General features: G+C 34.8%; 1 protein-coding gene across 1 annotated transcript; it reads right to left on the bottom strand.

Moving 5' to 3' along the window:
- Positions 1–18,196: 18,196 nt before the first annotated feature.
- Positions 18,197–51,189, bottom strand: LOC139864197 (GDSL esterase/lipase At1g28600-like). The gene is made up of 5 exons (XM_071852782.1): positions 50,949–51,189; positions 19,273–19,500; positions 18,984–19,132; positions 18,546–18,819; positions 18,197–18,462 (listed from the first exon to the last, which is right to left on the bottom strand). The coding sequence occupies exons 1-5, from the start codon at positions 51,187–51,189 to the stop codon at positions 18,197–18,199; spliced, it is 1,158 nt and encodes a 385-aa protein (XP_071708883.1).
- Between the last annotated feature and the right edge of the window lie 20,900 nt (positions 51,190–72,089).

Here is a 72,089-nt window from a genome sequence, read left to right as displayed (position 1 = left end):
ATTAAAGAAATCTTCCGCTGTGCATTTGCTCATTTTAAAGATATTAATTGGAGTCTTTCATGGCATATTTCGAAGAACGTTGCATTCAAGTCATTGAGTTCATTAAAGATTATTATTATTAAGTCAATTTATAGTTGGATACTGGATATTATGAAATGGTATGCATGCCTGTCAATTTTCGATGTAAAGAAAGTTTGTCTTTTAAAAACAAATGCAATGTTTGTAAAATATATCATATAGAGGTCAAATACCTCGCGATGTAATCAACTATTGTGAATCGTTTATAATGTATATGAACGGGTCCTTTCAGTTGGTATCAGAGCGGTGGTCTTAGCGAACCAGGTCTGCATTAATGTGTCTAACTGATAAGTCGTTAGGATGCATTAGTGAGTCTGGACTTCGACCGTGTCTACATGTCAAAAGTTTTGCTTATCATTTCTAGTCGGAAATCATCTGCTTATCATCCATAGGAAATTACCTGCTTATCATTATTAGTCTAGACACGTCTTGCTACATTAATTGCATGAGTAGTGTATAGACAAAATTTATATCTTAGCGTATCTGCTAAATCATATCTTATCGTATCTGTTACTTTAAACTTTGCCTGACATATCCCGAAAATTCCTCCGTAATCTATGAAAATCTTTTGATCTCTATATATAGATATCCTATGTAAATAGAATACCACCCGATAGCCGAAAAATCATTTTATATCGAAAAATCCTTTATCCAATCGTACAAAATGGAATTTGTCATCAGTTCAAGTCACTCGGATTCCGAAATGGAATCTCACTCAAGCTCCGAAAGCAGTGTGACCGGAATGGATCAACTAATCAGTCATCACCTATTCTGGATGAATTGGGGATGGGTTCGTAGCCTCCTCAATCATTGGAAACAAGAAGAAGGCGATCCTTTCCATCCACTACATTGCCCTCTTGGCGAAGAACCTGAAGCACTTACCGGTGAACCTGTTCGAAACACCATTTTCTCTCTCATTTCCAGGGTATCTCGTCACGATTATATACTACATAAAATTCTAGATTTTATTTATCCGCTCGTTCCGACCGACAATCATCCTGGAATAATAGAAGAAGTCAACGAACTTCGCGCTCGGGTAGTGGCTTTGGAGAATATGGTGCAGAGATTACAAACACCAGCAGCAGCACCAGCAGCATAACCAGTACCACCATCATCAACGCCAACAGTACCATTACCACCTCCAACCACAACCGCGTTGTAAACCTCAACTTCACAATCTGTCCCACGAGCATCAACGTCATACGCACCATAGATACCAAGGAGTACCAACAACAATAACTGACGAAGTATTAATTCATAACTTCATTGGAGAAACATTCCGCGGCGATTATATAATCTCTAAAGTCTTAGAGATTATCTAATCTAGCCCTAACCATAAATCAGTTAAGCGAACCAAAATGATAGAAGGAAGAGTAGAAACCCTGACAAAAATGGTGTGTGATTAACAAGTTAAACTTGTTTTACCAACAACATCAACAGTACCGTCAACGTCACCAACATCGTCAGTACAGTCAACATCAGAATCAACAACACCTATAACATCACAAACTCCGTCAGTTCAAGAATCACTGTGGACATCATTACGAATCAATAACGTGTATATTGTATCAACAAGTTATAAAGAATTAACTCATTCCCTCTGAAGAAATTATATATATATTATATATATATATATATATATATATATATATATATATATATATATATATATATATATATATATATATATATATATATATATATATATATATATATATATATATATATATATATATATATATTTTGAAATAAAAAATAAATCTTTCCGTGCTAAGCTATTGTGTGTGAATCTTAACTACTCGGTTAATTCATATTACAAATATGCAATAATGTACGTCCCTCGCCCGCGACTTAACCATCGTTAACTACAATCTCTGTCTCAATTCAACAAATTCCAATTCCTAATAAATCAAGTATATATTTGATTTTACACTTCATCATTGATGTAACCGAAACTTTTCAGATAACATCATTCGTACTTTGCGAAGTTCACAAAATTTAACAAAAACCAACATCACATCTCAACAAATAACGAAGTATTGATTCATAATTTCAATATTATTGAAGAAATACTTATGTAACCTCTAAAGCCTTCCAGGAATTATTCAATTCTAGTTCCAACCATAAATCGAATGAGTTTAATTTAGTATTAACTCATTAAAATCTATGTTACATCTGAGGAGATATATACATATATATTTTCATAAAGACTGTAATAAAATTCTTATGTACAAAATATTAATTGTGAAATTTTTTTTAACGGGCAGGTAATACCCGAGAGATATATATAAATTCACAATTAATATGTTACAATCTTCGAATCAGATTACGCAAATTATCAATTATACTTCCTACTTTCACAATAATATACATTCTTTCATAGAAATCAAAACAACCATACTTATTCAAACCCAATTACATATTCTGATTTTAAAATCTCAGAATTCAATTTGAGATATAACTGGTACCATCACTTTTAGATTCCTACATCTTTCAAAGCTATACTTTGACTTTAAAAGTGTGTTAGAACATCAAATGTATACAAACGATTACAATCTGTGTTCAAACCCTTCTAAAATCTCTGAAGACACTTCAAATAATGAGCAATCGAGATGATGATCCAACCACATATTACCCATAGTTATGTACTTAAAAAGCTCTCGAAACCAAAGTCATAATTCAACACATATCTGTGTCAGATCTTTTGGCATTTATTAGCAAAAATAACCTTGCAATTCCTTTGCAAAGTAGCAAATTATATCACAGCTCCAGCAAGACAACTTCGATTTTTTCATTCGGAGTAGCCTTATCATAATTTTGATATATGTGATTACCCTTTTGTTACCGGAGAACCTTTCACATTCCACCACATTAGCAATAAACTTACCAACAACTTCACTGATCTTGGGCATTCCGAAGAATCATTATATTTATCGAAACCTCATCATTTACTCATCTGCCTCTTGTAACGAGAATTGCCATACGAATCATTGGGAATTAGCAATCAGTATTTTGAAATCTCACAGCATGTTGACGCCAACAGTTATACATAACGTCTATTTCCAAGGCTTACATACTTCGAATGTGAAGTTTCTGAAAAACACTCTGAACCGTGAACTAGTTCTCGAAATGCTGATGAAGCAACAAAAACTGTAAACGACCTTAGCAGTAAAAAGTTTGATGATAAAGATTAGTGTATTAGCAAAGCTCAGAAATAGAGAAGTTTTGGAACTGGAAAACGGATTGAGCAAAGTATGAAGGAGGCTGTGGACAAATCACAAAGACTGAACCTGCCTTTAAAGAATCCAAATGATTCAGTGTCTGCTGAAGTCATTAACGAATACCTTGCTCCTGACACTAAACCCTTACAGACAATATACTTCATCATCCTCTGATATTAGAAATTCTAAGATATCATCGTATCTTTCATTATAAATATCCTCCATATTTCTGAAGATATTTCCATAACTATTCTTATCTGGAATCATTTATCTCTTTGCGCTATCTGTATTACATCAAAAAGGAAATTGTTTAGTTCCTATACTCTGTAAACCTTTGAGTTTAAAATATGAATGTTTTTGAAGTAGTGTTGGAAACTGAAGCATGAGTTAGTATAATATAATGACACTTGATCAACGTGATTATATTACAGTAATTCATACTGAGTTTCTAAATGGAACGTGATGATTCACAGATCATAACATCATCATGTGCCATGTTATACGACTCTTGTATTCTATTTAACCTCTAAAATATCAAGAAAATATGTCTTGATGATTCGGCTTTTTCTGAGGTATTCTGGTAATTTGACAAGTCAATATCATGCCATTACAATTTTTTTCCTAGAACATTAACAATGTTCATTCCAAAATTCATATCTGCAAATTCTGGACCATTACAAGCGGTGCTTAATCGCAAGAAGAAGAAACGAAAGGACAAAACTCCGAAATAGAAATTGGGGTATAAATTGCAGCAAATAAAAGAGAGCATTAACTGTGGATGACAATGATTATAGAAGATAGAAACAGAGACTTTGAAATATAAGGGAAGATATAAAGTCCAACGACAAACCAAAAGTTATAAACCATATATATCGATGCATATAGCAATATAAAGACACGAGAGAACTAGAAACACTATAAACCCAAGAGTATAGTAGAAGTAAATAGATTCTTTTGGCGGTAAATGAAAAAGAAGAATGACCGATATGAAAGTTAGAAGTATATTGAGAATCAGAACTGGATGGAGCATATTGATGAATACTTTAAAATATGAGTTGAGGGGGAAAGAATAGAAGGTGATGAAACATGACTAGGAACTTAGAAATCAACAGATTTAACTCACACAATGACGGAATAAGTGAATCAAACCCTCTAGTGAATAGGTTAAGCTTTTTGGGATTAATTTAGTCATACCACAACTAAATCAAGTGTGATTAGATCAACACCTAGAGCTATTATTCACCACCTAGGTGATTTGGGTTGAGAGAGAATCGGAGGAGCTCACCAGATCTGAGTGTGTGTAACAAATGAGAGGCTTAACCTAAAATGAAGAACATAAGACTTTATATACCCCTGTTGTTGACTCACCCGTACAATTCATCCATCACACATACGAGTTGGCTTCATCAGCCGTACGGGTGATCACTCACTCGTGTCTTCTCATTTAGGTTGTAATTGTGACTTAGCTCAGCATCAACCGTACGCATGAGCCTGTCAGCCGTACGAGTGAGGCTTCACTCGGACGTCTGACTAAGTCTAACATAGTCAAACATCCAAATCTCGTTCCTGCAGTTCCTGTAACCACATACTAACACGGATAGGATAATAACGAACGATCATGGTGGCCTGTAAACTTTTGTACCTGCAATGGACGTGGGTAGATGTCTAGGGACTTGCATAAAATGCATCAACAGAAGGTGTGAGTTGTAAGAAAACGAAGGAGGTGAATTTATAAGAAAATCTCTGACAGAACAATTAAAATGGACGATCGCATTTAAAGCGGATCCTAATTCCCTTTGTTACCGGATAATCAAATCTTATTACAAAGATTTTCTTCAAATCCCTTGAAATCTGGAAATCAATCATATCTACGTCAAATGATAAGATGAATCTACACTTACTCATTTCACTCTTCTATGTTAGCTTCATTCGTACTCTTCATATAAATGGATTGTTTATCCAAATTATTCGCTAATGATAAAACTCTAATTTTCAGCCTGTATGCATCATGAAAACATACTTATTATCATTCACGACCTTTCCACTCAAATTTCGGGACGAAATTTCTTTAACGGGTAGGTACTGTGACAACCCGAAAATTTCCAACCAAATTTAAACTTTATCTTTATATTATTCCGACACGATAAGCAAAGTTTGTTAAGTTAAATCTCAAGAATTTTAAATTGTGTTCATACATTCATTATAACCTCGACCAAATTCTGACGATTCACGAACCGTTATATATAAATAAATATGTATATATAGGTATATATATTATAACTTGAGAATATTAATAAAGTATTAAACGTATAATACTTTACATGAACGTATTTGTTTCAATATGTTTATCGATGGAATTAGAAGATAATATCAAATGATTGATTTATCAGATACATTGTGATATAATTACGGGTCTATGTTATGAGGTCCACTATGATTTAAGAAATCTATTCTTTTTGACAACATTCGAAAAATGGTAAAGTGATTTATAAGTAAGAACGTGAAGTGTAACTAACTTAGATGTTGGATATCGACAAGTTAAGTAACTCGACATTTTTCATTAAGATGATTTCATACGTTTATTTAACCTTTGAACTTTATTCCATGCTTCACCAACAGACTGTAATTTAAAAACTTGAAACCTATTATGAATATATATGATTCTACTTTTCTAAAACATTTTATGATATAACGATTTCCATTATTTTAACCTTTAAACAAAATGATTCTTAAAAATATATTTGGTTTTGGAAAACAAAATTATTATATTTATTTGATTTAGTTTCAAACGTACAAAAACGTTTTCAGTTTAAAAAGAACTTTATTATTAAAACGTATATAACTTTTATAAATATCTAGAACCACTTTTGACAACTCATTACTTAACCAGTATGATAAAGATAATGATATTTATATTTTATTTTATTAAATATATATAACGATTTAAATTAATATTATATATATTTATACGCGTATTATACGTACATAGTTTTATACTTTTACTATACTTAAACTTTACCTTTACTTTATTTTTATTTTACTTTAACTTTAATAATTCATACTTTAATAATTCACTTTAATAATTCACTTTAATAATTCATACTTTAATAATTCACTTTAATAATTCATACTTTAATAATTCACTTTAATAATTCATACTTTAATAATTCACTTTAATAATTCATACTTTAATAATTCACTTTAATAATTCAAAAATCTATTATAAATAGAATTCAATAGGTTTCATTATTTCATATAAACTTGAAAATATTTTTCTCTAAACTCTCTCAATCGATTTACATATATATATTTACTCAGTATTATTTCAAGATATTATTAGTATACATAAAATATTACGTCGGAGTGTTGTCCGAGTGATTTTGAAATTGTTTTTCGAGTGGGATTGGATTAAGGAAATTATGGGTTATAGCTATGGAGGTGATTGGGTATGGTTCATGGGTATGCTCGTGAGGTCAATATAGTGTTTATCATCTCCGTTGCGTCTACGTACCTTTCCTGCAATATTGAATCTCAATATTGATACGTGAGTACTCATAATTTAACTTTTACATACTAATAGTGTATCCCTGACTAGTGCTCGAGTATATAGGATTATGCATGTTTGTACTTTTGATATTGCCTTTAGTTAGGTTATGTTGAATCCTGAATTAGTTATATATGAGACTGAGATAAGGTATAAGATATGCATGTCGTTGGAAAGCTAGCGAAAAATTAAGAACTTTTCATTTAGATATCGAATGATTTCGATGAACGGATTTGAAGTTATAGTCCATCGAATTTTTGTATTATTATTAAAAATGATTATTATTATCGTCGTTATTATCGTTGTTCGAGTTTTATCTTATTATTATTATTATTATTATTATTATTATTATTATTATTATTATTATTATTATTATTATTATTATTATTATTATTATTATTATTATTAATAAAAGGATTTATCATTAAAAATTGTTATTTTTATTATTATTACTATCGTTATTATCATTAAAGTTATAATTAGTATTATTATTATTATTATCATTATTATTATTATCATTATTAATATATATATCATTATTTAAAAATGGTTATTGTTATTATTATTATTATATTATCATTATCGTTAATAATGTCATAGTAATTATCATTATTAGTATTATTGTAATTAAAACTAATATTAGTAACACCTAATTATTTTGATTACTATTATTATCATTATTATGAACACGATATAAAAGACGATTAAAAGCTATTAAACGAAACGATTAGGAAATAATGAGTAAGAGTATCATGATGAAATTAAAATATTATAAGATATTGATTTAGATAAAATTATCGTTCTTATTATTTTTATCATTACTATTATTATTAAAAGTATCGGTAGTATCAAAACTATCATTTTAACAAAAATTATCATTTTAACAAAAATTATCATTTTAATAGAAATGTCATTGTTACTATAAAATATCATTTTTATTATCATTTTAAATAGAATTATTATTTTAAAGATAATATTAAAAATTATCGTAAATATTAAAGTTATCATAATTAGAATTATCGTTTTATCATAATATCATCTTAGTAATTATAAATATTGATATTTTTATAATAATAATTATTATTACAAAATAATACAACTTTTACTTACTAACATTATAGATATTATTTTATCAAATAAATATGTAATACAAACATATTTTACTACGTGTAATAAATTACTTTAATAATACCTATCATATTATCTTTATGATATTAAATGAACCCTATAAATTTCATTACTTAATATATATAAAAGTGTATTTTATTATATACATTTTAATATAAAATTTTATTTATTAATAAATGAATTATATTATTTACTCTAATAAATCTTTTAAAAATATAAAACGACGATATTTAAAATATATTATAATCATGTATAAATTTTGGAAATCATTTTGAGTCAAATTGACTTTTGTTGACTTTTGCATATTAGTCTCGAACATTAGGATTGTGGTACACTATGACCTGACCTAATTGTTAGACAAATATTGACCAACATATAATTATATATAATTAATTTAGGTTCGTGAATCCGAGGCCAACCTTGCACTAGTTCAATGACGTTATATGTATTTTCACTATGAAATACAGTATGGTGAGTTTCATTTGCCTTTTTTACCCTTTATATTTTTTGGGCTGAGAATACATGCGCAATTTTTATAAATGTTTTACGAAATAGACACAAGTAATCGAAACTACATTATATGGTTGAATTATCGAAATCGAATATGCCCCTTTTTATTAAGTCTGGTAATCTAAGAATTAGGGAACAGACACCCTAATTGACGCGAATCCTAAAGATAGATCTATTGGGCCCAACAAGCCCCATCCAAAGTACCGGATGCTTTAGTACTTCGAAATTTATATCATGTCCGAAGGAGGATCCCGGAATGATGGGGATATTCTTATATGCATATTGTGAATGTCGGTTACCAGGTGTTCAATCCATATGAATGATTTTTGTCTCTATGCATGGGACGTATATTTATGAGAACTGGAAATGAAATTCTTGTGGTCTATTAAAATGATGAAAATGAATGATTATGATAAACTAATGAACTCACCAACCTTTTGGTTGACACTTTAAAGCATGTTTATTCTCAGGTATTAAAGAAATCTTTCGCTGTGCATTTGCTCATTTTAAAGATATTAATTGGAGTCTTTCATGGCATATTTCGAAGAACGTTGCATTCAAGTCATTGAGTTCATTAAATATTATTATTACTAAGTCAATTTATAGTTGGATAGTGGATATTATGAAATGGTATGCATGCCTGTCAATTTTCGATGTAAAGAAAGTTTGTCTTTTAAAAACAAATGCAATGTTTGTAAAATATATCATATAGAGGTCAAATACCTCGCGATGTAATCAACTATTGTGAATCGTTTATAATTTATATGAACGGGTCCTTTCAGCGGCGCGGACACCTTAAGGTGCGCGGCGTGCACAAGCCCCAACAGCTTCTATCCGGTTTTGTCCATTTTCAAATAAAGATCTCCCACTTCCCGACATTTTTAGACGAAACGCTTTTCACAACATGTTCTAATATGAAAAACTCATACGATTCAATCATAAAATGAGTTTTACAAAACGGGGCCCACATCGGCCGTTTTACGATTTTCGTTCGAAACATACAAGTTCGACCATAAGAGTTTAAATTTCAAACGACACTATGAGCATGGGTTTGGGGGTTAAACTACCCAAATCTCGGTCAAACTCCAAAAGCTATCACATCCAAAAGCATCCACTAATAACAAAGCGGGATCTCTAATTCAAACAAACGCCCTTACCCTTGTTCACGTCGGAGCCTATAAAAAGATAAACAACGAGAGGGTAAGCTAACGCTTAGTGAATGCAATAATTATATATATACATATATAACCTACTTACTTGCATCACTTACACAATATCGTACACGAACTAGCAATTCGACAACCATGCAAACATTATGCATATACCAATAACCGCAATTCATAATGAGCTAGCAATACTAATAGCATATAGTTCATAATTAAATATGCTAATACAAAATTCATACAACCATGGTTAACCAATCGAACAAGGGAATGGTACTTAAAAGACCGTCGGAGTTCATAACATCCATTAGTGTTACTTAAACACCGCGTAATCACTAATCCCCCGGGTGATGTCTTGAACAACGCGACTAACTCACCCCCATGACAATGTGGCGTCTTGAACACCGTGACGAATCCACATGCCAATCAAAACAATGAGTGGTGCCTTGAACACCGCGGCATCTACTCCCATGACAATGTGGTGTCTTAAACACCGCGACAATACCACATGTCAATCAAACAATGAGTAGTGTCTTAAACACCGCGACAATACTACTCGTTACTTAGAATGTGGTGTCTTAAACACCGCGACAATGCCACATTCATACTACACAAATAAATACATTATATACGTACACACATAATTACTTCACTCACCTTAACGATTAGGTGATGAATTTAATCTCCGCAAACTTCGAAGCAACGTACCTAATATAATAAGTACTCGATCAACACATAAGCTAATTGGACTAACTACCAACAACTTACACATGTGCATTTAATGACTTAATGCATTAAATGCCCCATTTTCACCAAAACCCCCTTAAGGGTCAAGACCCTCATAAACCACTCAAAGCTAGTGATTAAGGTCCAACAACACTAACTAATACACAATTAGGGTAATTCATACCCATTTTTCCCAACTAAGTCAATCATTAACACTTTGGCCATTTTAAAACCAACACACCCATTTTGAGTCATCCTCAAACTCAAACAACACCCATTTGCTAAATAACTAGATGTGCTAGCAATTAACTTAACCAATTAAAACTCATAAACACCAATTAAGACTTTGAAACCCTGGGTTAGTCATTCATGAGTCCTCATGACTCAACCTTGCCCAAGAACACCCAAAATCATCAAATATGGGTTTTGTGTTCTTCATTTACCCAAACCCTAACCCATACATAAATCAAAGTAAGGAAATAAAGATTGGAGCATACCACCACAATCAAAACGTAGCTAGAGAGGAGATGAACAACTTTAGAACCCGAGCTAAGACCCAAAACTAGCTCCTTCTTCCTTTGCTTGAGCTTTCTCACACAAGAATCACTCTCTCTCTCAAATTAAAGTGGAAAAGGATAAGGTTGGTGATAATGGAGTTATGACTCACCCCAAACTGATCTGGTAGCCTTTAACTCGTCCCTAAGTGAAATTACCAAAAAGCCCATCAAAATATCTCATTAAAAGAGCAGAATCCGGCTACAGTGAAGGGTGCGCGGCGCGCACAAGATGCTGGACAGTTTCTGGCTTCAGTTTAATTACACAAACATACCCACACTCTATGTACTATATTTACACTACTGTACAATGAAGATTAGGGTCTTACATCCGGTTACCTTTTACTTTCCTCATTTTTTTCGTTTCTTTTATTTCTCTTCTCTCTGTTCCTTGGGTGTCATGGTCTTCCAGAGATCCGGTAAGCATTAACGTCATCACTTTGATTATCAGCGACGATTGTTGTTGGTACAACGGTATTCAGAGTATGCGTATTGAATCCGTGATTTTTCTCGTCTCTTACCCTGTTGACGGAGTTCTTATCTTTTCCTGTGATTGCGATTCTCCAGCGAGGTTGTCAGATGTCCTTCTCTGATTCCAATTATGCTTCAGTTATCTATGCTTGGGTGGTTTGGTTGGTTGTAGTGGCTTTCGCAAGTTTGGTTTCTGATGGTTCTCTTCGGGTTACCGTTGCTAGAGTTCAATGTGTGAATGTATCAATATATGTATGCATATATGTATCAATGTATATCAATAAACTTGTAGTTGTGCATCAAGACTTATCAACAGTGGCGGATCCAGAATTTTTTCCCACCGGGGGCGAAATTTTTTTAAAAACCATAGCAATTTTTTTGAGTAAAATATGGAGGTTTTGGGGCAAAAAATTGAAGTTTTTAGGCAAAATTTGAAGATTTGTGGGTAAAATTTGAAGGTTTTGAGTCAAAATTTGGAGAATTTTGAACAAAATTTGAAAGTTTTGGGGCAAAATATAAAGGTTTTGGGGCAAAAAAAAAATTCACCGGGGGCAAAGTCGAAAAATCCAAAATTTTTACACTAAAATTTCGAAATCCACCGGGGGCGGGCGCCCCCCCTCCTTACACTCTAGATCCGCCTCTGCTTATCAACGTATCAATATATATATCAATCGGTGTATCATCGTAAAATGTATGAATGTATCAATATATCTTCTATCAAAGTATCAATATATATATATCAAACAACGGTGTCTATTTTTTGATCAACTATACATCATTTATTCTAAATATCGTGAACACAAACACCTGGTATGTATCAATATTTTAAGGTTTGTATTTTATGTTGTAGATTCATGCATCAAAATATGTCATTTTTTGTCGTGTATGTGCATCAATTTTTATGTACAGCACGTGCATAAAAAATGTTGTTTGTGTGCTTGTTTTTAGATTTAGCGCATCAACGAGATTGAGAATCATGAAGCTACTGTATCAATTTTTATCTATTCTTTGGGTTTTTGTATCATAGTTCATGTTGTCATTCTACTTTTAAGGTTGTTAATATGCAATAACGGAAAACATGATTTTAGGTGAATAAATATAAAGACTATGAGGCCCTATATTGATGTTAAATTACAAAAATAAAAAATATAATTCAAATTTCAGAATGTACAAATCCAACGGCCAGTATCACAATTGACCCTTTTTATTTTAAGCATTTATGTAGCATAACCAAACCATATATATATATATATATATATATATATATATATATATATAATATATATATATATATATATAGAGAGAATAGAGATATATATATCAGATTTTGATTTTTTTTCCTAAATCTTAACTTTAAAAACAATACAATTATTATTATTCACAAATTTTCATTTTAGTTCTGGAACACTCGAGTCTCGCCAGAAACTAGTCGGAAATTCAATAATCGTCGGAAAACTCATCAGAAACTCAGATATATATCAGATCTCGGTAAGCCACGTTGAATGATCTCGGTCAGCCACGTTGAATGGAACACTCGAATCTCGCCGGAAACTAGAAGAAAAATTCAATACTCGTCGGAATACTCATCGGAAACTCAGATATATATCGAATCTCGTTCAGCCACGTTGAAATATCGCAATGACGGAGTTCCGATGAGATTCGATGGTTTTTTCGTCACCGATTGTAGAGGCGACGTTGATCTAAGATGGTGACGGTTGAGTTGCGACACACCTAGTAAAAATTAATGAAATTCATTTTAGCTAATGTGTAAGGTTAATTTCTATATAGATTTAGGGTGAATCTGTGGAGATTAAGTTGAGTCAATTGCGTTATTTGTGTATAGATAGAATATGGGTATGGATTTTTGATGTAAGGTAGGGTATGGAAACATGAACAGTGAATCTTCATTTTGTGGAGAGAGAACGAAAGTGGTAACTGGTGATGATAGCTTCATTATGTATAAATAAATAACACGGAGTACAAGGCTTATTGAATATTGAATATTTTGTGATTATAGAAATATATATGTGAGGAAACATCTTTCGACCACCCAACACCATCGCTTAAACACCACTTTACACAGGTCCTGCAATTATTTCTCCTCCGATTTCATACCTTATTTCTATAAGAACTGCTTCCAACTATGCCTTTTTCCCTACTAAACCAAAAAATACCCTAATGTTGGGCCTTCTTAAACGTCAACATCGACAACGATCTCGCCTGTATCTCTCCCACCTACTCAACCTTTAACTTTTGGAGATTTCCTAAACCCTAACTTTTGCACTTCCATTTCCGATGATGAATCTCCGCCGGGTTATTCTAAATCTGGCCGTCGGGATTTGGCCAGAAATACGACCGGTGGCTACACTGAAGCTGAGGTTACGACATCAAGTGTCCATGGTTCGTCTGGTTCGCCCAACTGCAAAATATTCGTTGGTAGGATTGACAAATCTGTCACTAGACAGATGATTGAATCCTTTTTTGGTAAAATTGGTGCAATTTCAGAGTTCAAGTTTTGGATGGCTAGAAGGTACTCCTTCATTTCGTTCATCGAAGCTAAATATGTTATTTTGGCAGTCTCATCATTGAACGGTTCCAATTTTTTTGGTCGACCAATTTTTGTGGGTTGGCAAAGAAGTGTTGCAGGGGTGTTTATGGTCTTGATTGTGCTCTATCGCATCCTAAGTTACGGTGCAAGATTTCAACAAATTCCAAGATTACCAGGTTGCTGAAATTCCTTGTTATTCTGGTCGATTCTGTTCCCATTGATGACACAAAGGTATGTAGTTTCTTGATTTCTTTTAGAGCTCAAGTGTCTATGATTTCAAAAATGGGTTTGTTCAGTTGTATCTGTTTCTGTGGTGACTCTGTTAGCTATGATAATCTATTAAATGCTAGCTCTATTGATTTTGTACGGGTTTTACCCTTTGAGCCAATGGCCAAAAATACTTTAGATTGGTTTGGCTTGAAATTTATGGTATTCCTGTGACATGTGTGTCCGATGTTAACGCTAATGTCGTGGGAGGGATTTTCGGGGAGGTCTTGATGGTTGCTAAATCTACTTCCAATCTGGGTAATGTTTGCTCCTTGTATGAGTTTGTCAAAGCTTCGAATGCTAAACATATTCATCATTCTGTTGCAGTAGATGTCGAGTATGACTCTTGTTCTGCTATCACTTTGGATAACGTTTGGGTAAATGAGGTTAATGTGTTAAAGTTGGCTAACACATTTGATATGAATCTGATGGAGTCAACCAATCGTTTTGTGGTCTCGAATGGCTTCTTGGGGTATTCGAGTGTGGATGTTGCTCATGTTGTAAATTTTGGGGTGGTTAATTCACATAAACATGCACCTATGACTCCTTCCTCATCGATCTCGGTTAATGGTAATGGTTTGGGTTTGATGGCTAGCGGTGTGGAATTGAAATTTGGGTCAATCGATGTGGAGGCGGATGTTGGTTCTGTTTCTACACATAAAGATATGCCATCGTTGGCATAGGGTCGGGTGCGAGATGATGGACCTGGTTTGGCCCAAGTACATGGTGTATCGATTATGGATGATGAAGGTGGTGTACATGATTGGGTATTAAATGATCAGTCTGATAAGGTCCAAGTATGGGCTAACTCGATTCTTGTTAATGAAGGTGGTGTGTCTAAACCATCTTTCGCAGATATATTAGATAAGTTGATTAAAGACAATAAGAGAAAGAAGGGGGTGTGTGCGGTTAGGAGTGATGATGGCAATGTCCCCATAGCTAACTTGGGTTTGAATCAAAAGGTATCAAGCTTTAAAAGGAAAAATAAGTCCATTGAGAGCTTGTTTTCCCTTAAAGATAACGCCGATGATTTAGAATTTGGAGAGGCAATTCAAAAGGCTTTCATGGAGTTTAAAGAGGGATGCTCTTCGGGTTGTGTAAATAATGAGTTTTTCAAGAGTTTGCAGATCAAGGGATGCCTTGGGTACCCGGTAAACGTATTGGTAGCTCATATTCCAAAGTAATTTCGTATAATTTCAAATTTCGGGGTGGTAAAGCGGTCCACATTAATACTATTGATGGTTTCACAAATCGCCCGGACGAGAGGAATAGTAACAAGCTTTTTTCATTTCAGTTACCTTTTTCTTTTGATTTTTAGATGATATTTTGTTTGTTTAGTTCATCTTGTTTTGTTTGTCGTTTATGTTTTGTCATGGATGATTTTGTATGGATCGGTTAGGATCATCTTTCGGTGAAGGTCCTCTTATATATAAGTTTACGTTATTTTTGACAAAATAATAATAATAATAATAATAATAATAATATATGTGATGGTTGTTGACAACTATATACAAGTTGTAATACAATACTTCATACTATCTGTCCGGCCGGAAGCAGCAGTTGCTGTCTTTGTTGTTGCTGTCTTTGCAGTTGAACTGTAATTGTGAAAAGGTTGGAAGATCTGGCCAAAGAAAGTGATACCCTGTAGATTCGTTCCCATGGTTCGATCCTTCCCAGAAAAACGAGGCGTGTTCGAATTCTGATCGCTCACCAATCCTCGAGGCCAAGGACGGGGTCGAACCGTCATTCTAGGATTTGCAGTTTTTTACTAATAACAAATGATAACATTCTTTTTTATTAATATAAATGATATAACATTATTCACATTTAATGTTTTTAGTTTTAATAGTTATTTACGTTTAAATGTTCTATATTATTTTTTTATAACGTTATATACCGATTAATGTTTTATTTTATTCTTATTTTACTTTTTATAAATAAATCCATCTATGAATCAACAATATTACCTATGATGAATGTTTTAATTTTAGTAATTGTTTACTTTATAACATATATTATTTCGATAATATTATACGCGATAAATGTTTTTAATTTATTATATTTTTTTATTTGAGACTTTTTATAATAGATTTTACATAGAAATTGATAACATTACACACGAATTATGTTTAAATTTTAATAGTTGTTTACATAATATATATATATATATATATATATATATATATATATATATATATATTTCTTTGTTTTCGATAACATTACACATGATAAATGTTTTAAATTTCAATATATTTTTTTGTATAGATTTTTTATAATCGATTTCATTCGAACATTATAACATTACACACGATGCATGTGTTATTTTAATAGTTGTTTACATCTAACATATATTATATTATTTTTTTGATAACATTACATACGATAAATGTTTAAAATTTAATGGTTATTCGTATTCAATTGTTTTATATTATTTCTTTTCTCGATAACATTACACCTAATTAACGTTATAAATTTCATTTTATGTTTTTTAATTTCATCGATTAGTCCATTTTTATAACATTATACGATAAATGTTTTAATTTTAATAATGAAATAATATAACATGCTTAGAATACAAATATTAATTCATTTTTAAGTTACTATTAATCGAACTGTATATTATTTAACACTCAAAAAAGTTTATGTTATTTATTATACATAATATGTTAATATTCATCATGGTTATTATTAAGATTCATCATGATTATTATTTTTAATACATAATAAATCTAAAGTTTATGTTATTGATGTTACTCTAATTTTTTTGTTTCCACTTCCATTAGACGATTCCATATATAAATCGATAACATTACACACCATGAATGTCTTATAACTAATAATAAGTTACGTTTGAACATATATTATTTTATGTTTCAATATAATTATACACGGTGAATGTTCTAAATTTCATTATAATTTTTAGTAAAACTTTTCATCGATTATTAATTTATTTATTTGAACATGTTCATTGATGAATTCATTTATTTGAGCATGTTCTTTTATATATTTCGATAACATTACACATGAGTAATGTCTTAAATTTCATTGTATTTTTTATATTCAAACGTTTATATTATTCATTTTTCAATAACATTACACGTAATTAACGTTATAAATTTCATTGTATTATTTTATATGAATTTCATCGATTAATCCATTTATTATAACATTACATACAATGAATGTCTTAAATTTAATAATGAAGTAATATAAAACACTTGAATGCAAATACTCCATCTGTCTCATTCCAATAGTCCACTTACTTTTTTCAAAGTCTTTTATATTAAACTTTGACTCAAAATATTTTTGTTTGGGTTATATATTATTCGATGAAATTTATATGAAAGAATTAATGTTCAAATGTGTTTTCATTGGTATAACTTTCATCAAATAATATATAACACAAATAAAGTTATTTTAGGTCAAAGTTGAGCAAAAAAAGACCTTAAAAGTCAAAATTAGACTATTGGATTTAAAACATTGATATTATGTGATAGAATTAAAGTTTATTAATATTAAGTGATAATATTCATTTTGATGAACATTAGTTAACATTTATCGAACGAATGTTAGTTATCACTCGATACAGTTTTTGTTATTTTTAATACATAATATATTAATATTTATCATGATTAATATTAATGTTATTTTTTATAACTTTAACGTTATTATTCGAGTCATTATTATTTGAAATTTCGATGAATTTTTGAATTTGTAACTCAAAATGAATAATATTACTCATGGTAAATGTTATGCTGTTGGGTGAGAATGCCATTGTATCAGAAAAAGTTGAATTATTTACAAGGGATTTAAAAATCTGGTTTCGTCACTACCCTTATAAGAAGTTATATGTAATATACATTGACGTTTACATTCATGTAGTATACGTGATTAGTAATTAAGAGTGTACACTATTTATCAAATATTTGAATCAATACTTTCTTGAGCGATACATAGATCAAGCTAATTACATTTGCATTGATATATTACATATAACTTGAAAATTCTGTTTTCACATGTGATGCTAATGTAGGGCACACGAAATTAAATGGGGGCGTAGTATATGATCCTTGAAATAAACTCTTGAAAATGATTTTGTATGCTGCTTCTGTTAAATGTACTCCATCCCAGTTAGCATATGTATTTGGTTGATCACATACGGTGGCGGTTCCATATCCACATTTCATCGATGAGTTGTAGTTATACGGTCCTCCACCACCACAACACGCCTTCAAAGCCCCATTTGTAAATCCTTCAAAAAAACATAAGGCCTTTTTAGTTTGCATTAAGAGATGGTAGTTCACTCATAATAGTAATTTTCAGTGTGTTAACTACCGAATTTTTCAGGAGACCGATAAAATTGCATTGCAGCGTTGAAGTAGTCAGCGTAGATGATGACAATATCAGGATGATGCTCTCGAATCTGATGTAGTTTTATTTGAAGGAGTTGGTTGTGATATTCGGCAAAATTATTTAACCGAATGAGGCATCCTGTTGTGGGGTCATGCTCATCCTTATCGAAATCACGCTTTGATAAATAAGTAGGAGAGCATCCAACCGGAAGGTTTCCTGGAACAACTAGCGTCTGAGCTCCCGTTGCAATTAAATCCTACATTGAAATTTAATATTAGTTATTATTATGTTACTAAGTATAATATAATTAAAGCAGAGTTATCCAATATATTATTGCAAAAAATGCTTAAGCATGGTGTGATACAAACTTAATTGGGTGGTAAAAGTTTTGTGTTATGATCGATTCGAGTGATGTCTTACATTGATTGTTGAAGCGATGATATCAATAACGAAAGGAACATATGATTCAATCTCAGCCATGGATTTTTCGTCGACTAAAGGAAAATTGTAATCGTTACCGCCAATCTCTCCCACAAGGATCAATGAACTTCCAATTACATTTTTACAATCTGCCATATATAATGTGTAGCAAGTCAATATCAATATTATGAATTATCAACAGCTGACAAAGTAGAATCAAATCACAATACAGATAGAGTTTATTTCACCACTTTTTACAGTATTTACAAGACATAAAGTTTGTAGTTACCAGAAGTATTACGGCACAAAGAAGGCAGTGACTGCTGAAACCATGCCAACTCAACTCCTAAAGATGCATTTGTTATAGGATTTTGAATCCCTTTTGCTTGAAGAAATGAAGTATTTAAAGCTGTAGCACCAGCCACAGCATAATTAACTCCTTGCCCCAATTCCACAAATCCATCAATCCCCTTGTGATTTGTAAATGGTGGTATGAATGGCAACCCAAGACTTTCCGCTACAAAAAAAACAATCAAACTATCGAATCACACATAAATTTTTATGAAGAGTATTAATGAACATAAAATAGTTGAAAAACACATATTATATAATTAAATATATAGTTTCGCGTTTATATGCGCATATTTATTTCCGAACATGCGAACAGTTTCATATAATTAACAATTTAACATGTAATTTGAGCTAATGAACATATGTTTGTTAATGATGTGTGCATTAATTAACATTTGCATGTAATTTGTTGCATTTAAACTCATAAAAACTATTAAATTATATAGTTCTCGCAGTTCTCACCTTCTTTTTAGTGGTTCTCGTTTGAACCTACCCATATGTATATATATATATATATATATGTATGTATATGTATATATATATATATATATATATATATATATATATATATATATATATATATATGTGTGTGTGTGTGTGTGTGTGTGTGTGTATGTAAGTGTACAATCAAATACTCTCACTATCAACTTTCCCAAATGAGTATTCTTTTGAAAAAACAAAATTAGAAAAACCAATAATCTGGCAGATTACATCCCAAAGTATCAGTTAAGCAATCAAGATTCTGGTATTAATTTGGATAAGGAGGAAAATGGAGGAGCTTGTTTCGGACAAGATCGATTGCAGCACTAGCTACATGTAATCTTTACAAACAAAATTTTCAGAGAATGGGAGATAACGGATCAAAAGTTAAAAACGTTGAAAGCTCATCTAAAGCGAAGAAAAGATGCAAAAACAAGTTATTATTGAAGGTCTGGAGTATGGAACTGAAACCCGCCGGTCGAACAAGGATCCGGCCATTTGAAGTATAAGAATAGAAGATGATGTAAACACAAACAAGAAAGTAAAAAACTAAAGGGGCAAAGTGCTTTACTCCAATAAAATAAAATACAATTAGAAAAGAAAGGGAGGGGTATGACGAGAGTTCATTCTCTCCAACAACAATTAGAGTTGCACATAGGAATGTAAAAGTAGAGGCCAAATAGTAGGATGAATGGTTTAATTTACAACTTCCGATCCAAATACAATTCATAGCAATTTAAGAAACAATGGTGTCCAAGGTATCAATTGTACTACTCTTAGTGAAATCCTTAAAAACATTCCTTACAATGTAGTTTATGTTAGGAATAAAGCACGTGAGCCCTAACAAGACTTGATAACCCTAGTTATCAAACCAACTGACAATAAACAGATTAAAGTGAAGAACACAAAGAAAATAGCAACACGAGAATATAACGAGGTTATATGTAATCACGAATGATTACTTTAATCCTCGACCACCAAAGAGAGTTCTTTTATTGATAATTTTCGTGGATACATGTATGTGTTACAATAAGATGCTTAAATAGGCAAAACAATACAAGGAAATAACTTTGGGAGCAAGAAAACGCGTTTTCTAGAAATTTCTCCCGTCAGGCCCTGACTCGCGATCGCGAGTCCCAAGCCTTCACAAGTTTTGCGATTGCAAAACTCAAAGCAATCTCTTGTCGTGAGTTTTGAACTCGCGATCTCGAACCCGTGCAGCTATTTTTCGTTTTCATGATTCCTTGTTTAACTCGATTTGCACTCCCAACAATCTCCCACTCGAAGAGACGTTAAAAAACACCCAACTTTAACCTAACATCGTCACAATCATCATCATCCCAAAGCAACTACCCGACACGCTAGTTATACCTCCTTTTGATACCGCCGAATTGGCACCCGAATTACGGCGCACTTCACCCGATAAACTGCGAGCAAGTGAAGTCTTTCGACATCAAAAAATACCCCTGAGCTATAATTCGATCATTTTGTTACTAGCTTGGGAAACAAGAACTTTTCTTTGGCTATGACACCTACCTCCTTAGTTTGGAGATAACGGGTCGTTTGAGTCCGACCCAACCCAATCAACCCCATCGCCCAAGTGATCCACCCGTACACAATATCATCCACCCAATTTAACTTTCCAATAAAGATTAAACCCGCCAGTAGAACGAACACATGGACATTACCGATTGAGACCTTGCACGAGAGCACTTTTGCACACTTAATCGTCCACTTTAACACCTTTTCTTTCACTATTGGAACACCGACCACATACCTGCGCACGTCTTTTGACAAACCCGATTTTCCATCCCGAGTGAACTCCCATTATACATATGTATCTTTAACAGTGACTCTTAAGAAAGTCTCTTGTTCATCTTCCTCGGTCGACCGCAACAAAGTTGCCATTGGAGAAGATCTTCCCGAAGTGACGAAAGCTCTAGTGTACCCAATTTGACATGAATTTCTACTACCTTTAACTTCCTTTGAGCTCCCACTCAAACAAGACCTCTCAACAATACCGGAAAGCATTAGCATGCTAGGACTTTTAACATCCACAAAATCACCTATCCATTCCTCCTTAGGGACTTCAACCATATACATGGTTCCATTTTTATACCCGCGAGTGACTACATAATCTCCCTTAAACACTACCCACTTTTGATTCCCAAATAGAACATGACAATTATCGTCTTCCAATTTTCCAACCGAGATCAACCGACTCTTGAGCTGTGGAACTAACCGCACATTCCTAAATATCCAAGCATAGTTCAAGTTTCTAACCGCGAGATCATCAATACTCGCAATATCAAGTGTACTCCCATTCGGAACTCGAACCCTACAGGAGTATTCCTTGAAGTTCACCATCTCGTTCATATATGGAGTAACATGATACGAGGCACCTGAATCTAAAACCCAAGACTCGTCAAGAACCTCTTCTTAGCACATCAACGCATCTTCGATCACCGTAGTCACCATGCTCCCGCTCGACTTAAGACTCAGGCACTTTGAATTATAGTGACCAACTTGTTGACAATTCCAACACACCACGTTCTTGCTCCTTGATGGACTTCTTGATCTAGCTCTTCCCCGACTAACACTTAGAACACCCGAACCCCCATTCGAATCTTTCCTACAAATACCTTCGCTTAGAATCAAATCTCGGCTTTGAATTATAGTGACCAACTTGTTGACAATTCCAACACACCACGTTCTTGCTCCTTGATGGACTTCTTGATCTAGCTCTTCCCCGACTAACACTTAGAACACCCGAACCCCCATTCGAATCTTTCCTACAAATACCTTCGCTTAGAATCAAATCTCGGATTCCTTCAAAAGTTAACTTAGTAGTTCCGGATGAACCACTAACCGCCGTAACCGTACCGGCCTAACTATCGGGTAATGAAGATATAAAAAACAACGCATCAAGATCATCATCGAATTTAATATTCATCGATTTCAACCGAGTTAAGATCAAATTAAATTCGTTAACATGATCTGCCACCGAGGAACCCTCCATCATCCTAGCATTCATTAATTGCCGAATCAAGAATACTTTGTTCAAAGCGGATAGCTTTTCATACATGTTGGATAACGCCGCAATCAATCCCGAAATTGTGATTTGACTCACAATGTTATAAGCAACGTTCTTGGCCAGAGAGAGTCAAACAACCCTTAGGGCTTGCCTATCCAACAACTCCCACTCGCCTTGAGCCATCTTTTCTGGTTTAACACCCTTTAACGGTTGGTAAAGCTTATTTTGATAGAGCACATCTTCAATTTGTATCTTCCAAAAGCTAAAATTATTCCCATTAAACTTATCAATCTTAACATCATTCTTTTCCGCCATTGTTCCCATAAAACCGAACTGAGGCTCTTGATACCACTTGTTAGGAATAAAGCACGTGAGCCCTAATAAAACTTGATAACCCTAGGTTATCAAACCCACTGACAAAAAATGGATTAAAGCGAAGAACACAAATAAAATAGAAAAAACGATAAAAACACGAGAATGTAACGAGGTTATATGAATCACGAATGATTACTTTAATCCTCGACCACCAACAAGAGTTCTTTTATTGATAATTTTTGTGGATACATGTATGGGTTACAATAGGATGCTTAAATAGCCAAACAATAAAAGAAAATAACTTTGGGAGCAAGAAAATGCATTTTCTATAAATTTCTCCTGTTAGGCCTTAACTCGCGATCGCGAGTCCTAAGCCTTCACAAGTTTCGCAATCGTGAAACTCAAAGAAATCTCCAGTCGCGAGTTTTGAACTCCCAATCTCGAACCTGTGCAGCTATTTTTTGTTTTCTTGATTCCTTGTTTAACTCGATTCGTACTCCCAACAGTTCAGGTGGGTTCTTTGGGAGATATGGGTATTGTTTTGATACGGCGGGATGATACCTTTACTCTAACCACTGGCAATGTATGTATTTTGTTATGACCATAGTTAACAAGGTGACTAACAAGATTGTTCGTAATTGTAATCGTGTACGCACCTCAAGATCATGAGAGTATATAATTTCAAGTTTGGTCCAAAGTTGCAAAGATGGCCTATTTATGTATCAGGAGATTTCAATTCAACCCATCACTTGGATGAAAGTTTGCGCGAGGTCCCTGATCCGTCTAATATCAGAACTAATGCTAATCTTATTGATCAAATTCTAAAAAATGATAAAAATTCACTTGGGATGGGTTCGGAAGGCAAAATGTCTCGTATTGATCGGTTATTGGTCAATGCCGAATGGATAAAACATAGCTGATAAATAGGTATTAGTGGCATGGGATAGAATGTTTTCTGATCTTTCTCATAACATTTGGGGTTGAGGTTACAGTTTTGGAGATCCAAACTGTGACGATCGCTCCAAATCCATATGGACGAACACGTCATTCATCGATTTCATTGCGAGGTATTTGACCTCTATATGATACGTTTTGTAAACATTGCATTCTTTTGAAAAGGCACACCATAAAAGAATATTTAAATCAAAGGTTTTCGACATCTGATGATTTCTACATATAGACAATCACCGTAAATAATAGTTTACAATAGTAATTCTGTTGACAATGTAGTCAAAATAAGATACATGGTGATGATTTGGTGAATGCAACGTTTCCTTGATAAATATGCCATGTAAGACTCCATGCACATAGCTTGTCTAACATATAAACAAACAGCGGAAGACTTCTAGGGAACCTGAGAATAAACATGCTAACAAGTGTCAACACAAAGGTTGGTGAGTTCATAGTTTTAGTGTTTCGCATAATCTGTATATAAAGGTGGATCACAAGATTTCAGTTGTTTCATCCAGAAACGTTTATCAAAATATTCTATAAGATTGAGCACCCTGGTAACTAAGCTTTAACATTTATCTAATAAGTACCCCTGTGTTTAACATGCAACCAACATGTACGATACACTCAAATAGCATACGTCTGTTTTATAGTTCAGGTTAGGGTTTCTATACCTGGAACAGACGGGGATGTCAAGCCCTATGGATCCATATACTACTACTCGCGCCCACCAGTTCTTATAACTGGCAGTTAACAGTTACCAAAGCTAAGGGATTTTCGGTTCAAACTCAGTGTAGAATTTAGTATGTACTTGTATCCATTGCGTTTAAAATAAAGTGCATGTATTCTCAGCCCAAAAATATATATTGCAAAAGCAATTAAAAAGGGATCAATGAAACTCACATTAGCAGTACATAAAGTCGTTCACCGAAATGTGACCGAAACTTGAAATACCAAATAACCGTAGATCTCAACCTAGAGAACATATGTTGGTCAATAATTGTTTATCAAGCTAGGTCAGGTCATAGTGTATCACAATCCTAATGCTCGAGATCAGCATACAAAAGTTATCCAAAGTCGTTTCAAAAAGTCATTCTGACTTAATACTATAGTTGAATGATCATGGCAATCGAAACATTTTAACATTTCACATAGTTTTCCAATTCTTGTAAAATTAGTTTATAGTTTTTATAAGGCTTTAAAACATGATAAAACAGTCAATTTTGACAATTGTTCAACAAAACGAGACGTGCCTTAAATAAGGATTCATTTACTCGGCTGGTAATATTTAAAAATCTATTTTATCAATCTCGTAAACAAGTTGTTTAAATCTTAATTGCAGATTCAAAAGCAATTTCAATTAACGTTGATCATAATTCAGTTGCCCATATCTTTTAATTCGTTCATCGAAATTTCGCGATTTCTAAATGAAAAGTTATTGATTTTTCGCCAGCTTTCCAAAAACATGCATATCATATACCTTTTATCAGTAATATATATATTAAATTCGTGATTCATCATAAACTGTTTAACGACAAAATTTAGCATACAAGTGTGACGACCCGGAAATTTCCGACTAAATTTAAACTTAATCTTTATATGATTTCGATACAATAAGCAAAGTATGTATTGTTGAGTCTCAAATTTTGAACTCTTTCATATATTCAATTGACCTTCGACCATTCTCGACGATTCACGAACAACAATTTGTAAATAAATATGGGTATATATATATATATATATATATATATATATATATATATATATATATATATATAAATAATAATTGAAAAAATAATTTGAAATATTATATGTTGTTGATAATAAGATTTACTCATGCAAAATAAAATAAAAATATAATATTATGATAATTATTAATTAAAACAGATCTATATATATATATATAAAGTATACTAAATATATATTTTGTAATTTCAAATCTAATTAGTAAACCACAGTAACACTCGATTTTCATTCGATAGATATAAAACCAGTTTAATGCGAACTCATATGATTTTTAAAATAAACGGTGATCCGAACATGAGTGTTATAAATTTTAGGCTTACTAAAAATGTATTTAGAAGCTAATTAAGAAATTTCAACACTTTTTATATTTTACCCAGAAATGAGAGGGACAGTTGATGTAATTTTTATTTAATAATTAATGGTCGAAATTTATACCAGAATGACAAAAATAAATAAATATAGTTAATTTAAAAATTTGGGATTTTTTTTGAAGACTTTTATCCGCCCCTGATTTTAAATAGTGGACGATATTCGGTCCGTAAATTACATAGTGAATGGCGGCTATACTGTATGGCACGTTCAATTAAAGTTTTATTGTATTATAATTATAGTAATTATATATGTATTATATAAAATTCTAATATATAAGGATACATATAGATAGATAGACTTTAAAGGAACCAGTAAACCATCATATTTCATTCCTTCAACCACCTTCTTTCTCTACTTCACAAATGAGAAACCAAACCTAAATGACATCCATTTTTTTTTGCTATTGTTTGGAGACCGAGAAGCACCACCATTCGCCACCCCTATTTTCATTGAACAACCACCACACGCAGCCTGTTCCTATCTTCTGTTGCGTTGTAAACCCAGAACCGAAGTAAACCACCTTCTCTTTCTCTCTCTCTCTCATCCTTTTTCCTCTCTCTCTCTCTCTTCGCGAATAATCACCAAACCACCATCATCATTTGCAGCTTACCCTTACTACTGCGGTCTTTAACAGCCATAAACAACTGTCACCACCACAACCATGTTGTTGATCGAGCAAGCCATTGCTATTTCTGTCTATGTCGCGAACCAAACCACACCCATTAATTTTCTAAACGGTTCCTGTTACAATCACTATGTTCCATTTTTTTTTCCACTGTTATGATCTCGATTATACTGCTGTATTTACGATGAAGGTGGATGATGATGATCATGTTTAAGTGAAGTGGCGAGGAAGATTGATTACGAAATGGGTGTTGTGTAGAAGAAGAAGAATGAACGGGAATAATGGATAAATCGATATAAGCTGTGATTTAAACAGAAATGTCTTCAGCAGAGCAATGGTTCAAGTTGCTGTGTTAGGCGAGATAGGCGAGAGGACCAGGGTTCAATTCCAGGATGTAACATTTTTTTTTTCTTTTAACAATAATTCTGATTTGGGCCGAAATATTTTGTTGTGGAACTTTCAATTTGGGCCGAATTATAGAGAACGGGTTATAAAGATTTGAGTGGGCTGTTAAAATAGAAAAACAGGGTTAGAGAAATGGGTTAGGGGTGGTTTCATGGAACGAGAGGTCTTGGGTTCGAGTCCGGTTTAAGGCGTTTTCTTTTTAAAAGAGTTTTTGAGGTAGTTTTCTATTTTAAAAATTATTATTATTATTATTATTATTATTATTATTATTATTATTATTATTATTATTAAGTGTTAATATTATTTTTATTTATTATAGTTATTATTGGTATTATAATTAATATTTGTTGGTATTAAGTATGATGAATCTTAGAATTTTTATTATTGTGAACATTATTATTAATTATTGTTATTATTAGTACTAATACATGAAATGAATATAACTTATGATTACAAGTAAAGTTACAAAAATGAATATTATCATTATTGTTGTAAGTTGAGTATTATTATTACTATCATATTACGATTTATTATTAACAGTAAATATTAGTATTATCATTATTATTATCATTATTATTATCATTATTATGTTATCAGATCATTACAAGTATTATTAATATTACTAAGCATCATTGTTAGAATTATCATTTAAACATTAATACTATTAAAATGATTACTAACATTATTATTAAAACTATTATTATTAAAATTACCATTATTATTAAAAATATTATTTTTATGAAAATTATCATTATATCTTATCAATATTATCCTTTCATCAAAATATATTATTATTATTATTATTATTATTATTATTATTATTATTATTAAACCCATATTTTCCAAAACTATAATTTTAACCAATAAACGATATATATAATATATATATATATATATATATATATATATATATATATATATATATATATATATATATATATATATATATATATATATATATATATATATATATATATTTAATACACATAACATAACAAAAGTAATATTTTTATTTAAACATATATAAAAAGAATATATGGAAAACGTATAGGCTATTAATATAAAAATAATATAATTAATAAATTTATATATATATATATATATATATATATATATATATATATATACATATATATATATATATATATATATATATATATATATATATATATATATATATATATATATATGTTGGTTCGATTTCAATTATGTATATTAATGAATATACAAATAATATAGGTTCGTGAATCCGAGGTCAACCCTACACTTGTTCAATGTCGTTATATGTATTTTTACTACAAAATACAGTATGGTGAGTTTCATTTGCTCCTTTTTTAAATGCTTTTGCAATATATATTTTTGGGACTGAGAATACATGCGCTGCTTTTATAAGTGTTTTACGAAATGGACACAAGTACTTGAAACTACATTCTATGGTTGAATTATCGAAATCGAATATGCCCCTTTTTATTAAGTCTGGTAATCTAAGAATTAGAGAACAGACACCCTAATTGACGCGAACTCTAAAGATAGATCTATCGGGCCCAACAAGCCCCATCCAAAGTACCGGATGCTTTAGTACTTCGAAGTTTATATCATGTCCGAAGGAGGATCCCGGAATGATGGGGATATTCTTATATGTATATTGTGAATGTCGGTTACCAGGTGTTCAATCCATATGAATGATATTTTGTCTCTATGCATGGGACGTATGTTTATGAGAAATGGAAATATGAAATCTTGTGGTCTATTAAAATTATGAAATGATTATTTATGTTAAACTAATGAACTCACCAACCTTTTGGTTGACACTTTAAAGCATGTTTATTCTCAGGTACGAAAGAAATCTTCCGCTGTGAATTTGCTCATATTAGAGATATTACTTGGAGTCATTCATAATATATTTCAAAAGATGTTGCATTCGAGTCATTGAGTTCATCAAGATTATTATTAATTCAATTATATTTGGATATATTATGAAATGGTATGCATGTCTGCCAACTGTCGATGTAAATAAAAGTTTGCTTTTAAAAACGAATGCAATGTTTGTAAAATGTATCATATAGAGGTCAAGTACCTCGCGATGTAATCAACTGTTGGGAATCGTTTATAATCGATATGGACTCCGTCCGGATGGATTAGGAACGGTCTTCACAGTTGGTATCAGAGCGGTGGTTGTAGCGAACCAGGTCTTGCATTAGTGTGTCTAACTGATAGTCGTTAGGATGCATTAGTGAGTCTGGACTTCGACCGTGTCTGCATGTCAAAAGTTTTGCTTATCATTTTTGTCGGAAATCATCTGCTTATCATCCTTAGGAAATTACCTGCTCATTATTCTTAGTCTAGACACATCTTATTGCATTGACTGCATGAAAAGTGTATAGACAAAATTCATATCTTAGCGTATCTGCTAATTCATATCTTAGCGTATCTGTTATTGTTATCTTTGCCTGACAGTTTCCGTAGATTCCTCCGTAACTTATGAGATTTTAGTATTATAAATGTATATGTAAATTATGTATTGCAGGATACTAATCTACATCCTATAATCTATTTCTTATCGAAAATCCTTCATCTGATCGTATGAGATGAATCCCTCAACTAGATCGAGTCCCTCGCATTCCGACAGCTATTCCGATAGTTATCACGACAGTTATTCAGAATGGATAGTCATATAAGCTCCGAAAGCAACGACACCAGAATGAATCAACCAATCATCCATCCCCAATTCATCTGATGGATTCATAGTCGACTTAATCAATGGAGACGCGCAGAAGGCGATCCCATCCACTAACCGAATTCACATTTTGGCGAAGAACCTGAAGCACTTACCGGCGAACCTGTTCGTAACACCATTTCACTCTCATTTCCCAAATATCTCGCCACGACTATATCATAACTCAGATTCTAAACCTTATTCATCCGCTCGTTCCGACCGACAATCATCCCGGGGGTAATCGAAGAAGTCAACGAGCTTCGCGCTCGAGTAATCAATTTGGAGAACATGGTGTAAAACTTACCAGCTTCAGCAACATCACCGGCATCAACAAAACCATCAGTAACAACACCAGTACCATCAACAATCCATGCCTCGACATCTCATTCTGTACCTCGAATATAATTATTGTTCTACGAATCGTTCTACATCATTTATCTTCGTCCGACATGGTGATTATGTAATCTCTAATATGTTAGAGATTATATATTCTTGTTCTAACGATAAATCAAATGAGTTTAATATCATATTGACTCATTAAATCCATGATTACATCTGAAGAAAATATATATGTATATATGTTTTCAAAAAGATTGTAATTAAAAATTCTTTTGTACAAACTGTTAATGGTGAAAATATTTTAACGGGTAGGTAATACCCGAGGAATATTTAAATTTCACATTAATAAGTTACACTGTATATTCTTCGAATCTGATTCAACAGTTATTCACTATCCTATTTACAACTACCAGGATACTTATCCGTTCACCAAAGAATAACTATTTTCATTCAAATTCAATTTCATATTTGGATTTTGACCTATCAGAATCCAACAAGTGGCATAATGAAGAAATAATGGACACAATAAAAATTGATTAGAAACAGACTAATTAACAATATTAAATTTTATTAAGAAACCACGCTAACAAAATCCTAGCTAACTGTTCCTAGCTAACTGTTAATTCCGTATTACATTTTATTTATCGCAATTTATTTATCGCAATTTATTTTATCGCAATTTATATTCTTGCAATTTTATTTATTGTCATTTAATTTCTGTTATTTACTTTACACACTTTATTTATCGTCATTTAATTTCTGTTATTTATTTTACGCACTTTAAATATCGGGACACGTATACAAGGTTTTGACATATCATATCGACACATCTATATATATTATTTGGAATTACCATAGACACTCTATATGCAGTAATGATCGAGTTCTCTATACAGGGTTGAGGTTGATTCTATAATAATATATATACTTTGAGTTGTGATCGAGTCTGAGACATGTACACGGGTCACGATACGTATTAATTAATTCAAATATTATATATTAAACTATATATGAATTATTGGACTATTATTAGTGGACTATCGACTGTGGACTAATAACATTGGACAATTAAAATGAATTAAAATATTGATTATAACATATGAAACTAAACAATTCTTCAAGTTTGCCACTTGATTTCATCTTAAACGCCATTTGTATCTTGACAATTCTAATCTGCGTTCAAACCTTTCATAATTCTTGAAAACACCTCAATCGAGAGGATGAACCAACAGCACCTCATTTACGGGGGAAAAGATTGATGCATATAGTTATGCACCTGAAAACACTCGGAACCTGAGTAAACGTTTAACACGTAGCTGTGCTAATTCCTTTAGCGTTATTATTACCGAAAATAACTTTGCATCTGCTGTTCGAGATAGCTAGTTTTGTCACAGCTCCAGCAAGACAACTTCAACTTTTCGTACGAAACAACCTTATTATAACGTTGATATATACGCGTGCTCTTTTATTGTTACCAGGGAACCTTTCATATTCCACCATATTACCATCAGCGTTTAATCATCTAAAAACACAATTTTCCTGAAACCATCTCGGATTAATAACCGATGATTCAGATATCATAGCATTAAATGCAGAGGAAACAGAAAATGGTAGATGGTCTAAATGTCCAAAAGTTTGATGATAAAGAATAATATGTTGGAAAAGCTCAGAAACATTGGAACTGGAAAACGGATAGAGTTAACCATGAAGGAGACCAAGGACAAATACAAGGACCATACCCTATATTCAAAGAATCCAAATAATTCTGGATCCGATGAAACCTTCAACGAATATCTTGCTCCGTACTCATGTTAAAATCTTGCGGAAAATCTTCCTCATCAACCATCGAACTTAGAAATTCCAAAATATCATCATCAATATCTTCGATATTTCTGAGGATATTTTCATAAATATTCTCGTCCGAAATTATATACCTCTTCGTGCTTCCTGTGTATCATTATATTGGAAACATTCAATAGAAAATCTAGTACCAAAAAGCGGATTATGCGAAACTATGAAGGAAGCCGTGGACAAATCACAAAGAATAAGTTTGACTTCAAATAATCCAAATGATTCTATTTCTGATGAAATTCTTAGCGAATACCTTGCTTCCGAATGTAAACCCTTACGGATAAATCTTCTTCATCATCCTTCGATATTAGAAATTCCAAGATATCATCATATCTTTCATTATAAATATCCTCCATATTTCTGAAGATATTTTCATAATTATTCTTATCTGAAATCATTAATCTCTTCGTGCTATCAGTGTTACATCATATAGAAACTGTTAGTTTCTATATTCTGTAAATTTCCGAGCTTAAAAATATGAATGTTATTGAAGTAATGTTGAGAACTGATGCATGAGTTAGTATAATATAATAACACTTGATCACCGTGATTATATTACAGTAAGTCATGCTGAGTTTCTAATGAAACGTGATGATTCACAGATAACGTCATCATGTGCCATGTTACACGATCATTCATTCTACTTCACCTCCGAACATACCAAGAAAATATATTCTTGATAGTTCTATTCTCAGTGATTCTGGTAATTTGACAAATCAAACCGTGCTATCACATTCCTTCCTGCTTAGAACATTATAATCATTCGAAACTCTATATCTACAAATTCTGGACTATTATTCGCTTGACTTGAAGTCGAGAAGAGAAAACAAAAGCATAGAACTTTGAAATATAAGGGAGAATATAAAGCCTGATAACAACACATAAATTACAAACCGTGCATATCAATGTTTATCGCAACATAAAGACACGGGAGAATTAAAAACATTATAATCCCAAGGGCGAAGTAGAAGAAGGCAGATTCCTTTGGAGGAAGTTGAAAAAGGAGAATGATTGTTGCGATAGTAAGAATGAGGACAAGGATCAGAACTGGACTAAGCATTTTCACAATCTTTTGGATGTATGAATTAAGAAAGAAAGTATAGGAATGGTGAGAATAATGGAACAAAAGAGTTTAATTTATAATGGAAAATATTAGACAGAGGATCCGAGGCAAATCACCGTATTTAACTATGGAGATCTTAATTTCCTTATTCGCCGAGGAATCAAATCTTTTAGATTTCAAAGATTTTTTTTAATTCTTTGGATTCCGGAATTCAAACCTCTACGACAAAAGTTAAGACGCACCTTACTTTCTAAATGCAACCCTGTTTACGTCAAAAGCTAAGGAAAATCTTATTTTCTTCAATTCACTCTTTGCGATAACTTCACTCGTATTCTTAGAATAATCGAATTATTTTATCATTATTATTCAATGATGATAAACCTCTAATTATCAACTCATATTGGTCATGAAAACATTTTTAATGTTAGCCATGACCACCTCACTCAAATTTCAGGACGAAATTTCTTTAACGGGTAGGTACTGTGACGACCCGGGAATTTCCGACTAAATTTAAACTTAATCTTTATATGATTTCGATACAATAAGCAAAGTATGTATTGTTGAGTCTCAAATTTTGAACTCTTTCATATATTCAATTGACCTTCGACCATTCTCGACGATTCACGAACAACAATTTGTAAATAAATATGGGTATATATATATATATAAATAATAATTGAAAAAATAATTTGAAATATTATATGTTGTTGATAATAAGATTTACTCATGCAAAATAAAATAAAAATATAATATTATGATAATTATTAATTAAAACAGATCTATATATATATATATATATATATATATATATATATATATATATATATATATATATATATATATATATATAAAGTATACTAAATATATATTTTGTAATTTCAAATCTAATTAGTAAACCACAGTAACACTCGATTTTCATTTGATAGATATAAAACCAGTTTACTGCGAACTCATATGATTTTTAAAATAAATTGTGATCCGAACATGAGTGTTATAAATTTTAGGCTTACTAAAAATGTATTTAGAAGCTAATTAAGAAATTTCAACACTTTTTATATTTTACCCAGAAATGAGAGGGACAGTTGATGTAATTTTTATTTAATAATTAATGGTCAAAATTTATACCAGAATGACAAAAATAAATAAATATAGTTAATTTAAAAATTTGGGATTTTTTTTGAAGACTTTTATCCGCCCCTGATTTTAAATAGTAGACGATATTCGGTCCGTAAATTACATAGTGAATGGCGGCTATACTGTATGGCACGTTCAATTAAAGTTTTATTATATTATAATTATAGTAATTATATATGTATTATATAAAATTCTAATATATAAGGATACATATAGATAGATAGACTTTAAAGGAACCAGTAAACCATCATATTTCATTCCTTCAACCACCTTCTTTCTCTACTTCACAAATGAGAAACCAAACCTAAATGACATCCATTTTTTTGCTGCTGTTTGGAGACCGAGAAGCACCACCATTCGCCACCCCTATTTTCATTGAACAACCACCACACGCAGCCTGTTCCTATCTTCTGTTGCGTTGTAAACCCAGAACCGAAGTAAACCACCTTCTCTTTCTCTCTCTCTCATCCTTTTTCCTCTCTCTCTCTCTTCGCGAATAATCACCAAACCACCATCATCATTTGCAGCTTACCCTTACTACTGCGGTCTTTAACAGCCATAAACAACCGTCACCACCACAACCATGTTGTTGATCGAGCAAGCCGTTGCTTTTTCTGTCTATGTCGCGAACCAAACCACACCCATTAATTTTCTAAACGGTTCCTGTTACAATCACTATGTTCCATTTTTTTTCCACTGTTATGATCTCGATTATATTGCTGTATTTACGATGAAGGTGGATGATGATGATCATGTTTAAGTGAAGTGGCGAGGAAGATTGATTACGAAATGGGTGTTGTGTAGAAGAAGAAGAATGAACGGGAATAATGGATAAATCGATATAAGCTGTGATTTAAACAGAAATGTCTTCAGCAGAGCAATGGTTCAAGTTGCTGTGTTAGGCGAGATAGGCGAGAGGACCAGGGTTCAATTCCAGGATGTAACATTTTTTTTCTTTTAACAATAATTCTGATTTGGGCCGAAATATTTTGTTGTGGAATTTTCAATTTGGGCCGAATTATAGAGAACGGGTTATAAAGATTTGAGTGGACTGTTAAAATAGAAAAACAGGGTTAGAGAAATGGTTTAGGGGTGGTTGCATGGAACGAGAGGTCTTGGGTTCGAGTCCGGTTTAAGGCGTTTTCTTTTTAAAAGAGTTTTTGAGGTAGTTTTCCATTTTAAAAATTATTATTATTACTATTATTATTATTTTTATTATTATTATTATTATTATTATTATTATTATTATTATTATTAAGTGTTAATATTATTTTTATTTATTATAGTTATTATTGGTATTATAATTAATATTTGTTGGTATTAAGTATGATGAATCTTAGAATTTTTATTATTGTGAACATTATTATTAATTATTGTTATTATTAGTACTAGTACATGAAATGAATATAACTTATGATTACAAGTAAAGTTACAAAAATGAATATTATCATTATTGTTGTAAGTTGAGTATTATTATTACTATCATATTACGATTTATTATTAACAGTAAATATTAGTATTATCATTATTATTATCATTATTATTATCATTATTATGTTATCAGATCATTACAAGTATTATTAATATTACTAAGCATCATTGTTAGAATTATCATTTAAACATTAATACTATTAAAATGATTACTAACATTATTATTAAAACTATTATTATTAAAATTACCATTATTATTAAAAATATTATTTTTATGAAAACTATCATTATATCTTATCATTATTATTATCCTTTCATCAAAATATATTATTATTATTATTATTATTATTATTATTATTATTATTATTATTATTATTATTATTATTATTATTAAACCCATATTTTCCAAAACTATAATTTTAACCAATAAACGATATATATATATATATATATATATACACACACACACACACACACAAAGATATATTTAATACACATAACATAACAAAAGTAATATTTTTATTTAAACATATATAAAAAGAATATATAGAAAACGTATAGGCTATTAATATAAAAATAATATAATTAATAAATTTATATATATATATATATATATATATATATATATATATATATATATATATATATATATATATATATATATATATATGTTGGTTCGATTTCAATTATGTATATTAATGAATATACAAATAATATAGGTTCGTGAATCCGAGGTCAACCCTACACTTGTTCAATGTCGTCATATGTATTTTTACTACAAAATACAGTATGGTGAGTTTCATTTGCTCCCTTTTTAAATGCTTTTGCAATATATATTTTTGGGACTGAGAATACATGCGCTGCTTTTATAAGTGTTTTACGAAATGGACACAAGTACGTGAAACTACATTCTATGGTTGAATTATCGAAATCGAATATGCCCCTTTTTATTAAGTCTGGTAATCTAAGAATTAGGGAACAGACACCCTAATTGACGCGAACTCTAAAGATAGATCTATCGGGCCCAACAAGCCCCATCCAAAGTACCGAATGCTTTAGTACTTCGAAGTTTATATCATGTCCGAAGGAGGTTCCCGGAATGATGGGGATATTCTTATATGTATATTGTGAATGTCGGTTACCAGGTGTTCAATCCATATGAATGATATTTTGTCTCTATGCATGGGACGTATGTTTATGAGAAATGGAAATATGAAATCTTGTGGTCTATTAAAATTATGAAATGATTATTTATGTTAAACTAATGAACTCACCAACCTTTTGGTTGACACTTTAAAGCATGTTTATTCTCAGGTACGAAAGAAATCTTCCGCTGTGAATTTGCTCATATTAGAGATATTACGTGGAGTCATTCATAATATATTTCAAAAGATGTTGCATTCGAGTCGTTAAGTTCATCAAGATTATTATTAATTCAATTATATTTGGATATATTATGAAATGGTATGCATGTCTGCCAACTGTCGATGTAAATAAAAGTTTGTCTTTTAAAAACGAATGCAATGTTTGTAAAATGTATCATATAGAGGTCAAGTACCTCGCGATGTAATCAACTGTTGGGAATCGTTTATAATCGATATGGACTCCGTCCGGATAGATTACGACGGGTCTTCACAACAAGCATGCATAAACATATATACTCGAGCACTAGACATGGATACACAATTAATATATAAAATATAAGATATGAATGCTTACGTATCAATATTGAGATTCAATATTGTAGGAAAGTACGTAGACGCAACAGAGATGATAAACACTAGATTTGATTCACAAATATACCCTCGAACATTACCCATAACCTCCTTGGCAATAACCCATAATTTCTTTAGCTCTATCCCGCTCAAAAACCCATTTTGAAGGTGACACGCTCATAACCTCGTCGTAGTATTTTATGTATATATACTACTAATAATAATATTATAGTAATAATAATAATAATAATAATAATAATAATAATAATAATAATAATAATAATAATAATAATAAATAATAATAGTATGTGGAGACCAGATCGAGCTTTTATAGTATGTGGCCTGCTACAGTACCTCATGCGATCGCATGAGTTTTCAGTGTTTTTGCCATGCGATCGCATGGCCGCCTTATCCGTTTTTGTTTGCTAGTTCGTCGACATCAAATAGTGTTACTGTAGCAAATAGTGTTACTGCAGTAAATAGTGTTTACTGTAGCAAATAGTGTTTACTGTAGCACTCTAGCAAAGTACGGTTTCACTGTAGCAAATAGTGTTTTACTGTAGCAAATAGTATTTTACTGTAGCAAAGTCATTTTTACTGTAGCAAATAGTGTTTTACTGTAGGAAAGTCGTTTTTACTTGTACATATATATATATATATACATACATATAATTGTTCATGAATCGTCGAGAGCAGTCAAATGTAATTGAATACATGAAACAGTTCTAAAATTTTGAGATTCAACTTCATAGACTTTGCTTATTGTGTCGGAAACGTTAAAGATTAAGTTTAAATTTGGTCAGAAATTTTTGGGTCATCACAGTACCTCCCCGTTAAAGAAATTTCGTCCCGAAATTTGAGTGAGGTCGTCATGGCTAACAATAAAAAATGTTTTCATAACGAATATGAGTCGATAAATAGAGTTTTATCACCATTGAATAACACGGATAAAACAATCCGATTACTCGAAGCGTATGAGAGAAGTTATCGTAATAAAGTGAAATAAGGGAATAGAGATTCATCTTAACTTTTGAAGTATTAACGATTGATTTCCGGAATTTAAGGAATAGAAAATCTTCATAATATATATAAGATTTGATTCTTAGGAAATTGCGGAAATTAGGATTTTCTTTGATTAAATGCGTAATCTACCTCGATTGCTATGTCTGATATTTCGCTATAAATTGACCTATTCCGTTTCATTTATTTTCACCACTCCTATAATCTTCTTTCTTATTTCATACATCCCAATAGATTGTGAAAATTCTTAATCCAGTTCTGATTCTTGATATTTTCCTGGCTATCGTATCCTTCATTCTTCTTTTTCATCTGCCACCAGAGGAATTTATTTTCTTCTACTATTACCTTGGGGTTATAGTGTTTTTCATTCTCCCGTGTCTTTATATTGCTATACGCATTGATATACACGGTTTGAAATTTCGGGGTTGTTATCGGGCTTTATATTCTCCATTATATTTCGAAGCTTCATGCTTTCGTTATCTCTTCCCGACCTTAAGTCAAGCGGATAATGGTCCAGAATTCGTAGGTATGAAGTTTCAGATGAACATAACTAATGTTCTAAGAAAGAAATGGTAATAGCACAATCTGACTTGTCAAATTACCAGAATACCTCGAAAAAGATCGAATCATTAAGAAAATATTTTCTTGATATTTTTAGAGATTATATAGAATGAAAGAGTTATGTAACATGGTTCATGATGAGGGTATGATCTGTGAACTTTTATCACGTTCCATTAGAAACTCAGCATGACTTACTGTAATATAATCACGTTGATCAGGTGTCATTATATTATACTAACTCATGCTTCAGTTCCCAACATTACTTCAAAACATCCATTTTTTTCGAATTTTTCAGATTTTAGAAACTAAAATAGTTTCTTTTATGATGTAACACATATAGTGCGAAGAGATGAATGATTTTCGATAAGAATAGGTATGAAGATATCTCCAGAAATATCGAGGATATTTATAATGAAAGATACGATGATATCTTAGAATTTCTAATATCAGAGGATGATGCAGAAAATCTGTCTGTGAAGGTTTAGAATAAGAAGTAAGGTTCTTACTAATGGTTTCAGCAGTCACTGACTCATTTGGATTCTTTGAAGGCAGGTTTAGTCTTTGTGATTTATCCACAGCCTCTTACATACTTTACTCAATCTGTTTTTCAGTTCCAAACCTTCTCTTTTTCTCAGCTTTACCACCATACTATTCATTATCATCAAACTTTTGACTGTTAAGGTCGTTTACAGTTTTTGCTGCTTCATCAGCATTTTTCCAATTTCAGAGAACTAGTTCATAGTTTGGGATGTTTTCAGAAACTTCACATTCGAAGTATGTAAGTCTAGAAGATAGATGTTATCTATATATAACTGTTGTCGTAGAAAATGCTGCGAGATTCAAAATACTGATTGCTAATTCCCGGTGGTTGGTATGGCAATTATTATTACAAGATGTGGATGAGTACCTGATAGAGTTTCAATGAGTATAAGGATTTTTCGAAAGGTCAAGGATTAATAAAGTTGTTGGTAAATTTACTGCTAATGTGGTGGAACATGAAAGGTTCCCCAGTAACAAGAACGTATATGTCAAGGTTATAATAAGGTTAATCTGAAAAGTCGAAGTTGACTAGTTGGAAGTGTGATAAAACTGGATACTTTGAAAAGGAATTGCAAGATTATTTTCGGTAATAACAATGCTAAAGGATCTTTCACAGTTTTGAAGTCAAAGTATAGCTTTGAAAGATGTAGAGATCTAAGAATGATGTCACTTGTTAAATCTTGACTTGGATTCTGCTCTGTCAGAATATGTAATTGAATTTGAACAAGAATGGTTGTTCAGATTTCTATGAACGAATGTATAGCGTTGTGAAAGTAGTGTAGATAATGATTTTTGAATAAACGAATGATGTACTGTGTAACATATTAATTGTGAACTCAAATATTTCTCAGGTATTACCTACCTGTTAAAAAAAATTTCACAATTAATACTTTGTACAAAGAATTTTCATTACAGTCTTTATGAAAATATATGTATGTATATTTTCTTTAGATGTAATACAGACTTAATGAGTTAATATCATATTAAGTTCATTTGATTTTTGCTTGAATTAGAAATAAATAATCTCTAAAACATTAGAGATTACATAATCTTCGCGGAGTATTTCATTAATGAAATCAATACTTCATTATTTGTTCTTATTGATATTCCTCGGTGAAGGATGTTGTTGCTCGTGGAATTCTTGCGAACTTCGCAAGGCACAGGTGATGTTTTCTAGAAAGTTTCGAGTACATCGAAAATGAAAATGTAAAATCTATTATGTAATTGAATAATACACTTGGTTTATTATGAAATGGAATTCATTGAGTTGAAACAGAGATTGTAGTTAACGAAGGTTAAGTTGTTAACGAAGGATGTACATCATAGAATATTAATAATATGAATTTAACCGAGTAATATTTACCCTTTTTCAATTTATACATAATAGCTTAGTATGAAAAGATATATTAGAATTTTCAAAATCTATATAATATATAAATTCTTTGGAAATAGTGAGTTAATACTTCATAACTCATTATCTTAATATACCCATTGGTGATTGTGGTGTCGATATCATCGGTGGTTATGGAGTTGGTGGAGCTTGTGGTGATACAGGTGTTGCTGGTGGTACTTCTGGTGGCGCTCGTATAACAAGTCTAGTTTGTAAATCACACACCATTCCTGTCAGGGTTTCTATTCTCCCCTCTACATCTCTATTCATCTGATTTATGGTTAGAACTGGGATAAATAATCTCTAAGATTTTAGAGATTACATAATCGCCGTAGGATATTTCTCCAATGAAGTTATGAATCAATACTTCATCGGTTATTGTTGTTGGTACTCCTTGGTATCTATGGTGCGTATGACGTTGATGTTCAAGGTACATATTGTGATGTTGAGGCTTGCGGTGCGGATGTTGTTGGTGGTGGTAATGGTACTGTTGGTGTTGTTGTTGGTGGAACTGTTGATGCCGGTGATTCTGCTGGTGCTTGTAACCTTTGCACCATATTCTCCAAAGCCACTACCCGAGCGCGAAGCTCGTTGACTTCTTCTACTACACCGGGATGATTGTCGGTTCGGACGAGCGGATGAATAAGATTCAGAATTTGAGATAGTATATTATCGTGACAAGATACTCTGAAAATGAGAGAGAAAATGGTGTCTCAAACAGGTTCGCCGGTAAGTGCTTCAGGTTCTTCGCCAAGAGGGAAATGTGGTGGATGGAAGGGATCACCTTTTTCTTGTCTCCAATGACTAAGCAGGCTACGAACCCATCCCCAATTCATCCAGAATATGTGATGGCTGATTGGTTGATCCATTCCGGTTACACTGTCTTCGGAATTCAGGTGAATATCCATATCAGAATAGTTGTCGGAGTTTAAGGAATTTGAACTAGATACGGGATCCATCTTGTATAATTAGGGAGATGATTTTTGATATGCATTAGATTATAGAATTTAGTTTGGTATTCTTTAATACATAATTTACATATGTATATATAATACCAAATTCCATAAATCACGGAGAAATTTTTGGAAGATGTCAGGAAAAGTTTACAGTAACAGATACGCTAAGATATGAATTTTTGTCTATACACTATTTATGCAATAAATGCAGGAAAACATGTCTAGACTTAAGAATGATAAGCATGTAATTTTCGACAAGAAATGATAAGCAAAACTTTTAACATGCAGACACGGTCGAAGTCCAGACTTACTAATGCATCGTAACAACTATCAGTTAGACACACTCATGCAAGACCTGGTTCGCTAGGACCAACGCTCTGATACCAACTGTGACGATCGCTCCAAATCCATATGGACGAACACGTCATTCATCGATTTCATTGCGAGGTATTTGACCTCTATATGATACGTTTTGTAAACATTGCATTCTTTTGAAAAGGCACACCATAAATGAATATTTAAATCAAAGGTTTTCGACATCTGATGATTTCTACATATAGACAATCACCGTAAATAATAGTTTAAAATAGTAATTCCGTTGATAATGTAGTCAAAATAAGATACATGGTGATGATTTGGTGAATGCAACGTTTCCTTGATAAATATGCCATGTAAGACTCCATGCACATAGCTTGTCTAACATATAAGCAAATAGCGGAAGACTTGTAGGGAACCTGAGAATAAACATGCTAACAAGTGTCAACACAAAGGTTGGTGAGTTCATAGTTTTAGTGTTTCGCATAATCTGTATATAAAGGTGGATCACAAGATTTCAGTTGTTTCATCCAGAAACGTTTATCAAAATATTCTATAAGATTGAGCACCCTGGTAACTAAGCTTTAACGTTTATCTAATAAGTACCCCTGTGTTTAACATGCAACCAACATGTACGATACACTCAAATAGCATACGTCTGTTTTATAGTTCAGGCTAGGGTTTCTATACCTGGAACAGACGGGGATGTCAAGCCCTATGGATCCATATACTACTACTCGCGCCCACCAGTTCTTATAACTGGCAGTTAACAGTTACCAAAGCTAAGGGATTTTCGGTTCAAACTCGGTGTAGAATTTAGTATGTACTTGTATCCATTGCGTTTAAAATAAAGTGCATGTATTCTCAGCCCAAAAATATATATTGCAAAAGCAATTAAAAAGGGATCAATGAAACTCACATTAGCAGTACATAAAGTCGTTCACCGAAATGTGACCGAAACTTGAAATACCAAATAACCGTAGATCTCAACCTAGAGAACATATGTTGGTCAATAATTGTCTATCAAGCTAGGTCGGGTCATAGTGTATCGAAATCCTAATGCTCGAGATCAACATACAAAAGTTATCCAAAGTCGTTTCAAAAAGTCATTCTGACTTAATACTATAGTTGAATGATCATGGCAATCGAAACATTTTAACATTTCACATAGTTTCCCAATTCTTGTAAAATTAGTCTATAGTTTTTACGAGGCTTTAAAACATGATAAAACAGTCAATTTTGACAATTGTTCAACAAAACGAGACGTGCCTTAAATAAGGATTCATTTACTCGGCTGGTAATATTTAAAAATCCATTTTATCAATCTCGTAAACAAGTTGTTTAAATCTTAATTGCAGATTCAAAAGCAATTTCAATTAACGTTGATCATAATTCAGTTGCCCATATCTTTTAATTCGTTCATCGAAATTTCGCGATTTCTAAATGAAAAGTTATTGATTTTTCGCCAGCTTTCCAAAAACATGCATATCATATACCTTTTATCAGTAATATATATATATTAAATTCGTGATTCATCATAAACTGTTTAACGACAAAATTTAGCATACAAGCATGCATAAACAAATATACTCGAGCACTAGACATGGATACACAATTAATATATAAAAGATAAGATATGAATGCTTACGTATCAATATTGAGATTCAATATTGTAGGAAAGTACGTAGACGCAACAGAGATGATAAACACTAGATTTGATTCACAAATATACCCTCGAACATTACCCATAACCTCCTTGGCAATAACCCATAATTTCCTTAGCTCTATCCCGCTCAAAAACCCATTTTGAAGGTGACACGCTCATAACCTCGTCGTAGTATTTTATGTATATATACTACTAATAATAATATTATAATAAGATTAATAATAATAATATTAATCTTAATAATAATAATAATAATAATAATAATAATAATAATAATAATAATAATAATAATAATATAATAAATAATAATAGTATGTGGAGACCAGATCGAGCTTTCATAGTATGTGGCCTGCTACAGTACTTCATGCGATCGCATGAGTTTTCAGTGTTTTTCGCATGGCCGCCTTATCCGTTTTTGTTTGCTAGTTCGTCGACATGAAATAGTGTTACTGTAGCATATAGTGTTTACTGTAGCAAGTACGGTTTCACTGTAGCAAATAGTGTTTTACTGTAGCAAATAGTGTTTTACTGTAGCAAAGTCATTTTTACTGTAGCAAATAGTGTTTTACTGTAGGAAAGTCGTTTTTACTTGTACATATATATATACATACATATAATTGTTCATGAATCGTCGAGAGCAGTCAAATGTAAATGAATACATGAAACAGTTTTAAAATTTTGAGATTCAACTTCATAGACTTTGCTTATCGTGTCGGAAACGTTAAAGATTAAGTTTAAATTTGGTCAGAAATTTTCGGGTCATCACAGTAAACCATTCAGATTTGATAACAGGTGATTTGTGCTCCCAAATTTAATTGAATTGAATTCCGTAAATCGAAATGGCTATTTTACGTACAGAAGGTTGGTCGGCTCATGTTATATCCAAAATTATGTAGACAACTGCTGAATAGGGATTGAAGATGAAAATATTGTTTGGTTGTATTTCAATTAGAAATGAAGAGGCAACTAGTGATCAATGTCTAATATTAGAAGGTTGCAATCCAAAGTTACTTGGGTAAAGCTTGTTGATAAAACAATACACGATTCTTCCACATCATCATGTCTAATTTTAGAAGGGGCTCTTCGCGCAAGGATCTGATCGATGGGGTTCTGAATTATTTTGTAGCTTTGTTTGACTTTTAGGATCAAGGTCCAAGGTCATCCTATTGATGGGAAAGACCTGTACAGAAGTTCGATATTATTGGAGGAGCAACTGCGAGTCAGCTTCTGATAGGAGGAGGCATTTGTTAGGAATTCGTGAGGACCCAAACCAAGAAACATGAACTTCCATGATTACAAGCCCACTACGACAAACGAATAACTAAAGCATAACGATTAGGGGTGTTCATCGGTTCGGTTTGTTTGGTTTATTCAGTTCGGTGTATTCGGTTTTGAAATTTTTTTGGGCAAAACCGAAAACCGAATTCAAAGTTAAAACCGAACCGAACCGAAAACTGAATTCGAATTCGGATTCGGTTCGGTTTTCGGTTAAAACAGAAAATTATAAAAAATATATAAATTTTAGGAAAAGTCATCTACTGTACCAGCCTTTCAATATTAAGCACAAAATCATCCATGGAAACTTAATTCGAGCGAGAATTATAGCAAAAAATAATATGCCAGTTGCCACTTAGGATTTACAATTTTATGAATATAGGAAAGAGTAAAGATCATTAAATTCTATGAAAGCTTACATTAATTTAACGCATACAACAAAAGAAAAAAACCTGGTTTGATGTAGTTATTGCGCTCTTATAGGGGCGGTACTTAGTGGAACCCAAAGGGGGTATCCGCCCCACCTGGATTTTACGGAACAAAAAATTTTACACTACAAAAAAAAATTACAAAAAATAAGGTTTTTTTTAGTGTTTGCTCCTGCTGACAATGAAAAATTTATTAAATTTTTACACCGCCCCGTCTGTATCCGAGTTCAAGTTCCGCCACTGCCCTCTTAAACTCCTTCTCCAATGTAGGCCTTTGTAAAAGCACAATTTAAAAACAGATACAAAGTAATTAACTTTAAGAAAATATACAAAAGAGAATGAATTTGAAGATGAGAGGAAAAAATATATACCAGTAATACCACCATTCCAAACCCTGTATAGCCAAACTTTTGAGTTCGTCTCAGCTATCAATTTTTCCAGAGAACCACAGATCGTAGATGTTTTAAATTGAGTTTTCGAATTAAGTGTGTGTGCATTGAGTTTTGAGTTTAGTTAAATATGTAAAAGTTTATTACAGAGATATCAATATTGATCCACGGAGGAATTATATTATACTCACTACTTTTTAACTTGTTTATTAATAATTTAATATGGAAGACCGTGCAAGAAATGAGCGGGATTTGAAAACCATTTGCTAAATTGTTACTGCCTAACAATTAATTAAAAATACCAATATACGTAATATATATATTAAATATTAATTTGAATTCGGTTTTCGGTTTAACCGAATTCAGAATTTTCAAAACCGAAAACCGAACCGAAAACCGAATTCAAATTCGGTTTCGGTTTCGCTCGATCCGAAAACCGTTTTTCAAATTCGGTTTCGGTTATTTTCGGTTTGGTTCCGGTTTGGTTTCCGGGTTAAACGGTTTCAAACCAAATACTGACCACCCCTAATAACGATAAATAAAGATAAATGACGCGGAATTTAATTAATGTGGTTATATCCCAACTTCAAAACACAGAAAAGAGTTCACTCCACGGGTGAAAACCAAAGATTTTACATTATAATATCCGTGCACATGGTTATTGGTTACAAGAAATATATTTAAAGTGCTAGACTAAGACGAATCAAATACAAACGAGGACTCCTAGGCGCGTTATAATTATGGCCGCTCAATAGCCTCCTCGAGGTTGCGAGATTTGTTGCCTTATTTCCTTGCGTTCGCGAGCCATCCTCGGTCAGGAATTTCAACTTGCTCGATCAACATAACTCGCGTTTGTTTCATTCTTCTTTGCACTCAACAATCTCCCACTCGAAGGAGACATTAAACAACCTTCACCAACCAGTCAACTATGTTTAATTCAAATTCACAGTAACTCTAGATTAGCCGATTTAAAAACTCCTTTAGATTCTGCCGGGTGAGACACCCGAACACGCCGCATTCCCATCGCTAACCTACTATGTAGTGAAGTCTCGACACCAAAAACACCGCTGAGAAAAAAAACCAATCTCATAGTTACTAGCTTGGGCCATCTCGATTTCTTTCATCACCATCTTCTTAGAAGACCCATCTTCTTACACTAGAAGACACATTAAAGTATGCGACTTCTCAATTTTTAGGATTCTTTCATGAGACAACGTCGTCTCACATATCAATTTAGACACATCCAATCCCGAATCCACATGTCAACGATCACTCGTTCATATTATCCCCATTTGTTTATGATTTCCTTTATCAACAATAAAAAAACCCCAACAGACGCCTTTGTAGATCTTTCATCAAAGTACCCTAGTGAGAACGTAATCACCACCTTGAAATCTACCACCTTTTTCAACTTTTCCTATTCTCGTTGGGGTACACTAACCTCCTCATAGCGCTATGAAATTCACAAACCCCATTTTCTCTCCCAAGCACGCTCCTACTGTACGAGTAAGAAATAAAACACAACTACTCGAGAAGAAACTTGGTTTGTACCGCCGGTCAGTCGCAAATTACTTTGCCATTGGAGAGTAATATAAGTAATCGAAGCCCTAGTGTTACCCTAAATCATCACACTAATCTTGAGAACCTTGGAGAACAACGTCACATAATCATCACCACAACTTCACTAGTAGACTAACTCCCACTAACTCGAAAACCTCCGTCGGTTACCATACTCATATTGAGTTCCCCAAACCCTCAACAATCATATAAAGCTCAAGTTCCAGGACTTACAAGATTATCCGCCCCGTCCTTCACCTAAAGACTCCTAATTGATCACACTAGAGGAAAACCGCTCCTTTTATTGAAACATCAACCAAACCCGAGCAACCGTCAAACGCGTTCTATCTGACACCCTTCGACAACCAATTTTTCTAGTGAAAAGGAGCTCAAATCAACCCACATATTCCATAAACCCTGGAACATCCGACTAAAAGCTTTTCGTCCAGTTTCAAACCCGCAAGTGCCAAACTTCCCCGATAACTGCCACTGTCGACTTTCAAACCGATGCAATGTGTTCATTACAACACCGCCCTAATCTGAGTTAAACCACCCTACCAAGCTCTCGTAACAAACCAACATCCCTTAAAATCCAGCACATATCACTCGAAGTATCACAAGACAAAACCGTCTAGCACTTGCGTCATCAAACACGAAAAGTTCATCCGGAAACTGCCCAAATTCTAAAATTTGTATCTGAAAATCCAACGGCCCGATCAGCCTCGAAATTGTACCACTTGTAGACCCATGTGTCCGATATGTACAACCCAAATTTCAAGTTGTTCCAACGGTTAACGAACCCGCTATGAATTTTCTCCTACAGGTGCGCATGCACATCCGAATTTTGCTCAATCGTTCCTTCGCACGGGATAGCGAGGAACAAGAACCCGGATCCATTTACCCGGATCTCCTGAAAAACTCTCCGCAACGAACCCATCGACCCGAGTCCTGGTGTAATCAACTCCGTGGATACATAGATATATTGTAAGTTTACCGCGACCAACTAAATCACTTGGTCTCGATACATGTTTCAAACAAAACCCTGGATCTCGTTGTTTTAAAAAACCCTAATGAAAGAACCAAATCATCAACCATATCGTATACCTGCTTTCAATTTACTTAGTGCAATTTATCGAGAGCTGCCAGCTCGACGTGGTTGGAGTGTGTTTGTCCTAAGTTTCCTTGGCGGTATAGATGGGCATGTTCAAACATTGTTGAAATGGAGATCGGTGTGGGGTTTGTTCAAAGTTTTCAAGTGGGAGATTGTTAAGTATGGTGAAGATTTAGAACAAAGAAAAAGTGGGACCAACATAATGTCACTCCCGGTGACATATTGTCATCATTGGTGACATGTAGTGTCATAATGTGACATATGAGAGCATATTAGAGCTGGTGGAAAATAGCATGTCGCATATGGTGACATTGATGTCACCAAATGTGAGATTTGGGTCGATCACGAAGGATCTGGAGTCCAACAAGTTGTTTCTTTGTTTGTTTTCTCCTATAAATATAACTTCTATGTAACATGTACTGTGTGCACGAATATTATAAAGACTAATCTCTTTGCTCCCGTGGAGGAAACCCTTCTTCGTGTTTTGAGTTGGGATATAACCACGTTAAATCTTTGTGTCATTTTAATATTTGTTTATCGTTTTATGCTTTAATTGTTCGTTTATCGCTCATGGGTTTGATGATTGGTTTAAATCATGTGTCTTGTTAGGTCCAATAATTCCTAACAAATGATGGTCTAAACTTTATTTAAACTAAACGCCTTTTTGGAAGTGGGTTGTGATAAACTCGTTTAGCCATGATCTTTTCATGGAAACCTAAACATTACATCATTAAGTCAAGTCTCTCAAGGAGCTCACCTATTTGGAAAGACTTGTGCTCTCTACCGAGTGAAGACAACATGATCGAGGTAATCGGGCCACAAAAATGGAAATTGAGTTTGGGCAATGCTAACCTTATTTCTTTTTGGTACGAGTCATGGCTATACGAGGCACCCTTAAATTATTCATTGTTTCACGTGTATCTGTGTTCAAGCAGAGCTATGCATTGTTAATCAATTAACGTCTGGGTATGCTGCTAATGAGCCTGTGTTTAGCACTGCTGGTTATATAGCCCATTACAATTTTTTGAAGATGGTTGGTCAACCACAGGGCCTGAGAGGGTCACTTTCTGAGGATGTCTTGGTACTAGATCAAGAACGCACAATCATTTGGGTTCACTCTCGAGATATATGACGACTATTCGATCAGTCTCGGAAGGCATGTGACAACTATTGTTATCTAGTGAAGATATATATTCGAATTGGGCTTTAAAGATTAAGAATAATTCTATTACGTCCAACATCATTATCTTTGACATTCTCTCGAATCACGGATTCACGGTGAAGTGGTAACGGGTATGGGCGTTGAGGCCTCAAACTTCTAGTCCTTAATTGGACCCTCAACGATTTAGTCTATTTGAACATAATTTCACGAATTAAAGCTTTAAATAGATACCTAGTAAGATTAATAAAGCTTATAGTCTTCTTGTGAGCCCCAATTGCAAAGTTATGCCATTCACATCAACTTCATTTGTGGATGTCCCAACAGAAGTTATTAGTCAAGCATACTTAGAAAGTCTATATGTAAATATATATATATATATTTTTTACAGCGATTGGGATCACCCGAGGAGGACTAAACCACCCGCTGAGTTCATCTCCCGTTTCGACTATGCCGATGCAGTGATAATAACCCCGCCCTCATCACTACCCATTACACAAATTTTTATAATAATCAACGAAATATATGTCCACATCAAGACTTGACTTTAAACCCTCAACCTCTCAATTGAAAAGGCAACTAACAGTACCGTTAGGCCAATAGTGCTTTCGTATTTTGGTTTCACTTTTGATAGGTAGATCGATTGTATCTATGGTCTAATGTGGGAGATCAAATCTCTTTATCTACGTTGTAACCTCGGCCATTCACCACTGATCGATGAATTGGTTCCGCAATTTACATATCTTAGTCTTTTCGTCAGAAAAAATCGACTGATTAAAGTTTGATATTTAATATTTTATAGCAGAATATACATTTATTATCTCATTACTATGTCTTATATTTAAATATTATATAATTTTAACATAGCTAAATAACATTTATAAAAAACCATTTATTCGATCGAACTTCTGCTCTAAAGAAACAGAAATTTGTTAGTATATTATAATTATAAATTAATAACATAAAAACATCTGATCCTAATCCAATAATAATAAATTAATCCTAAAACACTCAAATTAACCACACATGGATAAAATATATAAATAAATCAAATTAATTAATTAACATACCTAAGAAATCGATGATGAGACGTCCATTAGAGCAACGGCCAGTTGGTTGATGGAAGAAGGTTTCCCCATAAGGAAGATGAAGACTTGGATATGATTTATTGGATATGGAAGCCAACTGTTTTAGGCTACCCGTGTCAGCAAGCGAGTCACCAAAACTGATGATGGACGTATAGCATCCATTAGCATACAACCTGTAATTTAGTGACACTATTAAAATCGCCAGCAAACAACAAGATGCCATTAGAATTGAATAACTACTTTTATCTATCTATCTATCTATCTATATACACTAATTCCCTCCATTATATATAGATATATCGATACAGATATATTATACATATATTAAAATATTTATAGTTAAGAAGTTAAAATTATGAACTTCAAGTAGTCTGTAGAAGGTGTGCTATATTATTTCTAAATTAACTTCGAAAGCTACCCATCAGGCAGATATATATATTTTAATAAAGCAAAACGCGCGTTCTATTATAAAAATAGGCAAGATTATTTTGAAAGATATATTTATTACTCCCTCCCTCCCATATTAATAATCCAGTATTCTATTTTAAAATGTCTCAAATTAATAGTCCACTTTCATATATAAAAAAAATAAAAAGCTTAAGTTCTATTATACCCTTGATGTATGTGGATAGGATTAAAGGAGAAATAAAAGATAAGGGTAAAACTGGAAAGTAAACAGAAAATACAGTACTTTTTATGACATTTTCTTAACTGTGTGTTTTTTGTCTGTGGAGTATTAATATGGGACGGAGGAAGTATTATTAATGTTTTCTTAACAAAAAAAAATCTATATATATATATATATATATATATATATATATATATATATATATATATATATATATATATATATATATATATATATATATATATATATATATATATATATATATATGGTGGAGATTTATGTTTATTATTATTTTAAAGATATCTTTATTATTATTTATGTTTTCTCAATCTATACAAACCTTTTGTTTTCAAAAAGCAGGTACAAACCTTCATGTCATTATTAATGGTTTTTTAAAAGAATTATTATCTTTTATGTGTTGTTTGATAATGAAATTTATCACACCTTGAATGTTTTATTATTATATGTTTGGTAAACAACAAGAATTTGAATATCATTAACATACGTCAAATCATATTGTGACTATTTAGAATGAACGTATATAGTATGATAGAAGAATTAAAAAATAATCATGATTTTTGCGAGATTGAACTAAATATTTCGAGTCTCTCTTTTATTGTTAAATAAGTACCATTTATGATAAGGAAAATAGTAATTGTAACGAAAATTAGAAGAGAGTGGTGAGAGAATTAATGTAGTTCATTTATTCTGACAAGTTAACAACGACAAGTTTCTTAGTCGAAATTTTTGATCCCACGGGTCATTAAACTAAATGACTTTATCATTTACATTCACTTAATACATAAAACATATCATTAAACTGTTTCGTTTAAACAACTATGTGGTTCCACGAGTCATTTCACTAGTATATTACTAAACAACCAAAAATTCAACATACAAAAAGAGGGACATACCCACGTCCCCACCTTTTTAAACCATCTCACAATATAAAAGTACCCAAAACAACAAAACACATTTCTATTGTCTGTTGGTGATTTTAGTGAAATCAGACAATACACATTTTAGTGAATTGGATTTACTAGGTAGAAAGTGAAAGTTGTCTTTGATACTCTAGAACGGATTTGATGAGTGTGGAGTACACATCCGTCAAAGAGTTAAAAGATAGCTTGAGTTGGGAACTTGTTTGTGTAAAACAAACCAAAAGGTCCCTATCCAGGAAAAATGCGCCGCATCTGGCTAAAGATGCGCCGCATTGAAGCAAAATGCGCAGCACCAAAAGTGTGGATGCGCCGTATGTTTAGCTATGTTGAGACAATTTCGTTAACAAAATGTTTGAAGCATACAAATGCGCCGCATTTTGGTATATATGCGCCGCATTTTGTTCAGGTATGCACAAATGGGTACAACTCTTGCCAATACGTTTTGTAACGTTTCACAAAGAGTTGATTATTAACCCTTGCCGTCTTGGGACATGTTTAAGGGCTTTATTAGTGTACTAATGCACTCTTTCAAACATGTCCATTGTCAAGTGACATGACTATTTATCATAGCCATTAATGAAATATTACACCTTTTCACCAAATATAAATACAAGTGTGTAACACCGGCCATTTTTTTTTTAAAATACACAGCGGAAGACTTTATTAACAAACACAATATAAGTCACGTCATTACGTTTAAGTTTACACAACGGTATTACGTTATCACAAAGCATTATTTATACAAAAGTCCACATCAGAGTTGGGTTGTCAAACATGTCTTCTGCAATAGCACCCTTCCCGACTAGCAGTACCTAAACCTGCAAGGGGAGAATATGTGGGGGATTAGCGCACCGCTAAGTGAATGGAATCTATCTAACAGATATAGCTTAAGTCACACACAAGCTATATACTAACAACAACACATGCTAACTATCAACTAGCATACAATAAGACAATACGAGGATCGGCGGCTTGTACGAGCACACGACTCCTAGCTGATCGGACTTGAGTCTACCGATAGTCCCTGCTACTCAATTCATATTATAGTTATCCAGATGCAGGGGATGCATCATTCACACTATACTCTACAATCAGTAGCCTATGGACCCAACTTCCCCTAGGCACGGTTGACCTCATACGGACTCTAACCTCTCCTAGGCACGGTCTCGAGTCCCCAGTCTCCCTAGGCCCGACTGGTGCCATTCACACAGTGTACACATAATTCACATACAACATCAGGCAAACGATATTATTCTATCATGGCAATTCCTACACTATGCATGGTAAAAGAGTCAACCACAGTAGCATGATATGCTACTTAAACTCTATCCGTAGATAGACCCACTCACCAATTACCAGCAACTGCTTAGTTATTATTTCTGAGCTTCTTCCTTGTCCTTATCTCCTGAGAACAGCAAAAACCAAGTTAGAATAGTGTTTCCATCAAGATTAGACACACTGACAGCGAATTATAGCAAATTAGTAAAAAAATGCGTCCGCTAAAATTTTCATGTTTAACACTTGTGCACTTTCAAAATTTACATCCTGAACACCAAAATATAAACGGGCAGCATAACGGCTAGAAAAAGGCACTTTGGTAAAACATTCTGCCCTGGACACACAGTCGGTCGACTGACACTTACAGTCGGTCGACTGTCGACACAATCGGTCGACTGACCTGTCCAGTCGGTAGATTCATTGGGTAATACATCAATCGGCCGAAGGTAAATCTCAGTCGGTCGGTTCACTCGCCAGTCGGTCGGCTCACCCTCAGTCGGTCGACTGTCGTCCGACAGTCGGCCGACTGTGTTCATCTTCCTCAGAAACTGAACAAAGGCTACGGACTTCACGATGAAATCCTCAAATCTCGATCTAGAGCTCGTTTTAAACACCAAAATCGACCACAACTTGTTCACTATTTGTTATAGACTCAAAATTCACAATAATTTGACCATAACAACACTTAAATCACTTGTTTTGACACAAATTCAAGCTTTTTACAAAACTCACACAAAACCAAGAATTTAACAACGAATTGAACACAAAAACACATGTTACTTACCTTGATAGACTCAGCAATCTGTAAGAAACAAGATGGTATGAACAATTTGAGCTCTAGAACACAATTTAGGAATTAGGGTTTGGTTAGGTGGGAGGGATGAAGGTACGGGTGTGTGTGGGAAAATTCTAGAAATGGAAAGAAGAAGACAGTACACTAGTCACATATTTGGGATTAATTCCCACACTGTGCAACACACGGGTATTTACCAGTTATCTGATATCTTTCGTACAGGATTAGGTAACCCAAACGAAGTCCAAATAAAATAAACAAACCTGTTCTGGGACCCTTGTCACAAACTGGACACAACACAAATATAATAAAACACTAATTAAATAATTAAAATAAAAGCACTTAAGACTAAGCACAAACCCTTAGGGCAAAATGGACAACTTACAACTAGCCCGGGTTTCAGTCTGTTACAAATCCACCCCCCTTAAGGAGATTCCGTCCTCGGAATCTGGTCTTGGTCAAACAAATGAGGGTAGCGTTTTCTCATCAACTCTTCCGTTTCCCACGTAAGATTAGATCCCAAACTGTGTTTCCACTCAATCAACACCATCAGAATCTCTTTCTTTCTCAGCTTAGTCACCTTTTGGTCAATCACACGGACCGGCTCTTCCACCAATTTCTTATTCAAATCGACCCTTAAATCTTCTAAAGGAAGAAGTTGTGTTTCATCGTCGACTTTACACTTACGAAGATAACATACGTTGAATGTATTATGAATACCAGCTAACTCTGGCGGAAGATCTAACACCACAGTCAGATCATTCAACACTTCACTGATCGGAAACGGACCAATAAATCTCGGTGCTAACTTACCACGTTTACCGATTCTGATAACCCCTTTCCACGGTGAAACTTTCAGATACAATCGTTCACCCACATTAAAGGTTACCGGACGTCTACGCGGATCAGCATACATTTTCTGCCTATCTCTAGCGGCTTTCAACTTTTCTCTCGCAATTGCAACTTTTTCGGCTGTCATTTGAACAATTTCGGGACCTGCATACTGCTTCTCCCCGGCTTCTAACCAACAAGTCAGAGTTCTGCAACGACGACCGTACAGCATTTCATAGGGCGACATTCCTATACTCGAATGATATGAATTATTATACGCGAATTCGACCAACGGTAAATGTGTATCCCACGAACCACCGTATTCTAACACACAAGCCCTTAACATATCCTCCAAAGTCTGTATCGTTCTTTCACTCTGACCATCTGTCTGAGGATGATAAGTTGTACTTAAATTCACACGTGTACCCAAATTTTGTTGAAGACTGTTCCAAAAATTCGACACAAATCTGGAATCTCTGTCTGAAACGATCGATAACGGCACACCATGTCGACTAACTATTTCTTTAACATACAATTCGGCTAACTCACTTAACGAAGCTGTTTCACGAGTAGCAAGAAAATGAGCACTTTTAGTTAGACGATCCACTATTACCCAAATCATATCGTGTCGTTTTTGAGTTCTTGGTAGTTTGGTCACAAAATCCATCGTTATATGTTCCCATTTCCACTCTGGAATCTGTAACTGACGTAGCGAACCATAAGGTTTCTGATGTTCTGCCTTCACTTGAGCACATATATGACACTTTTCAACATATCGAGCGATATCTGTTTTCATTGTCGGCCACCAATACACTGCTTTCAAATCATGATACATCTTATTACTACCCGGATGTACTGTCAATTTGGATTTGTGAGCTTCTGTCATAATTAAATCCCTCAAATCTCCAAGCTTAGGCACCCAAAAACGATTGTTTAAGGACTTTAGTCCACGTGAGTCATCAATTAAGTCCACTTTTCGTTTGATCATTTGTTCATATTTAATATGTTCGTCCTCCAAAGCACAGGCCTGAACGGTTCTTAAGCTATTAATCAAATCTGAAGTTATATTCAAACGAAGGAATTTCACATTTTCACTTGACTTTTTACGACTTAGCGCATCTGCAACCACATTTGCCTTACCCGGATGATATTTAATTTCACAATCATAATCTTTGATCAACTCTTGCCACCGTCTCTGACGCATATTCAATTCTTTCTGTGAGAAGATATATTGCAAACTCTTATGATCTGTACAAATAGCACAATGAGTTCCATACAAATAATGTCTCCACAGTTTCAAAGCAAACACTACTGCAGCCATTTCAAGATCATGCACTGGATAATTCTTCTCATGAAATTTCAACTGTCGCGAGGCGTAGGCGATTACTTTATCTCTCTGCATTAAGACACAACCCAACCCAGCATATGATGCATCACAGTATACCACGAAGTCGTCTGAACCTTCTGGTAAAGCTAACACTGGTGCCTGACACAGTAGCTGTTTCAATATCTGAAAAGCCTTTTCCTGTCCATCAGTCCATCGAAAGGCTATATCTTTACGAGTCAACTTAGTCAATGGACCCGCTATTTTAGAGAAATCTTTGATAAACCTGCGATAATAACCAGCCAATCCCAGAAAACTCTTAATCTCAGTCGGAGTCCTCGGAGAATTCCAATTCATTACCGCTTCGATCTTTGTCGGATCAACTTTTATACCCTCGGTACAAATCACATGACCCAAAAACTGCACTTCACGTAACCAAAATTCACACTTTGAAAATTTTGCAAATAGTTGCTCACGTTTTAACAAGTTCAAAACCAACCTCAGATGTTCAGCATGTTCACTCTCTGTTTTCGAATACACCAATATGTCATCAATAAACACAATCACAAACTTATCTAAGAATGGACGACACACTCTATTCATTAGATCCATGAAGACTGCTGGCGCATTCGTCAACCCAAAAGGCATGACAAGAAATTCATAATGACCATACCTTGTTCTGAACGCTGTTTTCGGTATATCTGATTCAGCAACACGAACCTGATGATATCCGGATCGTAAGTCTATCTTAGAAAAGAATGAAGCACCCTGTAACTGATCGAACAAATCGTCTATTCGAGGTAACGGATACTTATTCTTCACTATTCTTTTGTTCAATTCACGATAATCAATACACATACGCATTGACCCATCTTTCTTTTTAACAAACAATACCGGAGCACCCCACGGTGAAGAACGCGGTCGGATAAACCCACGATCTAATAGTTCTTGAATTTGTGACATCATTTCACGGATTTCAGACGACGCTAATCGGTATGGAACTTTTGCAACTGGAGTTGTTCCAGGAACCAATTCAATCTTATATTCAACTTCCCTTACCGGCGGCAGACCTGGTAACTCATCTGGGAACACTTCGGGAAATTCTGATACTATCGGAATATCGGCCACTGTTTTCTTTTCTTTCTTCGCATCAATCACATATGCAAGAAATGATTCACAACCCTTTGCCATCGACTTTTTCGTTTTCATCATGGTTATCAACAGAAAATTATACCCTCCCCGCTCCCCTCGGGCCACAACACGGGTTCCATCGGTCGAACGAAAGGTAATCATTTTCCTATCACACTTAATATTAGCCCTAAGCGAGCTCAACCAATCCATTCCTAATACTACATCAAAGCTAGGAATAGGTAACACTAAACAAGTCACCGGGAAAGACTTCCCTTCGATCTCTATACAAACCCCAGTCACATAGGTTGTGACGGGTGTGGTCTTACCATCAGCTACTTCTACACTAACCGGCTTGGGTAACACAGTAGCTGGTAAATTCAACTTAGCACAGAAATCTAGGGACATAAAACACCTATTGGCACCACAATCAAACAATACGCGAGCAGGTATTGAGTTGATTAGAAAAATACCGGTGATTACTTCGTCGGTTGCCATAGCATTTTCCACCGACATCTGAAAAGCTCTAGCCTCTGCTATTGGAGGGTTCTTCCTCTTCTGCCCACTCGAGGCAGTTGACCCTCCAGCTGATACTGAACGCGCCCCTGACCCTGCCCCGAAACTACCACTATTCGACGGACAACTAATTGCACGATGCCCTGGTTTGTGACAACTCCAACACACACTATTCGGATACGGGCATGCTGAAGACTCATGCCCAACAACACCACACTTTAAGCATCTTCTTGTAGCCTCAGAACACTGACCACTGTGAGAAGATCGACACGTGTGACACCAATTCCCTTTACCTGATCCAGACCCAGAACTACTCTGACCACTTTTACCCTTCGATTTAAACCCACTAGACTTCTTGGATTTATATCCTGATTGACCAGACACTTGCCCACCTTGTTGTAGCACATTACCAAACATTCTGTTCCTGGCTGCCTGAACATCACTTTCTACCATCTTAGCCATCACAACCGCTTGAGACAACGACGTAGCCGTTCTAACAAAAGTTCGGTACTCTGGCAAAATGATATTAACAAAATGTTGTATACGAGACGCTTCGTCTGGCACCCACTGTTGTACAAACCTTAGTTTATCCATATACTTCTCTACTACCTCATCGATCGTCATTTGAGGTGTCATCTTCATTTCAAGAAACTCAATCTTGATTCGGTTCATATCAAATGAATTACAATATTGTTCACACACCTTCCCATGAAACTGCTCCCATGTGATCATACTCACTTGCTCTTTTGGTATACTAGAAATCAAAGAATCCCACCAAATCATAGCCCTACCTTTCAACAGTCTACTAGCATATGTTACCTTCAGCTCGGGTTCACACTGACACGCTTCAAATACCCTTTCAACTTCTCGCAACCAATTGAGAGTTACAGTCGGATCAGTACTTCCAGAGAACCCAGAGGGTTTGCAATCACGGAAGTTCTTATAAGTACACTTTTTGGGTGGTTGCATGTAAGGTTGTTGGAACATTTGCATTTGGTATGGATTCATCATCATGGGATTTTGGTAAGTAAAAGTGTTTTGCGGTGGCATATAATATTGGTTAGGTATTTGATTCTGAAACTGGTTCTGGTGCACATTAGGTATCGTTTGGGATTGCGCGGTTGGGAATCCAGGTGGTGTATCATCATTTCCAGAATGCCTTGCCAATTCAAGCTCATTAATTTTGTCCTCAGCCTCTTTTAGCTTACTTTCTAATTGAAGGATGTAACTACTCTGATCATCATCAGACTCAACACCCTCTTCTGGTGCTCTAAATGTTCCGGGGTTGGATGGGCCAGTTGCGTTTCTATCAGCCATACTTGTGCTACAAAACAGCTTACACAAAAGCTTAGTGGATAACAGTTAGTTCAATCACAACTAACACACGTATATCCTATTTTCACTTAGCCCCCACTCCCACAGACATGTTTGACTTGCCTCAGGGTTTGGGAACAAAGTACGCTCACGTATTTGCTGCCAAACCATGCTCTGATACCAACTTGTAACACCGGCCATTTTTTTTTTAAAATACACAGCGGAAGACTTTATTAACAAACACAATATAAGTCACGTCATTACGTTTAAGTTTACACAACGGTGTTACGTTATCACAAAACATTATTTATACAAAAGTCCACATCAGAGTTGGGTTGTCAAACATGTCTTCTGCAATAGCACCCTTCCCGACTAGCAGTACCTAAACCTGCAAGGGGAGAATATGTGGGGGATTAGCGCACCGCTAAGTGAATGGAATCTATCTAACAGATATAGCTTAAGTCACACACAAGCTATATACTAACAACAACACATGCTAACTATCAACTAGCATACAATAAGACAATACGAGGATCGGCGGCTTGTACGAGCACACGACTCCTAGCTGATCGGACTTGAGTCTACCGATAGTCCCTGCTACTCAATTCATAGTATAGTTATCCAGATGCGGGGGATGCATCATTCAAACTATACTCTACAATCAGTAGCCTATGGACCCAACTTCCCCTAGGCACGGTTGACCTCATACGGACTCTAACCTCTCCTAGGCACGGTCTCGAGTCCCCAGTCTCCCTAGGCCCGACTGGTGCCATTCACACAGTGTACACATAATTCACATACAACATCAGGCAAACGATATTATTCTATCATGGCAATTCCTACACTATGCATGGTAAAAGAGTCAACCACAGTAGCATGATATGCTACTTAAACTCTATCCGTAGATAGACCCACTCACCAATTACCAGCAACTGCTCAGTTATTATTTCTGAGCTTCTTCCTTGTCCTTATCTCCTGAGAACAGCAAAAACCAAGTTAGAATAGTGTTTCCATCAAGATTAGACACACTGACAGCGAATTATAGCAAATTAGTAAAAAAATGCGTCCGCTAAAATTTTCATGCTTAACACTTGTGCACTTTCAAAATTTACATCCTGAACACCAAAATATAAACGGGCAGCATAACGGCTAGAAAAAGGCACTTTGGTAAAACATTCTGCCCTGGACACACAGTCGGTCGACTGACACTTACAGTCGGTCGACTGTCGACACAATCGGTCGACTGACCTGTCCAGTCGGTCGATTCATTGGGTAATACATCAATCGGCCGAAGATAAATCTCAGTCGGTCGGTTCACTCGCCAGTCGGTCGGTTCACCCTCAGTCGGTCGACTGTCGTCCGACAGTCGGCCGACTGTGTTCATCTTCCTCAGAAACTGAACAAAGGCTACGGACTTCACGATGAAATCCTCAAATCTCGATCTAGAGCTCGTTTTAAACACCAAAATCGACCACAACTTGTTCACTACTTGTTATAGACTCAAAATTCACAACAATTTGACCATAACAACACTTAAATCACTTGTTTTGACACAAATTCAAGCTTTTTACAAAACTCACACAAAACCAAGAATTTAACAACGAATTGAACACAAAAACACATGTTACTTACCTTGATAGACTCAGCAATCTGTAAGAAACAAGATGGTATGAACAATTTGAGCTCTAGAACACAATTTAGGAATTAGGGTTTGGTTAGGTGGGAGGGATGAAGGTACGGGTGTGTGTGGGAAAATTCTAGAAATGGAAAGAAGAAGACAGTACACTAGTCACATATTTGGGATTAATTCCCACACTGTGCAACACACGGGTATTTACCAGTTATCTGATATCTTTCGTACAGGATTAGATAACCCAAACGAAGTCCAAATAAAATAAACAAACCTGTTCTGGGACCCTTGTCACAAACTGGACACAACACAAATATAATAAAACACTAATTAAATAATTAAAATAAAAGCACTTAAGACTAAGCACAAACCCTTAGGGCAAAATGGACAACTTACAACTAGCCCGGGTTTCAGTCTGTTACAAAGTGTTCATCCATTGATGAAGGATTCCAGAATTTGATGATTCTAACCACATTTTCAACACAAAACTTTCAAATTATAATTTCTAGAATTGCAAGGAACAACTATTCTTTTGGTCAAGAAAGATTGTTCATACTAGTCTTATCCTAATAGTGATTTCGTATTACCCGTGACCAAGTGAGTCGAAATACTCTATTAAGAAAGTGTTCACACGATTCTAGTATCAATCCGGTGACGGATTTTTACCCACTATTCCAAATTTTCCTACAAATTAATAGAGTAATGTTCAAGAATCAAGATCGGGAAATCTGTGAAGTTTTGAAAGAATGGTTTCCATGAAATGGCAGGAAATTTATGAATCTTATGGGCTTCTATTTGGATGTGTAAGATGGAATTTTAATCATCAAGTTGATGGATTAAAGATTTTAAGTGGTGAATCAACACATTGGTTTAATCATCGTGACAAGTACATATTTTCTATTCATATTTTTAATTGATAGGAATTAGTATAAATTGTGTGATACATAGTAACATTTGGTGACAGTAAACGGGTAAAATCATGATCGATGTTGAATCTAAAGGATATTATGCCATTGGTAGTTGCAATGAAATTGCATACGGGAAAGATCATGCGTACATATGTGTGATGTATTCTTGGAAATGATTTGTTTTAAAATCATGTTATAAATCTTTGTTCAACATGAATCATGTGACCACAGGGTAATAATTGCCGCCAAATGATTTTCTCGTTATACTCGTATTTGTCACGAATATTGGCGGTTAATTGAACACACCTCTAGAAACTTTGTGTGGCATATTTATTTCATAGCTTAAAGTCACGAGATTGTTGGTTTTTCAAGACTTTTTGCAATTATTTTGCGAATGGTTAGTGTGTTCGACAATGAACAGTACTATGGTGAGTAACCAACATCAAATAAATTACTTGTGATCATTTGGCAATTATTTTGTCAAAATGGTGTGTAACCAACGTCAAAATGGCAATCATTCCTCAACAGGTGCCACCAAAGGCATCATAACAATTAATTTCGCATACAGTTCTTCTATAAGAACTTTCTTCCCCAGATGATCAAAAGCCAAAGCAGCCAATTTGCTAAGCGCATCCGCTTTCTTATTTTGCCCCCGCATTACGTGGGAGATTTGAAAAGCTTCAAACTGGTCAGCAAGGTTATGAACAAGCGATAAATATTGCTGCATGGCAATGTCATGCGCTTCAAAGTCCCCGCTGACTTGACTACATACCAACTTTGAATCCACATAAGCGTGCAGAATTTTAACATTCAATTTATGCGCAATGCGCATTCCTGCTAACAGAGCCTCATATTCACCACCTGGGCCAGTTAAAATTAAACCGCAGCGTATATGTATGCTCTTCACCACCTGGGCCAGTTAAAATTACACCTGCACCCGCGCCAGCTGCGCTGCAGGCACCATCGGTGTATAATTTCCATGGTGACAAAGATGGCACAGGCGTGTCCTGATGCGCTGCCGATGCCTCAACATCCCCAGGTAACTCTGCTAGGTAATCCGCAAGTATTTGACCCTTAACCGCGCTGCGCGAAGAAAAATTTATTTCATGTTCTCCCAACTCAACTGCCCATTTAGCCATTCGGCCAGAAATCTCAGGCTTGTATAACACCTGAAAGAAAAATGATTGTGTTAGTCAATGCGGTAACCCCGGACATTGCCGCAAATTAGGCATGTACCAACCTGTTTGATCGGTTGATCAGTTAGAACCACGATTGGATGTGCTTGAAAGTACCGGCGCAAACGCCGCGCCATGTGAACTAGCGCATATACTAGCTTTTCTATTGGTGAATAGTTTACTTCGCTTGATGTCGGCGTCTTGCTTACGAAGTAGACAGGCATTTGCGTCTGAGAAAACATCAGCGTTATATTTCTGCAAAATAAATAATGCATGTAAATAAAAGTGGATTACCTTTCGGCGATCTGCGATGAGAACCGAGCTGATAGCCTCTTTCGATGCCGCTAGGTACAGCGTAAGCGTTTCTCCTGATACTGGCGCGGTGAGTGTTGGTAATTCAGCGAGCACCTTCTCCATCTCCTGAAAGGCTGATTCTGCTTCCTGAGTCCATACGAAGTCTTTTTTCTTTAAACAATTCTTCAAAGTATTGAAGAATGACAATTGTCGCTCTGCGGCCTTCGACAAAAACCGCGTGATCGTCGCAAGCTTCCCGGTTAGACTCTGCACGCCTTTCTTTTTCTTCGGAGATGGCAAACTATCAATGGCTTCAATCTTTTTGGGATTTGCCTTGATTTCCCGCGCTGTCACCACATGACCTAGAAACTTGCCTTCCTCTTCCCCAAAACTACATTTAAGCGGGTTAAGCTTCATGTTGATCCTGCGCAGAGACGCAAACGTTTCCAGGATGTCTGCGAGCATTTCTTCTTCGTTGTTACTTTTAATTACCAAGTCATCGACGTATGCTTCAAGATTTCTGCCAATTTGGTGCTTGAACGCTGCGTCAATTACGCGTTGATAGGTCGCACCTGCGTTCTTTAACCCCAAGGGCATCTTCGTATAACAATAAATACCTTGCGGCGTATGAAAAGCAGTTTTGTCTTCATCTTCCGCAGCCATTAAGATTTGGTGATAACCCTTGTACGCATCTAGAAAACACTTGTACCGGAACCCTGACAGTGATTCCACCTTCCAGTCTATCTCCGGGAGAGGGTAGTTGTCCTTAGGATACGCTTTATTAATGTCTTTAAAATCAACGCACATCCGCTAATTACCGTCAGCCTTTTTGACTAACACAGGATTAGCAACCCATGTCTGATACCGCACCTCCCGCAGGATGTTTGCTTTGACAAGATTATCTACTTATGCACACAACCAATCACTGCGCTCAAGAGCCATATGCCGCTTCTTTTGTCTAACGGGCGTGAGTGATGGGTTAACATTCAATTTATGTTCCGCAATATCTCGCGGAACCCCCGTCATGTCTGATTCACGCCACGCGAAAACATCTGCGTTAGCGGATAATATTCCATGCAATTTGGCCTTTGTTTCAGCTGACAAGCCTGCGCCGAGTTTAATTCGCTTATCCGGATGTAAACGGTTTGCTATGACCGTACTGCTTGCGAGTTGTTCTCCCATGCTGGGAATGTTTACAGGCACAACTGAACCACACAACTCGGTTGTTTGATGTGACGCAATTGTGGCAACCCCTCCCTTCGTAGGAAACTTAATCAAACCATGCACCACCGACGGTATAATGTTAAAACATCGTATGAAATTTCTCCCAAGCAGCGCGTTGTACCGCGAAGTTGAACGAACCACATAAAAGTCAACTAACTCGTGTCTGACCAATTGCATATTCTTGTCATCTGCGAGTTCTATTATTAGCTCTATCCGGCCTAGCGGCCATGAGCTTTCTCCGGAGAACCCAGATAACGTAATATCAGACTGGCGTAGCTGCGTTTTAACTTCTACGGGGAGGAAACGATAGCAATGCTCGTACATAATGTCAACGCCACTCCCGTTATCAACATGCATGCGTTTAACTTGTACTCCGCAAGTAGGGATGCGACACTTGATGATAATGGGCTCGTTAACTGTGTCGATTGACATTACAGGAGGAAATGTGATTGGGAGAAGTTCCCAGTCATGGTGATCATTGTACTTTCTCCGCTGGCTAACTTTCTCTGCGTCGACCATATTAATGGTTAAGTCGGCATTTTTTGTTTTATCAACTTTTTGCCATGCGAAAGTTTTAGCCTTCGACCCTTCTTCTGCGGATTTTCCCTTGTCCTTCTTAGGTGGTTTTAGGTGATCCAATTTACCTGCGCGTAGTGCCTTGATCACTCGTTATATCAAGTTTTTACACCGATTAGTGTCATGCCCGTAATCGTCGTGGAATTCGCAATACTTTGTTTTATCCCGCTTACCAAATTCTGTAAGCGGAGTTGGAACCGCAAAGGTCGCGCACACTGGTTCGGTTGCCAAAATTTCTTTTGGCGTCTTAGACAAACTTTTAAGCAGCGCATAGTTCTGATTATTGATGCCGCGCTGATTATTGTTTCGATAATTGCCACTTGATTTCCCTTTATCATTCCTGATAGGACCACCGCTAGGATACCTTCCACGAGAGTTGTTACCACGATTTTGATCGCGCGAACGATCATCATCATCTTTCCTCTTGTTGCGTGAGCTAGCTGTTGGAATATCATTATCTTCGCCACTCCGCATATAGTCATGGCATTCATTAAGCGCTTCAGCATAAGTTGTTGGTACTGTATGGCGCAGACGCCTTACCAGTGTTGGGTGATGTTCTGAGTTTATACCATGTATGAGTCCGGAAATCTGCTGCTCTGGCTTGAGATCTGGTATGCGCAGACACTCATTAGTATATCTTGTGAGAAATTCACCCAAAGATTCCTTGGGTTTCTGCACAATATCCTGACATTCGATATGAGTGCGTTTGCGTGGCCTCTGATTCTGATATTGCAGCAAGAACTTCATCCGTAGATCCATGAACCCGGATATGCTACCTGATGGGAGCTTATTAAACCATTCGCGAGCAACGCCCTGCAGCGTCATGGGAAATATCTGACATGCAACCAGATCCACCCAGCCTTGGGTGCGCAATTCCCCCTTGAAACGCTGCAGGAAGTCATCCGGATCAGTCAAACCATTATAAGTACCCAGTGTATGGGGTATCTTTGGCATTGATGGAAACGGATATGCAGTTATATGCGGAGGAAACTTATCAAAAGTAGTTGGTAGTTCAAAAGGTGGTTTAACAGGGTCACCTTTGAGCCCTACGAAGAAACGCCTCATCATATCCTGAACAAAATCAGGTTTTGAAAATAGGTGGACCATGTCAGGAGGTGCCGCCTGCATAAATTGGCTTGCGAGATTCGCCTGCCCCTGAATATTTTGCCAAGGCTGCCCTGGCGTCTGCGGATACAACCAAGGCTGATGCGTTCGAAAAGAAGGCAGGCTTGCCGGCGCAGAGTATACGGGTAGCTGAAAAGGTGCTGAAACCTGTGGCGCAGATGCCTACGAGACTTGAGGATATGCCGCTATAAGCCCAACTGTATGCGCAGTGTTTTGCTGTTCTGCGGTTATCGGCGTCCAATGAGAATTGGCATCCGGAATGACACCGAACCCCCAACTATTAAGTAATGCCTGCGCATCCGCAGGAGTCAAAAACTACGAAATTAGACACAGTGGTTGCCAAAGTTGCAACGGTGTAAACGATGAATTCTGCTGAACACTCTGCGTCTGCGGAGGGATTGAAACCGTGGTACTATAAATAGGTACCTGGCTGCAGCATACCATGTGTGGGCCTACTGTTTCACCGCTAGTGCCCACCAAGATGACCCTTGGATCCACCGCAGAAAAATCCAACCGCGTGGTGGTGACTGGCGAGTTTGCCCTTGGCGGTGTAATCCCATCTGGATATATCGGCTTATACCTCTGAAAAGGCTCGCTGGATACAGGCGGAGGATATGAGGCGTATCCCGCCCTCGTAGCCATAGCTTGCTTCTGCTGATTACCAGACGGCGTGTTTTGATTATCTGTTTGAGTACGTTCTGATGATTCCCCGAAAGTCATGATACTTTTAAAGAAAAAATTCAAAAATTTTGTGAATAACAAGCCTTATAATTCAAAACCTTTCAAAAGAAAAAACAATTAAACAGTCTTGAACTAGTTTGACTCTCAATAAAAGCACCACTTGATCATGCATATTTTTAACATAGGGTTTAATATGCCTGCTCAATACGTTAAAGGGGGGGTTTAGGGATCTTAGAACAAGGCTCTCCGGTCCGGCTACCGTGAATAACCCTGGCCGACATGATGATGTCGGCGGGGTGGCCAAATGATTAAGTCCACATTCGATGACGACCGTCGATCAGAAGGCCCCAAGTAAGGTTGTAGGTGCTAGTTAACGGAAAACTAACCTGTTAACCTTGAGAAGATGCTAGATGATGCTGGTCACGTAAGACGTGTAGTAGATGATGGTTACGTAACGTGATTGTATGTTTAGAATGACAATAAGGGTTTATATATAGGCAAACCCTAATTCTAGAATCATCTAAGATAATGATAATCTCGTCCATAACTAACTCCCCCGAATCTCGGATATAATTATGGAAAAGATATTGACTTGATGACCAAGTAACTGCCGTACCGGGAACAAAGGCATTTGATACATAACCGCATGCCGCATACCGCATACAAGGTATACGCATTCGCATGCTATCAAGGGCCCGCATACGGATGGAATGCGCATGCGGGTTGCGGTATCATTAGTTAGTTGTTGGTAATGGTTGAAGTAATGGGCAACAATAAACCTGATAATTTTGGTCACATTTGTGTACTAGAATGCAACTAGGACTAGCATGGAAACTATACGGCTTCCTAGTACTAGCATGGATACTATTCGTGTACTTGAATCCCGTTAACAACGAATTATCATCACAACAATTCGCAATTCGTCACGCGACCTACAAAAATATCCACCAACGCCTGGTGAATCATCTTGCCTCGACCGTCCGTTAAGGATGGCATCAACATTTCAATGCAACTAACGGGTCACATCACTAGGGAAAACACTCTCGCAAACAAACAACATTCGCGTGTCTCGATGTGAGACAATCCGAACCGACAATCCCCGCCTCAAAATCGTCTATAAAGTGGAATAATCCACTGACCATTTCCACGATCACGCTTCCCGACAGGGGAAAATACAACAACCACCATAATATCTAACGTGTACCTACTCAATAGTACTATCCGAGTTTCATAGCAACCCAGATTTACATTATGAGAGCACCCACAATGAAAAATTTGTTCTCTCACTCCGAGATCTCAAGCTTCACATTTGGTCACATACCGCACTTTGGTACTACACGACCACCTTACTTAAGAAGACTAACACTTCATTCGGCCCCATCATCACAAACTCTACACATAATATTCCGGAATCGTAACTCACAATCGTAACGCACGATCTCGAGTCGACATCAAAAAACCCGTCACTCTTCCTCGTTAGGAACTCCGAATCCCGATTGGGGCCTAGCACGGTACACTCTGACACTTCGCTATACATAACACCACGAAGCTTCTTCGGGCGGCAGTAAAAACTCCCCCACTTAAGATTCAGCTCCACATTCTCACCACCAAGATGATAACATCCTGCGGAATTATCATTCCACGGAACACATGACCATTCTCATCGTTGGTCATATACACCAAATTATGGCGAATTCACTTCAGGCTCTAAGAGCCGACATACCCAATCACTTGAGATGTCATACACGCGACGACATCACACCTTCATACCACAAATCACAATTAACAGCCCTTCATTGTTTGCAAAGCGAACTCCACCAAAGTCCTACATACGCCTCTAAGCCTAGGCATATGCCACCCATCTTAATCAGTCATGCTTCTCAGCCGAGATCACTCGACTTTCCACTCAACGAACCTTTATCAAAAATTGCTCACTCTCATGGAGAAGAGTGACCAATCAGACACAATAATTGCGTCGACTGCAATATCAACACTTCATTATAACCTTCGGCCTAACCGACCATTAAGTCCATCATCGGCTCACTGGTCATCTTTACCTGTCTATCACTTAAGAGCAACAAGATTCTCTCATCCGTAATGCTCATAAACTTTGACTTTGGCAACTGTCAAATTACCATCGACCATTGATCACTATTGTAATCTCCGCTGCTTTCAAGGGTATCTCACGGGCACCCTAAGCCCAAAGTGATCACACCGTCACCGGAGTTAAACATTACACTAGCAGGTATAAGAAGGCACCTGGAGCAGTGTCATGCAGACTCCCACCACAATCTACCGAGATTTAGAAACTCGATCTTTAGGTTCCATACACTCGATGTCACCCATCTCTCCACAATAATGACCCGAAGTCATACCTACCCGACAAAACTTACGGGTTATTGTCTCATCTAAAGTTCCTAGCGATCACCCGCTACCCGAAATTTCCACAAGGCCAAACGATATAGCCTAACGTAACCTTTCATCTAACACTAAAGAGATGCTTGGGAACACCAAGTCTTACACCCTTCCATACCTTGATAAAACCACTACTATAAGGGATATTCCGTTAGGAATGTTATCCTATAATCCACAACACATTAACGCAATCATCATCACACGGGTCCCACTCCTATGAGTTTAACGACCCGAAGACTCCTCGATTCGCCAATTCCAAGGCGACTCACATCTAGAATCCTTACACGATTCTCTAACCACACACTCTACCGAGTGTAACCCAATACCACAATCATTAGACTTGTTGCATCCCATTACAGAATTGAAGTCCTCGACGCACACACACACAGACATTACTCGGTCATCCTAGTTATGATGGGTAACTTCAACCAATGACAATCTTAACAGTGCACCTACTACTTAGGGCGACTAAGCACGCACCAAACACGTGAGTCCTCCCACTCACCTTAGATAACCAAATCCACCGTAACACCTCCCGACTCACAATGAATTCGATGTGACAACAAACACATCTCTCGAGACAACTATATCCTAGGAACCAAATTAAGATTACTAATTCATCCCGAATCTACCCCAACTATGCCACGTTTCCTCCGTTCGGTACTCCTCATGTCATGCTTGGTGTCAAGATACACTTTCGTAATAATGGTGATCAATCACTATTAAAATTGCGTACCTTACCATTTCTACATGGTTACGCAAAGTACTTTACCTGGACTAACGCAACATTCACACAATACAAAGCACAATACCAATAGAACCTTCGAACAAGCGAAGTTACGTCATTAGACGGGACTATCCAAAACCCCCAAGTACCCGAGCCCCACCATTGGACTCATCACTACGACACCGTACACTATATATATAGTATAATAATATATACACACATGTACACTGAACAATAAGTCAACCTACAACCTAGGTGACTATTATTCCATCCAACATCCGAGTCAGCCTACTTACATTAGGCACTATCTATCTAAGGTATGATATTGCTCAAAACGAACATATATTTCGTAGCAATATCGTTCCAATATGTAAAGTTTTAAATTGTAATTTCCTTATTTTTAGTTTAATCGTTTAAATAAATAAGTTCAAAGACGAAAGACGAAAATCGCTCGAAAATGAAGATTTAAAGACGAAAATGAAGATTTGAAAGACGAAAATGTCCAAAATGCTCAAACGTACAAGTTACATTCCAAGTGGTTTAATTTATCTGTAAATAACGTCTAAAAATTGACAAGAGTATAAGCCGCAGAACACAAAGTACAAGATATTAAAGCATACGAAAAGGCGTTTGGAAAATCGGAACCGAGACATAAACCGAGCATCAACGTACAAGTCAACGGAGCAAAAATTACAAGTCAACTATGCACAAGAATATATATATATATATATATATATATATATATATATATATATATATATATACATATATCATAATATTAATAATAATATAATAATAATAATATTAAATAAAAATCTCAATCGGTTGAAATTCAATTCAATGAATTGAATGTAAGCCAGCTAATCATTCAACAAACTTCCACCCAAATTTCAACACAGTACTTTCATTTGCCTATAAAAGCAAGCATCGACTATAATAACAATACACACCTTCACTTCATATTTTCTTTCTTCTTCTGTAATCTATATTTATATTTATATTTATAATATTAAGTTTAATTTAAGTTTAATAATAATTGGGTTATTGTAAGAAATGTTTTACGGGTTTTAAGTCGAAACTCTGTTCGTGTAACGCTACGCTATTAATAATCACTGTAAGCTATGTTCTTCCTTTTTAAATTAATGTCTCGTAACTAAGTTATTATTATGCTTATTTGAACAGAAATAATCGTGATGTTGGACTAAATATTAAGACGGGGTTATTGGACTTTGGACCATAATTAGGGTTTGGCCAAAAGACCGACACTTGTGGACATTGGACTATGGATTATTAATGGATGGGGGGTATTGTCTAATAGAATGACAACTAATTGGAATCTGTCGAACCTATTCTCAAATTAGTTAATCTAATAATTATTAAATGATTACGAATGACCTATTTAGTGACGTTTATACGAAACCTTTTACAATCATTTAATTAATCAATTGGGTTGGGTAATTTATTATTCATTTTGGCCAAGTGGATGAATTAATATGTCATGGACTAATTAAAACAGGGGTGGATTACATACAAGGGTAATTGGTGTAATTGTTAACAAAGTATTAAAACCTTGGATTACACGCAGTCGATAACCTGGTGTAATTAACAAAGTATT

The sequence above is a fragment of the Rutidosis leptorrhynchoides genome, chromosome 8, assembly GCF_046630445.1.
Source record: "Rutidosis leptorrhynchoides isolate AG116_Rl617_1_P2 chromosome 8, CSIRO_AGI_Rlap_v1, whole genome shotgun sequence".
In the NCBI taxonomy this organism is placed as follows: Eukaryota; Viridiplantae; Streptophyta; class Magnoliopsida; order Asterales; family Asteraceae; genus Rutidosis; species Rutidosis leptorrhynchoides.
This window is presented reverse-complemented; position numbering and strand designations above follow the sequence as displayed.

Coding starts and splice junctions, on each gene's coding strand:
- LOC139864197 (XM_071852782.1), bottom strand. CDS start 51,189: ATGGCATCTTGTTGTTTGCTGGCGATTTTAATAGTGTCACTAAATTAC. Junction 18,820..18,983: donor TCATCGCTTCAACAATCAAT/GTAAGACATCAC, acceptor ATTTCAATGTAG/GATTTAATTGCAACGGGAGC. Junction 18,463..18,545: donor TCGGTCTCCTGAAAAATTCG/GTAGTTAACACA, acceptor GTTTTTTTGAAG/GATTTACAAATGGGGCTTTG.